The 72,089-nt window shown below is 35.9% G+C and overlaps 1 protein-coding gene across 6 annotated transcripts; it reads left to right on the forward strand.

Moving 5' to 3' along the window:
• Window positions 1-36,747: 36,747 nt before the first annotated feature.
• On the forward strand, window positions 36,748-58,373 carry LOC142341013 (putative ubiquitin-conjugating enzyme E2 7). Of its 6 annotated transcripts, none has more exons than XM_075391833.1 (6): window positions 36,748-36,909; window positions 38,303-38,458; window positions 39,906-40,079; window positions 44,433-44,505; window positions 44,899-45,020; window positions 58,103-58,373. In XM_075391833.1, the coding sequence occupies exons 2-6, from the start codon at window positions 38,347-38,349 to the stop codon at window positions 58,165-58,167; spliced, it is 546 nt and encodes a 181-aa protein (XP_075247948.1). In that variant the 5' UTR covers window positions 36,748-36,909; window positions 38,303-38,346; the 3' UTR covers window positions 58,168-58,373. The 6 variants fall into 6 exon arrangements, with proteins under 6 accessions (XP_075247948.1, XP_075247944.1, XP_075247943.1 ...); XM_075391829.1 differs by lacking the exon at window positions 36,748-36,909 and adding an exon at window positions 38,014-38,106; XM_075391828.1 differs by lacking the exon at window positions 36,748-36,909 and adding an exon at window positions 38,024-38,106 and having other exon boundaries at window positions 38,295-38,458.
• Window positions 58,374-72,089: the final 13,716 nt, after the last annotated feature.

A 72,089-nucleotide genomic window follows, 5' to 3' on the forward strand; every position in this document is an offset into this window, starting at 1 on the left:
GTTTTTATCCATTCATTTCACATATCAAGTAAGTTATCCGATTCAGCTCTAATTCAGCGAATTCATGGGGGGGGGGGGCAATTGGCAGTGTTTATTCAACCTTTTTTCATATACAGACGGTCGCGAAATACAAACAAAAGATTGACGTGCCAGTAGTCAATAACAAAAAGAATAGCACTGCAAAGCAAGTCAATGTGACAATTGGTGTTTCTGTTCGAGAGGTGTAAAAATGCCATTTCAAATTGACAATTCGCAAAAATAGCAGCCTCAACATGAACAGGAAAAACAAAGAATGCATATTGCTTATTCTAGCATTGTCAATTTTTGCAAATTCTCAACAATAGTGACATATAAAAGTATCACAGAGGCAGACTTTCAAATCTTTGCATCAATACCCTAGTCCAGGAATGAGCGGGAAAGTGCAAGATAGGAGCCCTGGGTCCTTCCCATTATGCCCCCCCCTATGGTATGTTCACCATGAGTGGGGGCTATAGGTTATCTTACCACTAGGCTATATATTTGTGTAGGCTATATATATATATATATATATATATATATATATATATATATATATATATATATTGATGTTTATAATTATGTTTTTTTTTGTTTTTTTACGATTTAACGTCTCACTGTTTTACGACAGTGTTACTTCTCTTTTCTTCACAGCTATTGTTTGTGACAAGGTATTGTTTGTCAGTTGAGAAGTAAAACTTTTTTCATGTTTTTTTAAAACCTGAATAAAACTATTTGTTGTACTGGGTTTGGAATCCAAATCAGCACAACTGCAGTGCAAAAAAGGAAAAGATAATCGAATGGAATCAACTGGAGATTAGGAGTATGAAAATATCTCGGGCCTCGTTTAACAAAATACTACATCGAACATGGAATCATATCAAAAAAAAATTCGGCAAACTTCGAATTTTTAGGCGGGTGTTTAAAAGCTACTAAAAGTCATTAACAAAAAGCAACACCTCTGCCCTAAACAGTGTCAGACATTTGATTGATGACCGTAGCTGAAGAAAAGATTCTCTTGAAATTGAATTTTTTGTTTTTGAAACTTTCTAAAAAGTGTTTAATAAACTTAAAGGTCCTGTAAGATACGCTTTGAGTTATTAGCCATATATTCTCCTACATGATAAAACTTTTTGCATCGTGAAAAAACTCTTATGATTCATTTTCTCCCGTTAAAATTTCAGCCAATATAATATCTGCCAAAGTTAGCTAAACTGAAATGTAGTTATGTTTTTTAGACTTTCTTCTATAGTTTTTAAAATCTTGAACCATTTAGTTAAAACACTTTGCATGGCTAAGTCATTTTCAAGGTAATAGTTATCAGCTCGAAGTCGTAATCTAAGCTTTAAGTCACAGCAACTCTCAGATTATTGGCCCCTAGTCACACCCATGTTGATTAATTTTATGAATCGAAATCAACGCAATCAGATTTTCAATTGGATTGGTAGAACCAACACAGTCGTGTTTTGCGGTCGAAGAATCAAACCCACATTATCGGGTTTTCAATTGGAATAAAGGAACCCTCACAAACGCGTTTTCAATTGAAATACTGAAACCAACACAATCGGGTTTTCAACTTGATATTCAATATTGGATACGCCTGATTTTTGTTCAAAAGTTACGAGACATTAAGCAGGCTTCCTTTGCTTGCTACTGGCTCAGGGCTTCTTTCTATCAAAATCCTCGCATTAGTGGGACTGAAATTTTTTGAGAATGCCTGCTGAAAGCAACTGACTAACCAGCTGACCGCGAACTTCTGTTGATAGCGAGTAGACAGTTGTCTTTCGCACCAATTCAATGAGTCCATCAAATGATTCAAAAGCCAGGGGAATGAATTGAACACTTATTTGGGCATTGGGAAGATTGCTAAAACCTCCTATCTTCAGCAGCTCTCAGGGCAAAATCAGATTTCCTCGTCGCATTAGAAATAATGGTGGGGCGCATCGACGAGGTAATGATTACATCCAAAATCGCTGGCTGTCCAGCAGAACAACAAGGTAAATACACATTTCTAGGCCCAGAGTTTGTTACTGGTATCTGTTTTTTCTGCATGCAAACTGCCGACACGTTGAGAGCACTAAGAGCGGAGAAATTTTTGTCCGTTAGCCGATCCTGCCGCAAAATCAAATCGTCCCTGCCATGGCATGTAACAGCATGATCAACAATTGTATCTAATGATCTTAATCTACAAGAGCGACAATTCTTCTGTGTTTCATACATGAGAGCACCCAGTCTGTACTTCACAGCTGCACGAAAATCAATTTGCGATACATGGTTGCCATGAACTGGTATGGGAGCTGTCGACAACCAGGCTACTGATTGAGTCAGAGAGAGAGAGAGAGAGAGAGAAAGAGGGAGAGAGAGAGAGGGTGACAATAAATGAGTTTTTTTCCTTTCGGATCTTTCGTTTTCAATAATTTATCGAGAGCGGCTTCTTCAAGGACTTCCTGTATTTTGGTTTGAGTAAGCTGCGATCTTGAGAAGCCACTTAGTGCATTAATCAGTTTTGTAAAGGTGTGGTTTGCTGTCGGACTTTCACCAGTTACACGAACTGAAAATTTAGCATTTGACATTACCAAACCAAAATAGATTGCTTTTATCTTGTCGTTTACTCGTCTGACACCTATTCCTTTCTTATTGGTAGGACAAGCTTTACGCCATAATTGATTGGACAAGTTTATTCCCACTATATTTTTGAAATTGTTCTTTGAAGCGAATCAAACTCTTCAAAAAATTTACGGCTTCACCTAATGGTGTTTTGCAGATTAGTGAAAGCACCATTTTTGGTGCACCAAAAAACTACTCAGATGCCAAGAGCACACTGTGGGTTGTTTATATACTCCAGATTCTCCAGTAGTTTTTCTATCTTTTGAACACTGTTCGTTAACGAGGAAGCAACAAATCGAGGGGACTCAACCGTAGCCCCCTCACTTCAAATCGCCCTTTATTGTTTGTTTTATTTCTCCTATGAACCGTGGTCTGCTCTCCTTTTGACCAGACCTCACGTTCGTCTACTCTAAGATTCAAACCGCAAGATTTGACCGAGACAGTCAAAACAGCTAAATCTTCGTTGAGTATGGTTTCTCTTTGAGCAATAATACCATCGAAAAGGTACCAACAGTGCTGGGAATGACTGATGCGTGTTTTTAATTCAATCTCCTCTATTATAGGCCACATAATCTGTGAACCCGTTGTTGAAGGAAACATTCCCGAAAGTTCTTTAAAAATATCTAGTTTCTAATGTTATGGTTTGCTGGAAATAATTAAGACAAGTAGAGACTTTTTAGGGTGTGTTATGAAATATAAAACTTACAATCTCTAAGCAAGTCAATAAATATTACCACCAAGAAAATAACCTGTTATGATTCACTTTCGTATACCTAAATGTTCAATCGAGGTACTGTGCCCAGGACTTAGGTAAATTAAAAGTATGTATTGTTTTGTAGATTTTATGCAACAGTTAACAAAAAGTAGAGTGTCCATAGCTAGTATAGTTCTACTAGTTTTCGATTGTGATAATTTTTGTGACTAAAGGGATTTTTTCTCTAAATCTTAGGTTTTTTGCCAATAATCTCTCTTATATGTTTAATGGCAGCGTTACGCGTCATGTTTTTTATGAATTGACAAACCATTCAGTGCCTTGAAAATTCAAGTGTAAAAATGCTACTCCCAGTACACACCACTTTTTTATAACAATGCAATCATTCAAATTGAAGTGGGTGTTTAGCAGGGTGATCCGCTGAGACGTTTATTTTTCTCCTTTACGTTATGGCCAATCATACAAAAGATCAAGACTTAAATTTCAACTTTGTCACAGCACACTTGGTACTTAGATGATGGGTTTACTGCTGGGTTCGAGGATCAGATCAACTAAACGCTACGAATCCTAGCCAACAAAGTTCCTGAGAGAAGTCTAATCTTGAGAAAAAAAAGGTGAGCTGTGGTCAATTGAAGATTTACCCTCCGTTGGTCAGGCAGTAAAAAAGAAATTGGGAATCGGTCTTGAAGTTCTGGGCGCTGCGGTTGGTTCAAAAGAATTTGCCGCTTCTTGTTTGAAGAAGAGAGTTAAAATTTTTTATCTTAGTTGGAAAATTCACATCAGCTCAAAGAACCTCAATTTGCATTTGGTATCCTTCGTTACTGTTTGGGAACACCCAAAATAGTATACTCTTAACGAACTAACACTCCATCAAATGAGGTGTTCGAAGTATTGAAAAGTTTCGATGACGGCCAAAGAGAAGGGTGGGTTCAAAATGTTAGCTCACTTATTGGTGCTGACGCATGGAAACAATTTTCCTTATCTATCAGTTTGTCGTGACAAGACGTCAGACAGTCACAAGAGCAAGACAAAGGATTTTTTGTGGGCTCAACTATAGCCTCAGACGAGCTGGTCAACAATATAACAAGTAGGCGTCCCTCAGAAAGTGACACTTTTAAAGAGTTGCAGTAGAGTCTGGAACCGTTCAATCTACTGTCTCCCGCAAAAAATAAGATCCGAGAAGCACATGATAAAGATCAATTTGCTGCCCAAATAAGAAATCAAACGTCAACCAGGGGAAAAGCTAGACTCCAATCACTATGCCTGCCTCAATTTGGCACATGGCTTGCTGCGCCTCAATTATTCGCTCTAGTTCTACACCTTTCGTTTGATGAATTTAAAGTCAGTGTCAAATACAGGCTCGGGATCGCTAATTATGATCGAGAAAGAAAATGTCTTTATTAATGGTCAGCTACGTTGGGCGCATTTCGTGACCATGCAGTTTCCTGCCATGGAAAAGGACATGGAATTAAAAGGCAGGATAGAATTCGCGATCATATAGCTTCCGCCTGTTCAGCAGCTAATTTGGCCCCAGTATCTGAAAAACGCAATCTCATTGCGGAAAACATCTCAGGCCCAGGATACGTCTGACTGGCTTCTCGGAAATCTGGCCAATTTGATGCTCTAGACATAACCATGACTTCCTCTCTAAAACCGATCATTATTTCTCGCGCGGCAGAGAAAACTCTCTATGCAATTGAAGCTGCTGAAGATTGAAAGTATGCTCAGTATGAAATTAGCTGTGCTGAACAAGGAATTTCGTTCGTCCCTCGGGCAATCGAAGTTTTGGTCTGTCTGTTGAGGGCTCTGAAAAAAGCTTTACTGCGAATAACGTTGTTAGCTGATAGCAGAATTTATCAGTCAGTGGGGCATTCCATTGCTTTTGATAGAGCAGTTCAGTCACTTTCTGTTGTTATTATACGAGAATCAGCTACTGCGCTGTTGTCCAGAGCTCCATAGTTGAAAGAAGCAATTAGTTGAACTTGACTGATAATTAGCGACCCGATTACGTGTGACGCAATGTGAAGATAACTATTCCTAGACGCGTGCGTTGAGCTGAATCAATCTCTTGATGAGTTAGGAACACGCCCAGAATCATTATTGATCTCATCCAATGAGAGGGGAGCCTTTTTTAAAACAATTTCATGCAACAGGAGCATACTTGTGCTCATTTCAATTCAATAACTCGAGTTAAAAGTTTGAGGGAGAGAGAGGAAGAAACATCAAAAGTTGGAGAAAACCTTAAGATTGGCAATAAGAAATAATCAGCAAACATTTGAATTTTAGATCAAGATAAACCAAAATTATTTAATAATGAAGACCACGAAGATTGCAGTAAATCTTTTTAAAGAATTGAAAATGCTCTTCCTTGCTCTTAAAAACTCTGAGGTTAATTTTACCCATTTTCCGATTTTACTCGAAATTTCCTTGAGTTATTCCAAACAAAATTTTTCCTTGTTCCTCAATTTTCTAGGAAAGTACAAACGGATCAATGTTTGGTTGGTAGCTACAGCTGCTCAAGGTTTTCCAAGAAATTTTTTACAGAATAACAAAAGTGAGATTTCCTGAAGCTTTTAAAAATGAAATGCAGTTAGTCCTTTCGAAAACTCTGTCATTATTAAAATTGATACGAAAGAAACACGCCAATAGTTAAGTAAACATCCTCTGTCAGCAGCAAAAGATAATTGGCACAACATTTGCTGGTTTAAAGGAATGATGAAAATTACGTGATCAAAACTTCTTTTATCTGATTACGCTTCAAATCGGACACTCGTTCAGGCAATTCTTGCCATCTTCTTTGTTCGTTCTTTTACAACATGTCCAGACGAAACCTTTCTTAGAAACTTTTTGTCATATTCTTGGTCAGACATAAGGAGGTCTTTCTTATTTTTCCGAATGGCACAACCGTTACTAGTTTAAACTTGTTTCTCCATTTTTTCCTCTTCTAAAAGAATTGGCCTTAATCTTGTTTCGTCTGTGGCCGGCTCCATATAACAGGGATATTGTCTTTTCAATCAATGCATTATTACTCTCCTTTTAGAAATATTTGCGGATACCGGGGTCCTCAACAAAGGTTCTTTTTTGTCTGACACGATTTTCCTCCAATAATTTCATGGTTCTCAGAGAAAACATTTTTTTATTGGAGTTGCTTTTTTAACAAAGCTCGGTGGCAATTTAAAAAAAAACCGAATATATGTTTGTGTGCAAGTTTGTGTCTGTAGTTGTGCGTGTGTGTATGTTGGCGTGAACGCGTGTGTTTGTGCGTGTGTTTGTCGTGTGTTATTTTGTTTTTTGCGGGTGCATTGATATGTGTGTGTGTGTGTGTGTGTTTTCATGTGCGCGGTTGTGTGTGAGTGTTTGTGTGCACGTTCTTTTGTGTATTTGTGGGCTTGATTGTGTGTTTTTTTGGGTCAGTGAGTGTGTGAATATTTATATGTATTTGTGCGTGTAAATGTGGTTCTGCTTCCTTATAAGTGCAAGTGTGTGCGTGTTTGTGTGTGGGTGTGTGTGTATGTGTGTTTGTGTTTGGGTGTTTTTTTATGTAATTGTGAATGAGTGCCTTTGTGTGTACGTTTGTATGCTTATAGGTTTTTGTGTATGTTTGTGTGCTTGAATGTTTGTATGTATGTTTAAGTGTACTAGAGCGTGTGTGAGTGTTTGTACGTTCATGTATGTGTGTGTTTGTAACTTTTTATTTGTGTTTATGTGTGTTTATTTGTGTAATTATGTAGGTGCCCGAGTTCATGTAATTTATTGTGTGTCTTTGTGTATGGTTCTATAGATGTGCATGTGAATTATCCTTTTTTTGTATTTTTGTTGCTAATTTTATATGTGGTGGGTTTTTATGTATGTGTTTGCTTCAGTTAATTTGTTTTCTTGTGTGTCCCGCTTGTGTTTGTATATCATCAGAGTTTGTGAAATTTTGTGTATTCCTATGTGTTCATTTGTGTGGAGATATATTTGCTTGCTTGCTTATATTTTTGTACTTATGTTCACATTAGTGTTTGTTTTGTGTATGTATAAATTTATGAGTGTGTTCATGTGCAATTTTGTTTGACTTAGTGTTTTTGTTTGTGTTCGCGTGTATGCATTGTATTATTTTGTTTACGTGTGTTTGAGTTCGTGCATGCGTGCGTCTGCGTGTGCGAGTTTTTTATGTGGTTGGTTTTGTATGTATGTAGGTGTAAGTGTGTATGCTTGCGTATGATTGGGTTTTTGTGTTTTATGTATATTTACCTATTTATGTATGCTTGGCAATGCCTATGTATTTGTTTGTGCGTGTTTGGGTGTTTTTTTCAAGTTTTTATTAATGAGTATTTTTCTTTTTGTATGTATCTGATTGCGTCTGTGTGTGTGCTAGTGTGTAGGTTTTTTCGTGTTTGCATGATTGTGTTAATATATATGTTTGTATCAGATTTTGTGTATGTTAACATAAAAATTTATCTGCGAGTTTGGGTTTCTGTGTTATTATATGTGCATGCTTCTTTATATCTTTGGGTGTGTTCACGTTTGCGTTTGTTTTGCGTACAATTATGTGAATGAGTTTGTTTATATCTTTTGTGGCCATCTTTAAATGATTTTGTAGTTGCGTGTGGCGTTTTTTTGCCTTTTTTTTGTGTGTGTTTGGTGTGTATTTGTGTAGTTGTTTGCTTTTGAATGTGTGCCTGTTTAGTTTTTTTGATGTTTCTGACATTTTATGTATTTATATGAGTGCTTGTTTGTATAAGCTTGTTGTTGGTGTACATTTTCTGTTAATGTGTTTGTGCATGCTAGCAAGCATTCGTGTGGTTTTTTGTATATTTGTGTAGGTTTTTTTAAGTTTGTGTATGCTCGTTTGTTCAACTTTGTATGTTCTTGTGTGTATTGATTTGTGTTTATATATATATATATATATATATATATATATATATATATATATATATATGTATATATATATATATTATATATATATATATATATATATATATATATATATATATATTTATATATGTGTGTGTGTGTGTAATTGTGTGTGTGCTTGTAGTTGTTTGGGTGTGTGTGTGCATGTGTAAGAGTGCCTTTTTTGTGTATGTTGATGTGCTTATTTGTGTTTGTGTAAGTTTGTGTTTGTATGTTTGTATGTATTTTTGTTTGTACTAGAGCGTGTGAGAGTGTTTGTACGTTCATGTATATGTATGTCTGTAATTATTAATTGTGTTTATGTGTGTTTATTTGTGTACTTATATAGCTGCCCGTGTTCCAGAAAAATTGATGTGTGTTTGTGTTTGTGTGTGTTTCTATAGATGTGTATATGAATTATTCTTTTTCTTGTATTTTTTGTTTCTAAAATTATTTATGGTGGGTTTGTATGTATGTGTTTGCTTCCGTTAATTTGTTTGCTTGTGTGTCCATGATTGCGTTTGTATATCATCAAGATTTTTGAATTTTTGTGCATTCTTATGTGTTCATTTGTGTTGAGATATATGTGCTTGCTTGTTTATATTTTTTTACTTATGTTCACATTGGCGTTTGTTTTGTGTATGTATAAATTTATGAATGTGTTCTTGTGCAATTTTGTTTGACTGTATTTTTGTTTGTGTGTGCGTGTTTGCATTGTTTTATTTTGTTTATGTGTATTTGAGTTCCTGCATGCGTTCGTATATGTGTGTGAGTTTTTTTGTGTGGTTGGTTGTGTATGTATGTATGTGTATGTATGTAGGGTTGCGTATGATTGCGTTTTTGTGCTCTATGTATATTTATGTGTTTTTATATGATTGCCAACGCCTATGTTTGTGTTTGTGCGTGTTTGGGTGTTTTTTTTAAGTTTTTACTAATGAGTGTTTTTCTGTTTGTATGTATCTGCTTGTGTCTGTGTGTGTGCTAGTGTGTAGGTTTGTCCGTGTTTGCTTGATTGTATATATATATATATGTATATATATATATATATATATATATATATATATATATATATATATATATATGTTTGTATCAGATTTTGTGTAGGCTAACATAAAGACTTTTGTGCGTGTTTGGGTTTCTGTGTTTTATATGTGCATGTTTCTCTATATCTTTGGGTGTGTTCACTGTTCACGTTTGCGTATGTTTTGCGTATATTTATGTGAATGAGTTTGTTTCTATTTATTGTGGCCTTCTCTAAATGATTTTGTTATTGCGTGTGTGGCGTTTTTTGTTTTTTTGTGTGTTTGGTTTGTCTGTGTGTTTGTTTGCTTTTGTGTGTCTGTCTGTGAAATTTTTTTAAAGTTTCTGACTTATTTTGTATGTGTGTGACTGCGTGTTTGTATGTGCTTGTTGTTGGTGTACATCTTCTATGAATGTGTTTCTGCATGATGGCAAGCGTTCATGTGTTTTTTTGTATGTTTGTGTTGGTGTGTGTAAGTTTGTGTATGCTCGTATGTTTGTCTTTGTGTGTTCTTGTGTGTATTGATTTGTGTTTATATATATATGTGTGTGTGTGTTTTGTGTGTGTGTGCTTGTTGGTTTGCGAGTGTGTTTGTGTGTGCATGTGTATGTATTTGTGTGTCTTTGTGCTCGGGTGTTTCTTTTATGTAATTGTGGATGAGTGCTTTTGTGCGTACGTTTGTGTGCTTATAGGTTTTTGTGTATGTTTGTTTGCGTGTATGTTTGTATGTATGTTTGTGTGTACTAGAGCGGGTCTGAGTGTTTTTACGTTCATGTATATGTATGTCTGTAGTTAAATTTTGTGTTAATGTGTGTTTATTTGTGTATTTAAATAGGTGTATTTTTTGTTGCAAAATTTTTTTGTGGTGGGTTTGTATGTGTTGTATGTGTCCATAATTTTGTTTGTACATCATCTGAGTTTGTGAATTTTTGTGTATTCTTATGTGTTCATTTGTGTGGAGATATATGTGCTTGCTTGCTTATATTTTTGTACTTATGTTCACATTAGTGTTTGTTTTGTGTATGTATAAATTTATGAGTGTGTTCATGTGCAATTTTGTTTGACTGAGTGTTTTTGTGTTCGCGTGTATGCCTTGTATTATTTTGTTTGTGTGTGTTTGAGTTCGTGCATGCGTGCGTCTGCGTGTGCGAGTTTTTTATGTGGTTGGTTTTGTATGTATGTAGGTGTAAGTGTGTATGCTTGCGTATGATTGGGTTTTTGTGTTTTATGTATATTTACCTATTTATGTATGCTTGGCAATGCCTATGTATTTTTTGTTGCAAAATTTTTTTGTGGTGGGTTTGTATGTGTTGTATGTGTCCATAATTGTGTTTGTACATCATCTGAGTTTGTGAATTTTTGTGTATTCTTATGTGTTCATTTGTGTGGAGATATATAAGCGTGCTTGTTTATATTTTTGTACTTATGTTCACATTTGCGTTTGTTTTGTGTATGTATAGTTTTCTGAATGTTTTTATTTGCTCGTTTGTTTGAGTGTATGTTTACTTGTGCGTGTTTGTGTTGTGCTTTTTTGTTTATGTGTGCTTGAATGACTGCGTGCCTGCGTCTGTGGTTGTGTGACTGTCTTTGTGTGAATTTGACATTGTGTTTTCAGTGTGTGTTTTTGTGTGTGTCTGTGTGTGTATGTGTGTGTTTGTGTGTGTGTGTCTGTGTGTTCATCTTTGTGTTTGTTTGTGTGTGTGTGCGTGTCTGTGTGTATGTGTCACTTTGTGTGTGCTTATTTGTAAAAAAAAGATGAATTGTCCCTGGAACCAGACAATTAGCCAGGTTTGTTACCACCCGGGCCGAGGAATTTGGCCAAAATTATGTAAGATCAGCGGCAACTAGCGTTGACAAGTCGGAAAATTCACCGCAATTTTCTTACATAATTTTGCGTTGAATGCGTTGAATTTAAAGACAAAAATTCAACGCATTCAGTGCAAAATTATGTAAGAAATGGCGGTGAATTTTCCGACTTGTCAACGCTAGTTGCCGCTGATCTTACATATTTAGCGTTGAATCGTAGGACTCGAACCACTGACCTCCTGTTTACTTGTCGCCTCTTCTACCGTTGCGCCACCGTACCTTGGTTTCCTTAAGAGCCGAAATCCTTATAAAGCGTAGATAACAGTCGAAACAGTGAAATTGATTTTTCGAAAAAAAAACTTGGAAAAGTTTTGAAATTGTAAAATGTTCTCAAATGGATTTTGCACTATAAAAGAGCACTAAAAAGTGGTTTTTTGCTGACTTCGCTTTTCTTACCTGTGAAGCATAGGGGTCGAAACAATTTTCAAAATTGACTTTTTGAAAAAACACTTGAAAAACTTTTGAAATCATAAAGTGGTCTGAAATGGAATTCAAAAAATAGAACCTTAAATTTGTAAGATCTAAGCCAAAAATTCTACGCAAAATATGTAAGATTGGTGTTGAAAGCGTTGAATTTATGTAAGATCTACGCTAAATTCAACGGTAAATATGTAAGATCTACGCTAAAATTCAACGCTAAATATGTAAGATCTAAGCCAAAATTCAACGCTAAATATGTAAGATCTACGCCAAACTGCAACGCAAAATATGTAAGATTGGCGTTGAATGCGTTGAATTTATGTAAGATCTACGCTAAATTCAACGCTAAATATGTAAGATCTACTATAAAATTCAACGCTAAATATGTCAGATCTACGCCAAAATTCAACGCTAAATATGTAAGATCTAAGCCAAAATTCAACGCTAAATATGTAAGATCTACGCCAAACTGCAACGCAAAATATGTAGGATTGGCGTTGAATGCGTTGAATTTATGTAAGATCTACGCTAAATTCAACGCTAAATATGTAAGATCTACTATAAAATTCAACGCTAAATATGTAAGATCTACGCCAAAATTCAACGCAAAATTATGTAAGATTGGCGTTGAATGCGTTGAATTTATGTAAGATCTACGCTCAAGCGTAGATCTTACATAAATTCAACGCATTCAACGCCAATCTTACATAATTTTGCGTTTTTTAGCGTTGACACCTCGGCCCGGGCAACTTTGTTACCACCCTTACAATTTATGACATGTTCTTAAAGAAGTGCAAAAGATTGCAGAAATTTGACTCCTTGGAAGCGGGAGATTTTGGGGAATTGAATCACGTAGACTGAATTATGGAGTAAGCATGCTCTGTTTCATTAACCTGCTGCCTCTGATTGTTTCAATTGAGTTTATCGATACAATAAACTTTAACTTTTCGCTTTTACTGAATTTTTATCAAGCCTAATTATCCATCCGAAAGATAGTTCCTGATTAATTTTATACCTCAGGTAATATTTGAGGGATACATTAGCAATTTCCGCATATAAATTTCTGTAATTAATCCAATTAGAAAGAGTACGCTCTACTGAGAAGTTCAATAGATAAAAAGTAGCAATTAGCTAGAGCATATTGTGTTGCGGATGCAGCCTCAAGATAGCTAAATAAAGATGATTTACCGTAAAAAGCTTGACTTTATGTCCACTATGCCAGTGTATAGTTACCAAAACATGGAAACCAAAATCTTGAAATTAAACTTTTCAATGCTAGAAATGTTTTCGTTACATGTTGCTTTCGTTAGAAAAAAAATGGGCAGAGACGTTGAAGAACATACTACGAATTCTGCATTACAGTACTTTTAATGACTGTTTTTTGTCAAATCTTATTTTTATAGCGTTTCTCACGTCACGATTTAAGATTGTTGTTTTCCAGCTATTTCCACTTCCAGTTTTTTTCATTTTGTATATCAATCGGTTTTTAAATTCAGCCGTCACAGTGAGTCACATTTCACTTTCTAAGGTTTCTTACCGAGTTTCTTTTTAAGAGGTGCTGCCAAACCAAAATGACCGCCTATGATAAGGCTCACTTCGAGTGTCCAACTTGGCGGTCAATTTTTCAGATTTAGAGCTCGACATAAGGAAAGTCTTTATAATTCTTGTCATTTATACAGGTTCTTGTAAGATGGAAAAACAAAAATATTTGTTCAATTTTGCATTCCAGTTAGCTTGTCAGTTCCAATGTAGTCATGTAGCAGCTAACCGAAAAGTCCAACTAGCACTAGAAAACGGAGATGGATAAACTGATCGACTAAACTAATCGGTAGTCAACAAGGAGGCTCGGTAATGTGTGTTCGCACATGAAGTTCAGACCCCGCTCATGTATTTTTGGCAAAAATGTCTACCAAACGAGGAACAGATGGGGATTTTTAAGAAAACGTCAAGACGAACAACAAAATAAAACAACAATAACAACAAACATTAAATACATCAAAAACTTATGTTGATATTTTTTTGAAAAAAAACTTATTAACGACAGGTACAATGACAGGTAAAATAAAGAAAGGTAAGAATGAAACCAAACAAAATGGATTTTACTTCACTATAAAAGATAGGATAGCACTCCATAATAAGGCTCGGTAACAATTAGACAAAAAAGAACAAAAAACAGCAAAGTTAAAAAACTGAAAAACAGTCAAACTCAAAGTGATGAAAGCCATCAGATAGCAATTGATTGAAAACAACCAGCATGTTTCTGATCAGATACGCCTCTATAGCAGGGCTTTAAAACCTTTCACTCTTCAATTTTATATCGGTTACAAAAAGAACAACAAATTGAGACAACAAACAAAAATTCAATTAAAGATTGCAAAAAAACGCTGTCGAAGCCATAAAGCCATATTATAGCCCTCAAAATATGTTCAATTGAGTCGTTTTTGGACGTCAATATTGTGGTATGCAACCTCTCATTAATGTGAAATGGTTACAAGTAGACAAAAAAAGCAAAATTATGGAATTCTTCTGTATTTTGATAAAAGAATTGTTTTCAAAGTCATTATCTATAAATTGAAAAAATCAAATAGGAATCATTAACGAAAAACAAAGGAATTGCTTAAACCTGCAATTGTTCAGAATGTTTTTTACGTCTAAAAAACGTCAAATATAGACAAAAATCAAAAATTATTTTTACTTTCGTTACGAAAAACCTGTGCCGAAGACAGTACATTCAAAATGAATTCTTTGAAAACATTAGAGTCTGTACACGTTCAACTTCTTCGAAAACAAAAACGTATTATTTGACCTGTAATTAACAAGACCAGGTAACAAGCAGACAAAAAAAGAACAAAAAAGCGAAGTTAAAAAGTGTTCTTTTTTGTCTTTGAAAACAATTGTTTTCACAGTCATGAAAGCCATCGGTCATCCATTTAAATCTGAATATAGACTCAATTAGTCCTACATGGAAAACCAATGACATCTTTCATTGTCGAGAAATTTTTCTACGACTAAAAAGACAATCTAAAGTTGACAGTTAAAGACAAATGTTAAAAATTAAATTTTTATATTCTTCGAGAAAGGTGTGTTAAAACGATAACCTACGCCTCTAGAGAATTTTGTCTGATCAATTGCGTTTTGTTTTGAAGGCGGATATTGAATCATGTGTCCTGTCATTATCGTCATTATGTGCCGAAAGGACAAAAAAGCGAAATTGGGCCAATGCCTGCAGCTCAAAATAATTTTTAAAACCTAGTAGTATCAACGCCCGAAAACAAAAAAACAGCCAAAAAACAGCGAAATAATTGTAATCAGTAGAAAGAAGAAGAAGAAGCTTTTTTTTCTTTTCTGACATTAAGCTATAAGCAGACCAAATTAGGAGAAAAATAATGGCAAATAACAATACGCCATTTTTCATTTATAAATCAAACATTTTCAATCAAATCATAGTCAAAACGACCAAAATCTTTCAAGTAAAAAGAGTAGATACAAAATTTTAGAACTGTTTAGGAAGCCATTTATCGCTTTCAACAGTGAGCTTTGAATTGAATTGTTCTTTCTTTAATCAACGAAAATGATTGATTTCTAAAAAAAGACCGACTGATTACAATTCGATGTATTGTTGGATTGTAACAGTCCATGATTGGACCAAACCAGTCATTCTATTGCTGTTTGTCCATTAGGAACACCCAATTGTTTTGAGTGTTATGGATCTAGATAATTTGTTAGCTGACAGATCAAAAATAAAGGCCGCGTTTTTGAAAATCATAGAGTAGAAGTAAGTAAAAACGACAAACATTTAATTTGTAGTCTACAAAGATTGTTTTCGTTGTATGTGGTTGTGTTATTTCTGCAATTCAACCAAAGTTGACTAAAATAGCTATTTTTGAGCAATTTTTGATGAAAAATGCTGAGTTTTGCAATACTGCAAAACAAAATCGATTTCGCTTCAGAAGTACGCTAACTTTGAGGCGCTTTTGTTTGAACATAAGTCATGAGAAAAGTCACACACGGCAATAAAATGTCCTGGTTTTTGTATAAGGGTTCTTAGCTATTGATCTCCAAATTGGGCAAATTTTTCAAAAACTCTTTAGGTTGCTACTATACACGAAACTATATACTTTTTAAACTTCGTAGATTATATGGTCGAAGTATGTACAGTATGAACGAACGTATAAATACCGGGGTCAGACACCCCAGAAAATAAATTACCGAAACAAGACTCCAAAGATTTGAAAAACCAAACAGTGCAAATGCGTGAGAGCATGTTCAGACAAACAAACCAAGAAGAAATTTTTTATCCAGCTATACTCCTTAAAACATGTCGTCTGAAACCCTTGAATTTAGTGCCCAAGCAAAACAATATGAAGAAAAGACTCCCGAACAGTTTATGAGAATCAAAAAAGGACAAAATTGACTTCTTTTTTGCTTTGCAAAGCAAAATGAACACTTCAATAAAAACTATAGAAAAAAGACACAAAACTCCGAAGCGAATTACAATGAAGTATAAACAACAATTTTGGCTGCTTTTGATGCAAGGATAAGTTTTTTATATACAAGCTTCAGCTTTTAACGTTTGCTTGCTGTAATCCAGGTTGACCAGACTTGGAAAACTTACTAAGGCCTTACTACGGCACCGTATAAGTCTTAGAAAAAAAACCGTTCTAAGTCTTGTCAAGTTTCCTACGGCACCGTACTACGGCCGTACTAAGATTTATAAGGTGCCGTGCTAACGTCATATCAAGACTAACAAGATGCCGTAGTAAGGCCGTACCAAGATTAATAAGGTTTTTAAGGTAAAATAATAGCAGGAAAATTGTCGGAGAAGTCTCCAGTCAAGTTGAATAACCCGACTTTTGAGACTTTTCCAGTATGTTCTGGGTGTGTTTCCCTCCTCCTTATTCATCCGGGCTGGGGACCGGCTACGACGGAGTTACAAACTAAAGCTATAGGAGAATTGAGCAGAGCACTAGCTAAAAAAACTAGGCCCGAAAAGCTCTCTCCAAAACAGACAACTATAATATAAAATATTTTCTCAACCTGTTTTAACAAGAGGTTATTTTTTCAACTAACTCCTAAATTTATGGGCTAACAAAAATTGAGCTGTTAAAGTTGGATTTAGTTATTGAGTTAGGAACTTTATGATTCAAAAACTCGGGAATATGATTCTCTAAACACTATAACCACCCAACCACGCTGTTGACGAACCGGAATGACACCCCCCCCCCACACACACACACACATACACTCAAACACACACACACACATAAACAAACACATACACACACACCACACACACACACATACATACATACATATATATATATATATATATATATATATATATATATATATATATATATATTCGACTTCAGCCTGGGATGCCTTTCATCATTTAATCACTGAAAAACTAACAGCTCAGGGGCAAGTTTAACAAAAGTTTTTAATTGTTATTTATCAATAGGTCATTTAGTATGTGTTTATGTTTCAAAATTTGAAATCCGGCAAGAGGTCATTTTCAATCGAGGTTATAAGATCAGAAAAAAATGAGATAAACTAAAATTCTGCCCTATGCAAATGTTCCCTTCTAATTTCCCAACCATTTCTGTAAGTAATCATAACCACTTCAAGGCGTTTCCTTAGTTAAAAAACCTCCCACGGTGTGGGTAAAAATGGGCAAATATTTAGGTTTAATTAAAATTCAGGGAGTGAGGATTTCATAAAGCAGATTTATTAGCCTAAATCTCTCGTTTTAATTAAAGAGAAAGCTAGCTTATTGAACCCTAAAAACGCCCCTCTTGCGAACAAAATTTTTCCGGACTTCAAATGTTTTGAACGAACTATTTTCAACAGAATGCTTGTATTATTCCGTACATTCGCTGTATCCTCTTTTATGGTGTACGCTTACTTATTCTTTTTACTTCAAAGCCCGACATTTTCCAAGCGCAAAATTGTAAGAATTCACGTTAGAGAGCTGATCAAAAATGACAAAAAGTTGGGGAGACAAAATTGACGGGAATAATGCGCTCTACAGTTTCCCCCCTCAACAATTTTTTGCCCCTCTACAAGTCTTTCAAGCTAGCCTAAGACTTAGCAAAAATTTTCCTTAATTTACGCACTGACTTTTCTCTATGGTTCAATCACATTTTGCGCTGTTTTAAACCTGCTTCTTCTATATTAGGATTGGCCTTTTGGGGGTTGAGTTGCACAAAATAGCCCACCCCTTTTTGGGGGGATTAAATTTCAAGGAAGCAAAAATGAAACCCATTCCCACTTAAGTATAATATCCAGCTTTATTTGTGACTGAATTCGTTATTTTGAGGAAAAGTCTATCATTGTTTGCCTAGGATGGGGTAATTTTGAGAGCTAGTTAGTCAGATTACAATAGGCAAGTTATGATGGATTAGTGCGTAATTTGTTTGGCTTTTACCCAAGCGTCTCACCCCGGGGAAAAGCAAATGAACTCCGTAACAAAATGCTGTCATTTGAATGGCCCGTTAAAATCATTGAGAAATCATTATTATTTAAATATATGAAGCGTGCCCGCAAAACAATAACATGGCAAAAATGGAAAAGTTCTTGGAGGGAAATATCATTTGGTTGCTGTATTGTTTAGAATTGTTGACCTGAAAAATAGACAAATAGCAGAAATAGTGAACAAATAAAAAATCCAATTAAAGTCATGGCAATGTCTATATTTAAAAATTCTTTTTGATTAAATTTTACCCTTGTTGAACAGAATTAAAAGACAGATTCTTTAACGGAAACTAAATAATTCCCTTTTGATAACTTGAAAAGAAATCAATCCTCTGTTTTTTTTAACTCTATGCGATAATAACTGAAGGGAATTGAAATTGAAATGTCAATCACCGAAAATTGATTTGCATTCTAAATAAAATACATGGTTTCTATGCATTGATTTCCGTGCTCTGTTTATTCTTATCTAAAATTACAAACCGATAAAATATTTGATTGAATACGAAACAGTTGAATTTAGACTAGCTTAGTGCAATAATAGGGCAGAGTGAACTTAAACAATATCATGAGTGCATTCAAGAACTATAGTGCAAATACATTTAAAACATGAAATAGGCCAAAAAAAACTGTTTTCGTTTTTATTTTAACCAGAAAAGTTTCCAGTGTTCAAACGGAAACTTGGAATTCTTTTCAAAAAAAGCAAATCATGAACAAAGATAACGCTTTTTAAATAGTGATGGCAATACTGCCGTGACTAATCTAACGCGCCAAAAGACCCGAAGTCGAGAAAAAAATCTCCTCACAAGCACTCAAGAACCTCCAGGAGCAACCAAAGGAATTAAATAGATATTCAAATTCTTAGAAGAAAAATGGATCGAAGATGGCCGCTAATAGTGGGTGTTAAATCGTATTATGTTGCTGAAGGCTACCATCGGTACAAGGTATATCTTTTGTTACCGGCAGCAAATACTATTAATCTACACTAACATTACAAGTTACAAAGAATCAGGTATTGAGCAATCAGATCCAATGGGTCCGTTGCTGTTTTCGTCGACATTGTGGCCAGTTATTTTGAAAATCAGAGAATTGTAGAACTAATTCCCGGCCTAATGCAACACATTTGCTATTTAGATGAGGTTTTTGTTGCCGAGTCTAAGCAACAACCTAAGAAAACTTTACAGATCTTGATAGACAGAAATCTCTCCGTACTAATACGCTAACGATAGAAAAAACTGGCGGGCAGAATTGGCATTAAAACTGTCAAAAAGAAAAAGTTTTGGTCAAATTCTTGGTTAATTTTGCTTCCGATCACGTTTAACAAGATCCAGGGCTCCAATTTTGTCTCACGTAGAGAAGCCAGACAATCTGAAGATTGATTCAAGGCAGCGTACGTGGATTCTCTCAGAATCAAGTCAAATGTTTAACAAAAGCGATAGGACCCGGTGAGAGCATGGATTCTTTTGATTCGTCAGTAGCCACTCACAACAAATCCAACGACGCCCTAGGTTACTGCAATTTTTCCGAGCCATATCCACCAGTATACAATTGATGTTAGTCCGGCAGTGTAATCATTTAAACGGATTTATTATTTACATATTACAACAGAAAACTTGAGGTAATTCAAATTATCTCGCATATCTGAAAATAAAAATTAATTAAGTTTATAATGTCAACCCAAACAGTAAACAGTAGTTCTAATTCATTTTTCCAAAATTAATGTCATGCCATGTTGAACGAGTAACCTTCCAGAAAAAAAGGTTCATTTTGTAAGCTGAACAGAAGAAAGTTGCTTGGGGAAACTTTTTTGTCTTGTTCAATTTTAATTTTACTTGGTAGCTCATTCCAATCTAGTATCGCTAATCTAACAAACGAGTTTTGCATTTTGGTAGAGGATAATTTTTGGTCCCAGAACAATTTTTTTTCCTTATAGACTCATGAAGATTCCAGGTAATTAAGGGACGTCCCGATATTGGTGAAAAAGCAGGTCTTAACTGTTTTTTTTTATTTTCCAAAAATTTTGTAATCTTTTTGTTTTTAAAAAGAGTTTTACGTGGAGTATAATCCAACTGCATTTAATATCTTGAACAGATTCAAAATTTTGCTTAAAAAATGCTGCTCGTAATGACCAGTTAAGCTGTTTTTGAGAGATATTATTAAATTTTGCTCAATTGCGTGAATGATAATTGCTGAGTACTGCAAATGACTTAATACCAGGACATTTACGACAAGTATCAAAAGTTTTTAAGGCATTGGTTTTCTAATAGCATAAATTGTTTTTACACCTCAGGCCATTTTTCGTAGGATATGTTTCACTTCCTCTTGAAATGTTAAATTTCTGTCTATGTGAACCCCTAAATATTTCACTTCAGGTTTCTCGTCTATTGGAATTAAATCTGTAATTATCTGTTCATTGAAATCTTTTCTTTCGCTTTTTCCAAATATTATGAATTCAGTTTTAGAGGTATTAAGCGTGGGGTGATTTTCACAAAAAAAAATAAAATAATTTTGTTTGCGTTTTGTTCAAACTTGATTTTGCTTTTGTCAATGGAGGTATCAAAAGTTAAAATAACGGTATCGTCAGCATATTTTATAAGTTCAGTTTCATTGTCAACTCTTGTTGCCATGTCATTAATGTATAGACTAAATAAGAGCGGATCAAGTACTGCTCCTCGTTGAACACCTCTATGAAGCATTAGTTCGTCTGATATGCGACCTTGTAGTATAACGGATTGGCGGCGCTTTGTAACAAAACTTATTAAGATATTTTTTGAGCTCTCATCAAAACCTAAGTTGTCTGACTTGATATCGAAAATGTCGTAATTGATAGAATCAAAAACTTTTGATAGGTCAAGAAATGCTGCTGTGAAAAAATTGTTAATGGCAATTTTATTTTTGATGAATTCTGTACAAAATAATAGGGAATAAATGGTTGAAATCTTTTTCCTAAAACCATACTGAATTTTACTTAGTAATTTGTTGTCGTGAAGGTACTGAGAAATTTGATCCCTCAAGATGGTTTCAATGATTATAGAAAGGCATGGGTTAATAGAAATTGGGCGATAGTTATTAGGTTCCTCAGGGTCATCTTTCTTGCACAGGGAACAATATGTGCTGGTTTAAGCTCATTGGTGAAGCAAGATAGTTTGATGCAGTGGTTAATAAGGAAGTTTAAGTGAGGAACAATGACAAAGCTTGAGTCTTTAATAGCCAATGCAGGAAAATTTGATGGTCTGATTAGTTTATTTTTCCCCAGTGCCCTAATTGCATCATGACAGTCTTTTTTCGTTACACAGTGGAAGCTAAAAGTGTTTTGTTAAGAATTGCATATCCCGGAAATCTATAGTGGATGCTGAGGGCCTTGGAATTTCGCAAAGGTAGAGAAGCTATAGATCAACTGGTTATCTTACAGGATAATATAGTTCAACAGGTTATCAACAGGTTAATTTTTTTGTCTGGGTTACATAATCACCGATTATATTTCCCAAACTATAGATTCTGGGTTTTATTCTTTCAGAATTTCTTACATCATTTATCAGCATCCGCATTTTTCATTCTCTTTCTGCTGCTTCAATGAGATTTCTATGAAATCTTTTGAAATCGTTGTTATTAGAAATACTAAACTGGTTTTTTAGATCAAAGGAAATATCCTTGTCTTTATCGTTCAAAAACCGATCTCGATCGAACATCAATTGTCTTGATTTTCTATTTAACCATTTGTCTGCTAATGTAAAAAAGCTTTCGTCATTTTTTAAGTGGAGCGTTTTTTGAAAGTGCTATTGTAGAATTTTCAGTGAAAACTTGTAGCATTGAATCCAAGTTGCTCTGAACTTTCATTTTTTGCCAGTTTTGTTGTTCTAGGCAGCGTTTAAAATCAATTGCATAATAGTTCATTTTATCGAAAAATGTGTTCTGGACTGGTACATTTTTAGTTTCAACATGAAGACCTAACAAACTTAGAGTAGCAAAGTGGTCACTTTTTACTATGCTATCACAAATTATGGTGTTGGTTATAGTTGAACAGTCAGTAATAATGTAATCAATAAGGCTTTTGGTATTGTTGCTCCGGTTTAAACGAGTAGGATTGGTTTGGTGCTCTATATGCAAAACATAAGGAAATATTACTGTTTCAAGCCTAGATCTTTCCGAGGTATCTAATTAGTTAATGTTAGAGTCACCCAGAAGTATTATCTTTTCGTTTTTCGTAATTGCATTACCAATGTTAACTGCAAGTTGGTCCCAAAATTCAGTGCTATTTTGCTTATTGGGGTTACAGGTAACATTCACTAGTAAGGATGAACAAGTGAGTGTTTTCAATGAGACCCATACACTCCCAAATTTCCCCATAAAAACATTCAAATCATTACGAATTTTAGGAGAAAAAAAAACCTTTGGAACAAGTATCATAACTCCACCACCTTTTTTCGTTTTCGTTCCGGCCGGTGAAATGCGGTCAGTTCTGAAACGACAGTATATTTTCTTGTCAGGATTGAAAAATTTTATATTATCAAACACTTAAAGCCATGTTTCTGTGAATTAAAAAATGCAATTAGGTTCAAGATCGTGCTCTAGCCTGCGTAGTTCTTCATTCTTGCTAATAAAGCTTTGTACTTTTAGATGATAAGTTTTTATTCCGACTCTCTTCTTAGAGTCACTTTGGTAGACCCATTGTATGTTAATACAGGTCCTGGATTCGTTTCTATATCACCAGCTCTTAGGAGTAGCGTTAAGTTAATCAGAAAATGAAATATAGTAATAAAAAAATCACATCCTACAATTAAAAGCCCTGTTTGTGGAAGGTACTTGAAAGCTTTTACAAAGCCTTCGTCAAAAGTTTTCGCTTTGCTATGTAATATAAGTGCCACTGTTGATGCCACTGGGATTTCTTGAAGCCAACAGTAGCAAAACTAAATGAAAACATTTTTATTGTTGGGTTGACGAAAGAAAATGTTCAATGTCATATATTTTAAACAATTGCAACAACAGTTCTCTAAATCATCAGAATTACAATTTGTCGTTTTATTGGAAAGGGTGTCTTTGAAAGGATTGGGCATAATAATTAGAACCACCTTTATAGTTTAGCGCGGAGTATCTTTGGTTCATAGGTTGATTATTATTTTTAGAAGTCAAGAAATATTATCTGTCTGTTTGGGCGAAGTTGTATGATTTATTTTGATAATTAGAGCTGTAAGCGTATGCGGGTATTTTATTAATTAGGTTTTTGTTTTGTTAGAGTCCCTTGGGAGAGATTCTACCAGTAGATGTCAAAGGAAGATGAGAAAGTAGCCAGTTTTTTAGAAATGGCACACCATGCTGGTATTTTAAATGCACATTATCAAAATGTAAGAAATTATATCCAATGGAATCACTACTGTTATCCTTGTTTACTGCCTTTTTTATTTTTAATATTAGCTTGAAGAAAACATATCTTGAAGGATGGTTTATCGGAATAGTACGATGTAAGAAGATTATTAATTTCATCAATTTCTTCATTTTTAACCCGATACTGCTCAACGTTATCCAATGGTGGTATTTCGCAAACAACGCAAACATGTAGATTGAATTCTTCAAGGCATAAGTCAATTAGTTTTTTGTGTTCAAGGACAATTTCATTGGCAGAATAAACATTATGCTTGAGCAGGTTGTTGGTTCCGTCTTGAATCACTAATTTTCATATTTTTTTGGTTCGTATTTGTTCAAAACTTTAATTTTCTCGTTGGTCGTGGACACTCGATAAGCATGAATTGCGCAATTAATTGAAATAGATTTGTCAATTTCAAGCTTGCCTATTATACTACGGCCAATAACAAAAATTTAAATATTTGGCCTTCTGGTGACAGTTCTTTTTTGCGGAAATCACGAACAAATTCGTTCGCCGCCGTCATGGTGCCTACTGTTTTATACTCTTTTGCGATTGGAACCCCACCCTGAACTGTCTCACCTACTACCAGTTGGGGATTGACCATATACAAACAAGACTTTATCATATTGGTAAATCTTGTACTTGTATCCTCTATAAATTTCTCTTTTTCTTCCAATTTTTTGTAAGTTTAACATGGAGCTGGTAAAAGTCTTGCTTCTTCAGAGAGAAATACTGCTTATCATCGATCAATTTTGCTTATGAAACATTAATATTGCTTAACTGTGTGATTTGAGAGCTGTTATTTGTTTAGAAATGCGTGAATTATGCTCAGAATCGAGTGTTTTTAACAAAATTTTTTAAGGTCAAAGAGGAGAAGGTCAAACTATTTAAGGTCAATGAGAATATTGTTTGAAAGTATAGAGAGAAAGAAAGAGCGACTGTTCTATAAGCAATCAAATGAGCAAAAATATACCATTTGACAATAACACAAACGATTTCTCAACGCAGATACCATTTCGGGACATGTCGGTATTTTCTGCCATCATTGAAACAAAACGATTCTGTTGCTCCTAATGTCTAATGATTTCTTCTCTGCAACCAAACAAACATCTGCACTTGGCACTTAAAGTAGCTGAGGATCAAACGCTTGGGCTGATTGGGCAAATTTATGCTCAACAAGGAACATATCAATAGAAACAATTGATGTGCAAAATCTGCATTGAAACTGCCAAAAGAAAGAGTTTTGATAAAATTCTTGTTTATTTTTGTTTCCAACCAACTTTCTTGGCAGCCATGGCTCCAAATTTGACTCTCATGTAAAGAGTTTGACATCAACTCGTTTAATTACAACAGCATGACAAGCAAAAAGTTTGCATTATATTAGCTCAACTGTTGACAGCCAGTCAGGAGTGCAACAAGGTGATTCACTGGGTTCACTTTTGTTTTCACTGGCCATCTGACCTCTTGTTGACAAAACTGAATGCAAATTACCAAACCACTTGCAACATTGCTTGTATCTTGACGACGGAATAATTGCAAGTACTGAGATCAACCTTTGTAAAGCGTTGGAAGTTCAATCGAAAGCATGATGAAAGTTGACAGTTTGATCAAGAGAAACTCTGTACATGGGAGTGACAATTTAGTAGCCACCATAGGATCTGATGCTTTTGTTTCCTCTTGTCTACTTAAACGCGTTCAAAAATTAGAGGAACTTCTAGACAATTTAGCAAATGCGGACGATGCACAATGTGCCCTTAATATTTTGCGTTCTTGTCTTGTTGCCCCAAAAAGGGTCTGATCTTTGCGTTGCAATTCTCCTTTGGACGAGTCAAATAAAATCCTACGAAAAAACGATTCGATTCATCGTGTAACCTTTGAAGGTATTCTTGGATTTCTGATGTCAGATACCTCTTGGGACCAAGTTTGCGTCGCAATCCATGAAACCCGTGTAGGAATAAAACGATCAACAGATCAAGTACAGGATGCACACTTTGGCTCCGTTTCTCATGCTTCTGTTCTTGCAGAATAAACAACAGGCCATATTACAACTGATGAAATCTCTTTTGTTAAGGCAGTTGAAGAATTGGACAAAATTGCGACAACATAACCCTCGCAAAATAATTCAGGAGGATTTGATAAGCCTACGACTCCTTGTTAGAATAACAAAATTTCCGTTCGAGGAAAGGCTCGTTTGTAATTTCTTTCCTTACCACAGTCTGGTGCCTGGTTATCAACACCTTGTGTTCCAGCTCTGGGACTACACCTATCTTCCACTGGTTTCCCTGTAGCTCCTAAATGCCGACTGTGTGTTAAACGGTATGAGAACGAGATAAAAATTCCTTTTTTGTAATTCTGAGTTTCCAGATGTAATTTGCTTCCATGCCGTGTCATGCCATTGTCGGGGTTATATTGTATACAAGACAACATTATATCAGCTTGCTCCGGAGCTCGTTTGTCTCCCATCTGTGAGCAAAAGCGGTCACTACTCGACAATAACTACAGACCGGGCGGAATTTTCGTACCTGTACGAAATACAGGTCAACCAGCAGCATTAGACGTTAACGTCAATCCTCACTTGCAGTCAAGCTTCAATATAAATGCGTCGGAGAGGAGTGGTTTTGCCTTGTCAGCTGCTTAGAACAAGAAGTACCAACAGTACGCCCTGAAATGTAGTGAAGATGGAATTCAATTCTTTCCTCTGGCTTTCGAGTCGTTTTGGGGATTTTCAGAGACAGTTCTTAAGACTCTCAAACGAATCGCAAATGGGCTGATAACAAAAATTTGAAGCCGGCGCGGTTTTCGTTAGCCTTCATTAGGTTATCTCAATCAGTCTCGTCTCCGTTACAGCAATTCGGCGGTCCGCAATTATGCTGCTTGCAAAGGATGCAGGATCATAGACATAGAAAAAACGCGATCAAATCTTTGAATCTTTATCAAACCAGTTAGGTGTATCCCAATTGAAAAGCAAATTGTGAGGGTTACGCTATACCAATTGAAAAACCGATTGTGTGGGTCGTATTGTTCAACTTGAAAACGCATTTTTGTGGGTACTACTCATCCATTTGAAAACCGATTGTGTGGGCTTTGATTAACATAAAATATCATCATCCTAGTGACGAGGGTCATTAATCTTTGATCCGAGTGTTGTTAGGATTACAAAATTGGACTATGACTTTAAACTGATAACTAATGGCATCTCAATGAATTAACAAAATGAAGAAAGACTATTTACCAAGCCATATATTAATCGAGTTATTCACAAAATGTCAGCATACCTAGTTAGTAATTATTATAGGTAATAGATTATGATGTGAAACTTGAGTTCAACCTCAACCTAATTCCAATTAACTACCAGTTCACTATTGCCCCATATATACAAATTACAATTCTACCTTCAATTTCGGAAACATTTTGATCAAAATTTTTATTTATTACAGAATCTGTTATTGGTATAGGACAATCGGGTCAAAAGTCTTCTAATTTCGTCAATTTTACAATGAAAGGTGACGTTTGATAAAACCGTTCAAACGCATTCTAAATCCCTTTTAACAGTCAAGCGGTGATAAATTTTTGACCTGTGTATCTTATGCCAAAAACAATTAAAACAAAAAAGGAGGTAAAATCAAAATGAAAAATTAAAGCGTATTTGCTAGTTGAGTTTTAAATCTTTCAACACTCTTTGTCTTCTTTCTGTATAAAAATTCATTAGTTGTACAGCTTAACTGACTACCTGTTTAGAAAAATGAACTTTGAGATTTTCAATCATTCTCGTTGTGGAATGAATTCAATTAAAAAGAGAAACTTTGTGGAAGATGAAGAATCAGGTTCTCCAATTGAAGACTAGAATTCAGTTATTACTGCAAAGCTTTTAAAATTAATGAAGGACATTCATTCGTTTTGCGCAAATTTTAAAAAAAAACCTAACCTTTTAAAAAATTTGACTCTGACAGTGCAATGTGTTACCGAGGTGTGGAAATCAACATCATTCAAAAATTGCTTTTGTATAATGAGCAACTAGCACAATTGTGTTGTTTCAAGTTCGTATTATTTGGGGATCTGACTGAAGCAAATTGTTGAAAAGCAAAAAAGATCTTTTTATTTTTGGCGCAACGATATTTTGCAATAAAGCGGGTAAAGTAATTTTTAAAAAACTTCAAAAATGTAGAAACTGGACAGATCTGAAATCCCCGAAACGGACTGGGTGGTCTAGGGTTTTTCTGATTTTCTCGTCATTAGTGGAAAAGGAGCTTTTGAATGTGAAAACCTGAAAAAAAAGTGATATCTCCATTTTCCCGAAGAGCGTACCAAGTGCACCAACAAACGAAAATCCGACTAACCAGGAACGAATTGCCAGCAAAGCACGACTTGCGAAACAAAAAGTGCGAAAACAGTTTAAAAGAAACAAACAAAGCAATAGTGAAAAGCGAACAGTCAATTGAAGCACTTTCTTTTGAGAACATTTAGGTCAATATCAAACAGTGACGACAGAAGACATCAACAAATCATAGGGGAAGTGAGAACTACAAAAACTCTTGGGATCAGGATAACTGAAGGCTCTGATCAGCACGACATTCTAAAGGTTCTCTATTAGCATATTCTTCCTAACCTTGAGGAGAAAGTCTCGAAGCAACTAAATCCCCCAAAATTTTGGAGAACAAATATGACAAGCACACGGGTGTAGAACAAAATCAGGACTTAATTAGATTGCATACTTAGACATGAATTGTCATAGAGCCACGAAACACCAAGTGAGAATTGAAAAAACTTAGGTTAGCACCAACTGTTCAAAGGAAATTTCGAATTCTCGCATCTTAGAAAGTGGAAAAAAGCCAACTTTTGTAATTTCAGGAAAATCAACCGATAAACAAAGACTTTAGGAACGAATGACAAATTTTGAGGTCGTTTTAGGTTTTAATTTGGGAACAATTTTCATTAAAGTTTTCATTGAGATCAGTTTAGTTCAACACCAAACAATGACGAAAAGTACCATCAAGAGTCAATGAAAAAAGTGAACCCTACAAAAAGTCTTTACATCAACATAGCTGAAGGTTCTCAACAAGCCAAAAATCTAAAGCTCCTCTATGAAAGCAATGTTCCTATCTTTGTAGAGAAAATGTCCCAGCAATAACAACTTCAAAATACTTGACGAACAACTAAAGCAAGCAAAACACTGTAGAACAAAACCAGACCCTAAATAGACTGCATATTAATACAGCAATGACTACAAATTAAGAAATGCCAGGTACAGCGTGAACGAAATCGAATGAAGCGACAATAGTCCGAAGAAAATTTCGGTTAGTCAAATCTTCAAAAATTGACAAATAGCCATCTCTTTTTTCAGGAAAACCATCAGCTAAGCAAAAGAATGAGGAACGGATGGCTAAACATGGGGTAAAAATCTGAACAAAGTTGCTATTTGAATAGTCACAGTTGGAATCAAATCAACCTACAGCTAAAACGCTAAATAAAAAACAGAAAACAATCTTTATCTGAAGAAGAAAGGCGTGAACTGGAGCGCAATTGGTAAGAATTGCGTCAAAGAATGTTGACGCTCCTTCTCTGTCAACTAAATTACAAGTCAAATGTTTCGGCTTGTGCTAGTAAAAACGGTAATATTATAAAAGCTTGATATATAACGTGCTCGCTGTAAACAAACCCTTGATTTGGAAACTTGGTCGTGTGTTTGAGAACGGGACATTCAAGCAAGGGCTTGTTTAGCACAATAACAGCGGAACTTCAGATAACATGTTTATGGCCAGAGTGGTTGAGCGTCAAAGAGCGCTCTTGGAGAAAATGAGTAGTCATTTAAACGCTCTTCCGTTAGGACAGACAAGGTCAAAATTTTCAAGAGGAAATTCAAGACAGTTTAATTTTGCTGCCTTGAGCAGTCTGTTGAAATATTTTTGAAAACCACAAGTCGTTGTCACTGAAGTGTCATTGCAAGGCATTTCAAATGAAGCCTTGCAACTCGATTAACCAAACAAATTTCGATATCCTTGCGTCTAACTCCGTGAGCGCATTCAAAAAATATTAACACTTTAATGGTCTGCTATCGAATTTAATTCTGAAGTTGGCAGTAGATACTCAGCTTCAATTTCTCAAAGAAAAGTGTTCTGTACATTTTGAAGAAACATTTGGAATTAAGAATCACCCTAATAAGTATTAAACATTGCAATAAAAAAGCTATTGTCGCATGAAGATTTTTCAGCTTTATTCTTGAAGATAACATAATTAAGTGAGAGTTCAAATGTGAAAGGAAACGAAGCAAACGCGAATAGAATACTGTTCACTGGCTATTGGCAATCACAAAATGGAACTGTCCGTTATTCACGAACATGAGTGTCAATGATCAGTAAACGCCAGTTCGTAAACACGGCATTTGCAGTGGAAGTCTCTATAAAGAACATGCAATTAAAGAATCAAGTCAATGCATGCAGCATAAAAATATATACCAAATTGCACAACCAATTGCTCCACTCGGAAACCGGATTGGATTAGGGCAATCACGTAGCCATTTTACGCCTGGAAACAATCAACCAGAGTGATGAATTTACCAGCACTCTTCATATAAGTCCTCCCTGTACAGACCGGTTGAACACATATGTTTCCATGTTTCATATGATAAAGGATTGACATTTTCACGCAACAAATGTTTTTTATGGTAGACGTTTTCCCGCAAGATATTGATTGAGGTTACGATCAACTTAGCTTGCACATATAAAACAGAACCTGAGAACAGAAAATTTTCCCTAAGTCCCATCGAAGTAACATGACTGCGATCAAAAGGGCATTCAACCAAAGCGTTTGCACAACACTTCGACCTTGTTACTGCAACGCCTATTGTACTACAAGATAGGAACACGAATTGAAACTTTATCAGATCTCACGGAAATAGAATTTGTAGTTAATGGACCTATGATCAGCAAACAAGGCAAAATGTTCGTCAATTTGCTTTCACAAAAGATGTGAAAGTGAGTATGAGAAACTCCAACATTGGTTTGATACAAAAACTGATGCCTCCAGAATCTACGTTGTGGGTCAATTAGAGGAGACTGCAGAAACTGAAGACGCAGGAGGGAACCACAAATTTTACAGGCGAGCTGGTTGAAGTTAAAAGATGTGTGGTCAACCATACCCAACTATAGCAAAGGAATACAGCTCAGCCCTGTAATAATTTTGCTCATTGGATTACAAATAATCCTATGGGATCTAAAGAAAAGATATTTTATCAACATCAAAAGATTAAATATTTAAAACGAGATTTTAAAAAAATAAAAGGGAGAACCAAAATGAAATGCACTTTTTCTAGTGACAAGGAGAATAATTCCAGAAAAGCTCGTGGTGTACGCATTTTGCCTCAAAGCACAAACATCATGTTTAAACGACAAGCTGCTAGTGACAACTGGTCTGTTACATGCGCTGATTGGAAAAACCTTCAGATTCGGTAAAGGATCAATAATTTTGACAGCTAACATCAATTTAATTTCTATTCAGGAGCAAGTACCGAAAACGAAAAAAAATTGCTCGAGGTTTTTTTGACACCCATTAAAAATAGAATACGTTCAAGTAACCGGATAAAAGCGTCAAGTTTTGCAACCAGGCATTCTTGAGCATGTGGAAATTATTCTCTCAAGTGGTTGAAATTCGATAATGAAGACAACTATCCAAGTGAACCAGTAGCAATACACAAAAACTGCTTTATATAGGCAATCTAATCAAAATGGTAGAAACTCCAGATGAAGCTATTGGATTCCTAAATCCTTTACAATCAGCTCTTGGGACAGACGGACAGATTGTATGACTAGAGTAACACAGGAGAACCTGAGGTTAGCAACACAAAGTAAAGCCAATTTGAACCTAATACGAATGGTTTTGCACTATTTGGACTAAAACGGAATGCTGCTAAAAAAACGGACAACGGACAAGTGTGCAGAAAAACCAATAGAAAAATTAAAACTGCACAGGCTCAGATAAAACTGTCGCCACTGTCTTCAGTATATGACCCCATCATATTGTTTGCTCCGTTCAATTTAAAAATCCAACTACTCGCGAAAAGATTTTGGCGTAAGAAGGGAAATTTTAGGATAATGAAGCAGAGCTTTGTGAGGAAGCGAAATTTTTACAATAGAGTGATAAACAAACAGATGTACTTCAAAACAGTGAAAGAAAAATATCGAGCTTGTTGTGTCTGCAGACGCCTCAGAAGACACAATGAATGCAGTGCCCGACAAAAAAATAGACAGTCGACTTCGTAATTTATAATCAAAAATTCAGTGGGCCATCGATGAGACATCTCTCAATGTCACAATTGGAATTGCAGGCAGCGGTCATGGAAGCAATTGTCAAGAAACATGAAATAAACATGCATAGTTGTTGTTTTTGGTTAAACTTGACCAGAAATTTGGCTAATAGTACAAAGTCCTCATTTAAATCACGAAATGTTTGTGGCTGAAATACTAAATTCAACTGTCCACATAGAAGTCATTTCAGCGGTCAGCGGTGTCCACAACCCAGAGGAAATTGGCATGAGAGCAAAAAACATTGATGAACTAAGGAGAAGTGAGTGACGCACTGAACTGGCCTGGTTGAAGCAATCGGAAGGTAAATGATAGATCAACACAGTTTTTGAATCAGACGAAGCAAACCTACCATCATTAGTCTTCAACAAAGAGGCTAACAGAAAAAAAAGCTACTATACAGTGGGATCCATTAAAGCTATAGCAACTTTAATGGAGTGTGAAAGCAATGGCATACATAAATCGAGAATTGAGAGAAGCGAGCTATACTTTCAGTTGAGGTTGAAAAGAGAGAAAAAGCAAGCGCAACCTTTTTCAAGCTACTACTGCAAGAAAAGAATGGAAGAAGAACGTCGCCACAATCTGAAAAAAACTCAAAAAAAGCATCAAGAACCCAAATGTTCCCACTTTTTGACAAAATCCAACCTACTTGTGTCAAAAACAAAAGGGGCTAAATTCGAGTGGACCCCAGAGCAAAGCATCCAATCTAGTTACATTAAAATCATCACAAAGTTGTAATTGACTTGCCGATTGAGCAGAAAATGTTCCCATTACAGGTTGTGAGCGCACAAGGAAGGGTACTTTGAAAGAGATAAGAATCATTGGCCTTCGGGTCGCCTTGAGTTAAACAAAGAACAAATGTTTTACACACCTATAATGCACAGCGGAAATGATAACTTCAGGAAAAACAAATATGCCTGAAAAAAATTGCAAAGATTGCCTTTAAAAATGTCGTGTTGGACAAGTTTTGCCCTTTGACTGTTTTGATTGATCATATGAGAAAAAGGATGGTAACATGTGTTTGCATTATTTATTCTGAGAGGCGTGCAAAAAATATCCAGTTCGATCAAAGATAGTTTTTTAAAGCTATATTTAGGTTTATCGCAAAACCAAATTGATTCAGCTAAAAGCCGTTAACAGAACGATATTGGAGTTGTTATATTTTGTTAGAGCTGAAGTAGAACTTGAAAACTTGTAGAGTACGTTGCCGAAGGGAAGAGACAGGTAGTCGTGGAACAACTGAAACAAGAAGCGGTCACAGGGAAGTTCAACTCACCCTCTGCACTTCATTTTAGAGTAGTTTGAGAGCGACTAGTTAGAAGCAGAAGGAATGTCATTTATGAAGTTTTAGCGAACCGATAATTCAGGGAAGATATTCTGGTCAACAAAGTTGTTTGACAAAAACGGCCGCAATAGCTTCAACACCACTCAGTTCGGAAGCTAATGACTTAGAAGAGGTGACTCTCAGTCACTTCCTGTTTTGCATCAAGAATATTGACCGTGATTACCGAGCGAGGAAAAGAGGAAAAATTTGTTGATCATCGAAAATTCTTACAAAAAACTGGCACCCATGCGAATAACATTCGATATAGATCCATAAAAGAGTCGTATTGATCAACTTCGAACAAACAACAGTGAGTTAATAGAGCAATCTGTTGATTGCAAACAGAAAAAATAAAGAAGGCCATCTCGTGTGGTTGATGGATGACAGCAATAAGCGAGAAAATTATAATTTGATCAAAATTGGCCTTGAAGGTCTTAGGATCTGACGGTGTGACTCAATTCGCAAGAAAATGGTTGGACAAAGGATTTTATAATAGAAAGGAGGTCTAATCTTTGTAATATTTTGAACTTTCTTTCTGTAGTTTGAGAAATAATCAATAACTGAATTTAACATTTTTCAATTTGGAGTTAAATGGCAGTCTGAGCAAAACAGGCTTTCAAACGATTCTCTATTTGGACTAATTAGTAATGAAGAGATACAACGCTGCTGTCCGGAATAACGGATATTACAGATCAGTAAGTTGAACCACTAAAACCTAATATTCTGAGAGATTTGAAAACTTTTCCCTGTTTAAGACTTCCGTTATTATAAATCGGAGATCCTCTGTAACAATAATCAGTATTCAACATAAAATTTGTTTTGGCTCTTTCTATTGCTCAAATTGTTTCTACTTCTCAATTAAAACTTTTTCTTTTTTAATACTTTCTTATTAATTGATAAAGGAATAATCTAAATAGCAAAAATAGCCAAATTTCATTAAAATGGTCTATTTTTGTGTTTTTGCAGTGATTTGAGTGTTTTTGATGCGTGTTTTTGCAGTGATTTGAGTTATGGCGTAATAAGAAGTGGATCCAGCCTCAAAATTTCGTTCCTCGTGTGAGTTGCATTATTTGTGAGTTGCAACATTCTTATAGGAGATAATTGTTGGAATTGGCATGGTCCTTCAATATAAATCAGAAGTGTTTTCTTTCACACTCTCAAAAAAATCTGACATTTTTTTCTGTGCTTCACGTCTTAATGCAGCATGCGTGCATTATCGAGCCTACCTAGTATCATTTTGTTGTGCTTAAAAAAAAATGACTGGAACTGTTTTCCAGATTCCAACCACTCACATTTTTCAATAATCAAATCATATAAAAGTCATATAAATTTCCTTTAAATCACATAAGGTCAAATATCAATTGTATGACAGCCCTTTTTTCATACAAGGAACATATAAGTGCCTTGGTAATCACACGAAAATAATAAAGCAATTTTTGAGCTCCTTTTCTGGAAGAAATTATAACAATTTTAGAGTGAAAACGAAAAGTCACATATGAAATTTGAAACACGGAATGCCATATAGTTTATTTTAATAATTTTATTCTAAAGGAACTTGCATTAAAACTTTGCTGACACAATCTACGTGTTTTGTATACACATTTTGATGCACGAAAACAAAATCAAAGAGTAAAACAGTTTAAAATATGTTTAAAACATATTGAAATTCAAGTGGCTAATAAAGACTTTATGCTTTGATTCCGCCAACCCAAATTTGCTATCGTTTTATTGCATATAAGGGAACATTGCAGCATAACAAAGTAATGACGTCTTTTGATGCTTGAATCAACATTCCTATCAACTTAAAATGAGACTACTGTTTTCAATGATGAAATGATTCATGTGTTGTTATATTCCTTATATAGCACTTTTTTTATGTAGAAAAAGGGCACATGAGCCCTGGGGTGTAAAAGTTTCAAGTGTGAAGCTAACAGACTTTGGGCCGGAACAAAAGAACAAAAAAGAGCAGAAGTGTGGCGAGGAAGATGCAACTTTGAAAGTCCCAGTTATGTTCCCCAGAAACACAGAACCACAGAACTACAGTGTAAGAACCACAGAATTAACTTGGAGAGATCTATTCTGTTCCTCCTCATGGTGTTTGTGCCACCATTTGCACGTGCACCTGAGGCTCGTGAAAGTTATGTGCCCAATAATCTGACGCCGGGGGGAGACGAGGAAAGACAGATTTCAATAAAATTACGTTACTGGTTGACCATCAAGTTTGTCCCCCTACGGGCGCGCCAAATTAAGTTTTTTATAGTCAATTCCAATTCAACTAAAAAAGTTGCAAAAATTTAATCCACTCTCGTTGCGATAGTAGTTTTATAAATTACCAATGAAAGAAAAAGTTAATGTCTAATTAACACTACGAAGCCTGCTACGCCATTAAACCACCAATTTGTTACACTAATATATCAAGACTGTTACTGTATGAAGAGGTGGCAAAAGAAGTGTAATGAGCTCGTAGATTTAAACCACGGCAGTGTGGCGGATTACGTGCAACTATGCCCGCGTACTAGTATGCCGAACTTTAGTGGCAGAACTGAAACCGATATTAAAAGTGCCTAAACTGCCAATACCAATTAAGTATTATTCATATGTTTGCGGAATATATTTTTAAGGCAACCAGGGCAAGCTGATCAGTAGTTTGGTTGTGATAGATTCATATCAAGTCCCAGGGGGCTGCTGCGAAGTGGCCACGGTCCGCAATTAGCATTGTTTACTTAAATTTATCTTGGGGAATTTTCTTGTCCTAATTAAAATTGAAATCCAAAACCTCACTTAACTGTGATTGGTTCCAAGTTCATGCGATAATTTCAGTTGAAATTATCTGATTGGTTTAGAAATTTATGAGATGGTAAAATGAATAAATTTTTGTTTACTTTTATAATCGGCACAGTTATACGTCGGCCTTATTGTACGTCAGCCTGTTGCGTAAGTTACGCAACTGTTGTAATCGCAACAAGAGTTGATTTAAAACATCACCACCCAGTTGCTATTGCCCTCCTGAAGTTATTCAACAACTCGGCTTCACCTCGGAGTTTGATAACTTCTCGATAGAGAGGGAACCTCTGATAATAATCGTTTTCAAACTATTTCCGTGATTAGACTACGATTGTATCATACTGTAGTCTAAATAAACTCGTAGTCTAAACTTGATGAATGTTAGGTTAAACTTAGTCCAACAGCTGGTGTAGTGATATTCATTACCGCGACATGAATATACCACAGAATTGTTACAGCCATCGCGAAGTTATTGAACTCTGAGGTGAAGCCGAGTATTTGAATATTTTCGAGGTGGCGGTAACAAGCGAGTGGTAATGTTTTTAATCAATTCTCGTCGCAATTACAACAGTTGCTGGACATACAAGTGAAATACTACGTTAACGCCCAAGTAATGGTTACAGGATTCTGCTTTATGTCATTGAGAATTTCTGGCATTTATCGAGAACCGCGGAGCGGTTCGAGATATTATGTCAGAAAACCGAAGTGCCTCCTGCAGAGTCACGTAACATTGCTTAAAACTGGAAACGCGCATACTTTAAAATGACGAAAATCAGCGGAACTATACTTCTGGCTTAGCAACTTCTGGCCTTTTAACTTCTGGCACTGCATGCTTTTGGCTTTTTACATTGTGCACGTGAGTGCTTTAATTAACACTACGAAATCTGCTTAACATACAAAGCATTTCAACTTATGTTGCAGTATATTTGCATTAACTTAGATTAAATTTACCCTAACCGTAAAGTTATTTCCGTGTGGTCAGTTAGTATAAAGTTAGGGTATAGTTAGGATGCTTTGCCTAAACCGTTAAGGTTCAAATTACAGGGAACATAAGGAAAGACACAAAGTCACGCATGACACAAAGTTGCCTTCTGTGCTGTGAGGACCGTACCGTTAATGATTCCAGAACAATTAGAGGAATGCATCTTTCCGGTCAGATCTTTTTCATTTTGAAAACCCATCCCCTCATTTTGTGTGTGCATATTTTCAATGCCAGTTATACGTTTTACAGAGAACAGAGCACGTGCCATTACATAGTATACCATTATGTAAAAATATGGGACCTTCGTCTGAGAGGAGGTGCAAATAATATGCATCCACTAAGCTGGGGGAGCGGGGGGTACGAACGGAAAAGCTCCGAGTGGGGGAGACACAGGAGATAAAAAGTCAAAATAGTCAGACAAGTACGAGGTTTTAGAAGTTATTCCTACTAGTAGTTTAAGTAGCGAACTCTTCATACGTAATAGCCCCCAGGTTGAGGTGCCAGACCGAAAGTCGATATGTCCAGACCATCCCAGACGGAAAGTGTCTATGTCCAGACCCTCCCAGATGGAAAGTGCCTATGTCCAGACTTTCGTGCGCTCATTTGTGCGTTCAAAAACACCTATGTCCAGACTTTCGTGCGTTCAAACGTGCTTATGTCCAGACTTTCGCGCGTTCAAAATCTTATATGACCAGACTTTAGTGCGTTCTAAATGAAAAATCGTGCGCTCATTTGTGCGTTCATGTCCAGACTATCGTGCGTTCAAAAACACTCATGTCCAGACTTTCGTGCGATCAAAAATGCGTATGTCCAGACTTTCGTGCGTTCATGTTCAGATAACGTTCTTATAATGTATTCGTTTCAAGTATAGATACGTTAGGGTGATGGTTGTGATGATTAGTTTTTGGCATTCTTGTTTCCATTCAAAAAATTTTCGTGCGCTCCGAGTCACAATGTCCAGACTTTCGTGCGTTCAAAATTGCTTATGTCCAGACTATCGTGCGTTCAAAATTGCATATGTCCAGACTATCGTGCGTTCAAAATTGCATATGTCCAGACTATCGTGCGTTCAAAATTGCATATGTCCAGACTATCGTGCGTTCATTTTTTTTCCAGACCGTGTAATTTTGAACGCACGACGCCACCTTGTGCGTTCATTTGGGTCTGGACATATCGACTTTCAGTCTGGGACTTCAACCTGGGAGACTTATTTGTTTTGGTTAAAAAAATTTCAACGTACTTTTTATAGATTTTAAAAAGATTTGATCACGTGCGAAAATAGATGTTACACATTATCAAGTTATTTACACATTAATTATTCTCCACCTTAAAGAAAAGAACGATTCTGAAGTCAAATCTTATCTGAAGTTTTGGATCTTTTCCGTTTGTGCACCCCCCCCCCCCCATATTATTTGCACCCCCCAGACGCACGTGCCATATTTTTACATAATGATTTTTTATGTAATGACACGTGCTCTGTAACTGGGGGCGCATAACATACACTGGAGGGGGGGCACAAACGGAAAAGATCCGAAGTTTCAATCGTTTTTTTCTGATTCGAAGTCACACTGGGTGTTTAAACCTGAGAGCCTGTCAGTGGCCTATAAATGGCAGCACCGGGCAGCTTTAACACGCAGGGAAGGCTGCTGCTGAAAAAGGAACTCGAAAAACTCACAAAAGAACCAGTCGAAGGCTTTTCTGGTAAATCTTCACATAACAGTTAGTTGTCTGGGTCTTTCCCATTATAGCTCCCCCCCCCCCATGAAATTATAGCCCCCCCCCCCCCCCCCATTGTGGTATAATTACCATAATGGAGGGTGCCCAGGTCGAGGTGGCCAGACCGAAGTGACCCCTGATCAGACGAGTTTCGAGCGCACACATGTTCCCGGTGCGCTCGAATTACATGGTCTGCATGGAAAAGGCTTCCAGCGCACTTTTGTCTGGACAATGGTCTGGAACTTGCCTGCTCAGAGGCCACTTTGTTCTGGGACGGTCTGATCAGAGGCAGTTTCAAGCGCGCACAAGTCTGATCAGAGGCCGATTCGAGCGCACACTAGTCTGACCAGAGACCCATTCGAGCGACATTTTTTCAATTTTTTTTTGTTTTCGTACGGACTTTTGTTGTCTCAGGTAAGAGACAACAATAAAACAGCATTCTGATCGCAACTTCATTTTTTTTGATCATTTTTTTTTCGATTTACTTTCATTAACAATACTTTCAGGATTGGTTTTTTGTTAGTTGAATATAAGATTGATAAAAATGATAGATGAAATGAATATATTATAACGATATTGAGAGATTTGTTCATGTTTAAAATCATTCTCTGATTAGACTATTTCGAACGCACTTTAGTCTGGACAATGGTCTGGAACTCGTCTGGACAATGGTCTGGAACTTGTCTGATCAGGGGTCACTTCGGTCTGGAACTCGCCTGATCAGAGGCGGCTTTGATCGCACTTCGAGCGCACAATGATCTTCGAGCGCATTCTCGTCTGATCAGAGGTCACTTCGGTCTGGGACGGTCTGATCAGAGGTCCCACTTGTCTGGGACGGTCTGATCAGAGGCGATTTCGAGCGCGGCCTCAACCTGGGTGGCATAGGTTATGTGACTACTAAGCTGGGGGGCTATAATGGGAAAAACCCAGTTGGTTTTCTTGACCCTTTCCTGTTGACGACATTTGAGGTCTTTCACATAATGCATAATGACCACCCCCCCCCCCCCGAGTAAATTATGACCCCTACTATGGTATATTTACGGTAATGAGGGGTATACGCTATATGAGCTGGAGCTGGGCGGGGGGGGGGGTCTTTCATGTACCACATTATTTATGTCCCCGGCTTAGTGGTGACACAACCACGTAACATATAGCCAACCCACTTCCCAACCCACCTACTCATTTACGGAACATATACCATAAGGGGGGTATAAATTCGGGGGGTGGGGGGGAGGAGGGGCGGCCATAATGGGAGAGACCGTAGTAATTACGCACGTGTACGTACGTTGAAGGCATAGAGGGGTGATGGAATGAGAAAACGTTCTTCAATAGCGGAAATCAACCCCCCCCCCCCCCCAGCTACAGAGCACGTGCCTTTAAGAGGTTGGGGGGGGGGGCACTAACGGAAGAGATCACAGTTTACATGCTATTTCACTGAAATGAAATTCAGCTGGACTGCGTGGAGACAACATTCTGGAATGGAATGTGATGATAATGGGTCCACCAGATACACTGTACGAGGGCGGATTCTTTAGAGCCACTCTCTCCTTCCCCGAAGAGTACCCACAGCGTCCACCCAAAATGAAGTTTATATCCAAAATGTGGCACCCCAATATCGCCAAAAGTAAATTGATCTATCCTGCCTATTATATCTCCCCAGCTTAGTATCTAATCCCGCTCCCCACTCGAATTATTGTATATACAGCACACTGAGGCGATACACACAATGGCACCATAAATTACGTATAATTGAAGAGTTTCAGGAAAACGGCAGGAACATAAATTAAAACCCGTACGTGCACGAAATAAGCTGCCGAAAGTCTGCAGTGCCAGAAGTCAAAATGCGAGAAGTTCCTATATACATAGAAAGAAAATGACTTTAATTGACTTTCGATATTTTAAAACGTTATTTTAAAAAGTTCTAAAACATGAAAGTTCTAAAAAATTGGAAATTCTGGTTAACATATCGAACCACAACACGCTCTTCGATAAAAACCAGAAGTTGGGCCTTTCCAATAATATCCTCCCCAATTCGGTATAAACACCATGATAGGGGGATATAGGTTATAGGACCACAAAGTTGGTGGTTTGGGGGGGGATTTAATGGCAGAGACCCCAGAAGTTCTCAGTGACTTCAAGCAGAGTCACGTAGCCTATAAATTAAACAACATTTTGTATTCAAATCAGTTCTCTTTTGTGTTTTGGGCTTTGTGTCAATGCTTCGGAAAGACGAATCATTCCATCGATAGAGATACGAGCTCTAGTTTCATCAGTCAAAACTTCATTCTACCAAAAGGAAGAACTTCTTGAACAAATTAGAATAATAGGTTATCTCACCACCAAGATAGGGGGGGGGGGACTATAACGCGAAAGACCCGATTTTTGTCCTCAAACTTACTTTTGTTTGCTCTTATTCTGTAATTTTTATCGTACGAGGAAAACGAGTTATGCGTCGCCCTGACGGTGCCCATTGAGGTTTTTGGACCTCTCGAAACGTTGAATTTCTGCCGATTTTTTGTCATCGTTCCGGCCTTCCACTTGCCACTTGATGTCTGTGCACTGGAGCTTATTTAATGTCATTGGAAACACTGTAGGAAACACATTGGTAACAAAGCAGTTTAACGATCATGCAAACTTGTATGAGTACGCACTGAGAAGCGATTTAAATTTCTTGTAAAGCTTCAAATTGTCATGTCTTTTCACATCTTAGAGCAAATCATGCTTGAACAACAAAAATACTTTATAGAATTTTAGAATTTTTATGCTTCAGTTTGGCTTGACCAAAATTCCGATATAAAAGTTTGGGTCTTTCCTTTATACCTCTCCCCCAGCTTAGTGATCAACAAACTTATAGCAGACAACCCCAATCAAAAAAATATACCATAGTTGGGGGTTTAATTTCATGGAGGGCTATAATAGGAAAGACCCAAAGTTTTTTGCAAAAGAAAAGGTTAAAATTAACCAAACGAGTATAAAAAGATTTTTAAAAATATGCAAAGCGTAAGAACTGCTGTCACAGTTGAACAACTATAAGCTTCTCAGAGTCCTCTTCAGGAACAGCATTCATGAAATTAAATGGCTCGATTTTTGTAAAATTAGGTAAAAATTTAGTTCAACATTAGTTCTGCCTTGATATCTGAGATCCTTTATTTTGGTGTTGACATACCCAGATGCGTGAAAAGAATTTGTTTTGACTTTCTAAAAGACCTTGGCAAGAACTAAGAAAAACAATAAGCTGGATCTATGAAATCTGCTTAGATTTGATATATTTATGAAACGTTATTGGACTTGAACTTGCGTCGACATAACTTTATTGTGATGTTTGGAAACGCGTCAAGAAACTTAGAAATTACACGTCGTAAAATTTCAGACAGCAAAAGAAATTGTTACCTGTCAAACTCGGTTGCTATGTCGATAAATAAAGGCCATAAAATTAAATTCGATTCAAATTCTAAATTTTACCTGGCGTTATCACCATTTTATTTGAAATATTGATCAGGTACCAGAAGCTATATCTTCCCGCTTAAAGAAATCGGACTCTAAAATCAACTGATCTCAAAATGAACTTGATCCCCATGAAAAGTAACAAAAACAGGAAACCATGTCCAAGAGCAGGAACTAAGATCTTTACAAATACCAATCATATAAAATGTTTTTGGCTATTATAATTATGGGTGTGCTGGCTGAGCTTACTAACTCAGCAGACAAATTGAATAGTGCTTCAATGCCATTTCAAGCAGTGAAGTAAGATTAGCATGACAGGCAAAATTAAATGCTACATTCTATCGGAGGAATATGGATTTGTTCACTATAGCCATTTATTTTTAGTAACTATTATTAGTACGCAGTTATCATAAATGAAATGAAACTTGAACTCGAACTATCTCGAAACCCAGCAAAACAATATTACGACTGAACAATATTATATCAGATTCTTTGCGATTGGTTTGCAAATCCACCTGTTAATGATACATAAAGTTCGGCAAAACTTCTACATGCTAAACCAACTTCCAATGACATCAGACTTACACTGAAAAGCTGACGTTATGGAAAAATGTTCAGGTTTGTCGACAATTTTATCTACCGCCAATCAGAGATGCAATTTTGACATGTAAACCGCGTGACTATCAGCATAAAAGGAGCTTAAATAACTACCAAAAATCAGTTGAAACTTATTAAATTTGTCTTATTAAACTGACATACAGTGCGTATTGAAGCACATTCCTTAAACAGTAAATTACTTGTTATCGTCACTGGTATCTGTACATCATATTAGTGATTGTACAGTTTAACTTACCTCTGACTTGTTGAAAAGAGAATTAGTTTGTTATTCTCAAAACCTTCTTCCTGGGGAACAAATTCCGTCGGTAAGGGAAACTTTGTGCAAAGCACATAGTCAGTTGCTCTTACGGGTTTTGACGAAGCCTAGCTTATTTTTGATATTGGTGGTTATTGAAGCCAATTGAGAAACAAAATCTCTTCATTAAATTAACTCAGAATATTCGAATCTCAGGAAAAAAATTAAAAAATTATTGTGTTATTTCTTGTTGCGCCGTTTAGCCAATACCGTTTATTTCCTTTCGTTTATTCATTTTCATAACAGTGATGTGCACTGCCAAGTTTACTCAAGTTTGAATCTTTGTTTACGGAGTTATTCAACAATGAAACTTTTGCCCGTGTTTTAAAGTTGGGTATAAAGTAGAAAAGGTAGCCGCACCAACGCAGTTTACCAAGCGTTGTTTATTTTTATATCATATAGTAGGCCTGCCTAACTTTCATAACTCCATGAAATATTATCTCACTAGCATTTGAGTTTAAAGAGATACCATCGAAAACTTCTAATTTAAGACTAATTGGTTATTTGAAATTTTGAATTTTTGCTGCATTAAAGCGAAGCAATTTGTTGTTCAACAAAGCTGAACAATTAGTTGAAATTATTGAGTATCAATTAATGCAACGGTGTTCTGCATTATAGTGGATAATACAGTTCACAAAATTTAACTGCAAAAACACACTATCCGGACAGATTTGAAATTTTGAAATTTTGCTTAACTAAAGCAAAGCAATTTGATATTCAGCAAAGCTGAATAATTAGTTGAAACTATTGAGTATCAAGTAATGCAACGGTGTTCTACAGTATAGCGGATAATACAGTTCACAAAATTCAACTGCAAAACACAATATCCGGACATATTTGAATCCACTGAACAAACTGGGTGGTGTAAAGTTTTCCTTGTCTTTGATAGGAGAGCTGTCGTTACAATGGGTCTTTCCCATTATAGCCCACCCGTCATGAAATCATAGCCCCCCATTATGGTATATTTACCATGACGCAAGGCTATAGTTTATCTGACCACTAAGCTAGGGGGGGCTAAAATGGGAAATACTCCTAATTTCTCTTTAAGCAGTTAAGCACTATAAAGGGCAGTTTTTGTATATTCTCAGTCCACAGTTTCAATTTAGAATTCATCCTATTAGTTTGTTTTTGACGTGTGTTACCGACATTTATATAAGAAAATTTTCACACAGTCAAAGCCTGGCAACGGTAATGTTCACAGAATCACAAAGCTGCACGATTTAGTTAATTCAAAATTTTCCCAGCAAAAAATGGTCTTCTATCAAAGTTTCAAATGCCACAGTCAATTTGTAAAATGAAAATGTAGAAGATTTTTAGGCTTGAACAATTTTATATGTCGACAACTTGGCCCGCTCACCCTAATAACTTTCCTAAGTTGGAGTCTACGCTGTTTCGACAACCCCCTCCCCCCAGTGTTTTTATGCCCACAATTACAGTTTGTGTGTTGTTATATAGCATATTACTATGTAAAAAATGGCTCATGCGCCTGAGGGCGTAAAAGTTACACACCCACTACGCTGGGAGAGGGGCGAAACAGAATAGATCCTAAAGTTCAATCCAAACGGATAATGCTCAGGCATATTATACCGCGATTCTGATAAATGACTATTTTTTCTTCAGATGGTAGCGTGTGTATCTCAATTCTACACGAGCCAGGAGATGACAACTGGGGTTACGAGACAGCAGATGAAAGGTCAATCAATCATTCTTACGATTCATCAAGCATTCAAATCCCTTAAATAGCTGCATTGTTTGTGCAGAAATTAGTTTGTTTGTGCAGAAGTCATATTACGTATTCCCAGGCTGATGTCCGCGACCAAAGACAGGTATGGTACAGAAAGGACTTCGATCGCGGACCAGTGATCTGGTGAGACCGACCTTATAGTCTAGGCTCAAAAGTTCCGTCAGGCCGATCTCTTTTGCAGTTAAAATTTTGTGCCCAAAAAAACATAAGAATATTTTGACCGTTTTTGATTGGTCTGGTCGACGGGGGGGGGGGGGGGGATTAGATTCCGCAACTTATTTACATTAAGTTATGCTGAAACCCTCAACACGAGAAGCTTTATTAAACCATATATGTGTTCAGGTGGAAGCCAGTGCACTCTGTGACTACCATCATAATGAGTGTGATCTCAATGCTGAGTGAGGGCAATGATGAGTCACCCGCCAACTTAGACGCAGCTGTTCAGTGGAGAAATGACTACAGCGGTTAGAAACACATGAGAAGGCCGTGTTCCACACATAAAACGACCTCAGCTTGACTTCTGAAAACTGCTAACTCAACCCACGAATAGAGATTTTTTCTGCTCATTAAAAGATGGTTGTTTTCTCGACCCATGAACAGACAATAACTTGACTTATGAAAAAATCTCGCTTTTCCCGAAATAAATATGAAAAAGCTTTTAATCGAGTTTACTTTGAAAATCGGGAAGGTAATTTTAGACAATACAGCCCGTCCCCACTAGAATTTTAGTCTTTCCAAAAGTCAAGGTCCAGGGACTAGGATACAGCCCAAATTATAACTAGAACTGTACCTGGATATTGAACAGTCTACCGGAAAGCTTATATTCATAAGCAAGATGTATTTATAGAGCGATTTAGTTTTAGTTCCAGCCAAGGTCGAGGACATCACTTTCAGTCCAGACAAATTCTTTTCATACCAAAAATCTAACAAAGACGGTCTTTTTATGCCTTATATTGGTCGAGGACGGCCTCTTAATAATTCCAGATCTAGACTAGGATTGGAGTTTCAGTATTGGAAAAATAAAGTCTTTTCCGTCCTGTTCTTAAAAGTTTTCAATTCAGTTTGATTTTGAGTTGCGTTTTTAAGAAAGCTTTCAAAACTCTTCCAGATAACATTATGGTTTTCTATCAAAAATTTGGTCGCATTTTTGGTTCTTTTTCGCAATTTTATGCTTACTTGTCAGTTTCAGCACACCTAACTGCAGTTTTCTTAAGCATCAGCGTTTCTAAACGTTTTCTTGCCATTATTTACTGCATAAAGACGCAGTGTTGTTGGTGCCTGATAATGCCAAAACGATTCTGGTTCCGTGATAGTAAATGCTAAGTAAACTTTTTAACAAAGCTCCCAAGGTGCACAAAAAGCAAAAAGTTCCAATTAATTCGCTCAGGCAGTAACCTTCAGGTTTGCCTATGTGTTAACAAAAGGGAGTGAAAAGAAATCTTTCCCGGGGCGAGGTGGTAGAATTATGACTCGACAAAACGTCGTCTGGGGGGGGTCTCATTCCGGGTCGTTAAATACACGGACCCGGAAGAAGTTAATGACCCGGTAAGTCGAATCATATAACTGGTATTTCAGAACAATGACCCGGTCTTTCTATTCATAAATCTGGTAGTTCGGAACAATGACCCGGTCTGTCGAGTCATAATCCTACCGTTTCGAATCATAAATCAACCTAGTTCGATTCATGCAGCCCCTACTTCGAATCATAAATCTACATAATTCGAGTCATGCATCTCGTATTTCGAATCATAAATCCACATAATTCGAGTCATGCATCATTGTTGTGATCTCGAGCACAAGTAACAAGAGGTCTTGTTTAATAATTGAAATTAGGATGGCCTAAAAGCACAAAAATACACAGCCATTCATAGTCGCTATGCATATGGATATTTAAAGAACCGTTTAGATATAGATGAACTGATAAGGATTAATTTACAGAGTTAGTTTGAACAAGTTTTTCCCCTTGCCGTAAATACCAAGCATTAGTGCAGTTTTTTGCACTTTACACATTTTTCTCCTAATCTGAGATTATGTCATTGGTTTTTACAGGGAGGATAACTGAGTTGGTTTATGGTCATGTTTGATGGTGGGAAGATCGAGTTAATTGCTCAAATTTATGATTTATGTATACTGATAAACTTCTGGTATGAACATATTTGGAGCAAAGATTCGGTTCAATTTAGTAGCCGTTATTTAATAAAATTATTTCACCAACATCCGGTAAGAGTTAGAAAGTTTTGTTTTTAGTGAAGTTTTATCTTAAACAATAAGTTATTATCTGCGCGATATATCACAGTGTTAACACCTTGACCACTTTGGGAGTGTTCATCACGGTTGCACCTAACATAAAACTCAATCAGCCTATTATGCATCTCATTTTGTAAGCAATTGCTTACAAAATGAGATGCATAATAGGCTGATTGAGTTTTATGTTAGGTGCAACCGTGATGAACACTCCCAAAGTGGTCAAGGTGTTAACACTGTGATATATCGCGCAGATAATAACTTATAGTTTAAGATAAAACTTCACTAAAAACAAAACTTTCTAACTCTTACCGGATGTTGGTGAAATAATTTTATTAAATAACGGCTACTAAATTGAACCGAATTTTTGCTCCAAATATGTTCATACCAGAAGTTTATCAGTATACATAAATCATAAATTTGAGCAATTAACTCGATCTTCCCACCATCAAACATGACCATAAACCAACTCAGTTATCCTCCCTGTAAAAACCAATGACATAATCTCAGATTAGGAGAAAAATGTGTAAAGTGCAAAACACTGCACTAATGCTTGGTATTTACGGCAAGGGGAAAAACTTGTTCAAACTAACTCTGTAAATTAATCCTTATCAGTTCATCTATATCTAAACGGTTCTTTAAATATCCATATGCATAGCGACTATGAATGGCTGTGTATTTTTGTGCTTTTAGGCCATCCTAATTTCAATTATTAAACAAGACCTCTTGTTACTTGTGCTCGAGATCACAACAATGGTGTCCCTACCAACGACAGACCGACAATTTTTGGAACTGCGGAATGCTAAATCCGGCACTGAGTGGATTATGTCTTTTGTGGCGAACTGTCCGACCGAGACGAGAGAAGACAAGTTCAACACCAACGGCACACTTTCGGCCCAACATGTAGCAAATCTCTTCCTCAGTATGTGGCACAACACTCAGTTCTGACTATAAGGAGCCGTAAGAGCCCTGAAAAGCAACTAAAGACTCCTTTTAAAGGAATCAGAAAAATAAATCGAAACTACATTTTCGACAAAGAGATAGACAAAACGGCAGAAAGGGCTAAAATTCTGTCCAAAGCGCTAGAATCCCCCAAAACGATTTTCTAGTGTACATAAGTGAACAAGCACGCTATTGTGACTTCGAGACACTGAAACCGTGACCAACCCCGAGAAGGAGTTGAAAAATGAATAAATATTATCCCAGGTTTGAGAGAACCGGAAGCAAAATTAAGACTATAAGATGCCGTTGAACCTAAAAAAATAGGACGATGACTTTTTTCAAATAACGGAAAACCTGAATTTCAGAAGTCAGTTAAGGGCTTTTTCGGGTTCTTAAACAGGTAGAAAACCGGTTATAGTCAAAGAAAAAGTGGGATACAACTTCCAAAAAAGGCTTTCAGATACCCGAGTTAAAAGTTCACTGTTAGTAAAGACAATGGTCCCTTGTGTATTACATGTTGAGGCAAGCCCTACAGTAGCAATCCGTGTCCTGCTTTTAACAAGAAAGTCAACACCTGTAAAAAAGTAGGAAGTTTGCAAAAAAAATGTGTTGAAGTAAAACACAAGCGTATGTCAGGTCCGAACAACACAGTAACTTCTGCGAGGAAGAGGTTAAGTTCTCTCGTCAAACATCTTCCTTGATGGATATTTGAAGATACTAGGCACGGGAAAACCTGTTTAACATGTCAGCGACATAAGAGTTGATTACAGCAAAAGACCACAAAAAGCAAGTCGATATAGGTGCTGAGAGTACTGTGATGTCATCTTTCGTCTGGAATGAGCCTGGTAAACCTCTGTTAGATGGGAAATCAGACGTCATGAAACCTATGATGGCCATTCACTAACGCCTCTGAGATCACTAACTTGTTTTGTTGAGTGTAGTGGAAATAAATTTAGGCGACATGAACGTGCAGTTACGCAATCCGACAAAAAACTGGACTACTTATGAGAATGATACCACCCCAAGACGGCATCAACAGAATGTATGGTGAAAAATTGCCTGCAGTCAAAGGATATATAGCGCACGTGAAACTCACTTCAAGATCACAATCGATGTTCTGCTAGTTTCGAAAGATACCTCTACCTCTATAAGACAGGGTTGAAGAGAATTTGAGAAGATGATACGACAGGCATCTCAGTGCAAATGCAGCCTGGAAGGTCGCAATTGCGTCCCTCGTTATTTGACAGCAAAAAAACGAGCTCTAAGATTATGTTAGGACCTGAAAAACCACATTGACCCAAATTTATGGAAGAGGATTATCTAATCACAGACATGGAGACCATATATTACAATCACCTTGGGGCCTCTCGCTCCGGCAGAAATTGCCTTATCAGACGCATATTATCCAAATGAGTTGGACGAGAAAGCCAACGAAAAATGTACCATCAAGATATCGCAAGGATTTTTCAAGATGTAGAGGTTTCTTCAGAGCTTGAAAAATTTTTCATGCATTTTCTAGCAATGCATCGAGTGACCTCTCAAAAAAATCAAGGGTGTGAAATTCTTTCAAGATTTTGTACTGGCATATGGAACAACGAGGAGCAAATTGAGAAACAAATTATTGCGGTCAAACGTTGACTACGAGAAAATAACAAACATCAATTCAAGAAAATCTAACTCCAAAGCAGTCTCACTCGTTAGTTTTTTTGGTTACTCAGTTTAAAAGCAAGGAATAGCACCCAATCCTACACATGTTGAGAAAATCAGATATGCAAAACAACCATCAAATATGTCAGGTAAGTCTGATATGCAAAACACCCAGCCTATGTCAGGTAAGTCCGACCAACACAATAACATCTGTGAGGAAGATGTAATGTTCTCTGGTCAAGTTTCTTCCAAAATGGGTATTTGAAGGTACTATGCACAGGAAAACCTGTTTAACATGTCAGCGGCATGAGAGTTGATTACAGCAAAAGACCACAAAAAAGCAAGTCGATATAGGTGCTGAGAGTACTGTGATGTTATCATTCGTCTGGACTGAGCCTGGTAAACCTAAGTTAGATAAGCAAATCAGACAAAATGAAACCTATGATGACCATCCACTGACGTTTCTGGGTTCACTAACATGTGGTGAAAAATTACCTGCAGTCGAAGGAGAGAAGGCGCATGTGAAATTCACATCAAGATCACAACCGATATTCTGCTAGGTTAGAAAGATACCTCTACCTCTAAAAGACAGGGTTGAAGAGAAACTTGAGACGATGATACGACAGGCACCTTGGAACCAATGCAGCCTGGAAGGCAGCAAAAAAGTCACCCGTAATTTGACGGCGGAACAGAAAAAGAACTCTAAGACTATGTAAGGAGCTGAACGTTCACATTAACCCAAATTTATTGACGAGGATTATCCAATTCCAGAGATGGAGAACATATTCCATAATCTCCTTGGGGCCTCCCGCATTAGCAGAATTGCCTAGTAAGACGCATATTATCAAATTGAAATGGAAGAGTATGCAAAAGAGTAATTTACCATCAAGACACCGCAAGGACTGATCAAGATGTACAATTTACCTCAATGCTTGAAATTTTCTTCATCCACCTTCCAGAATTGCATCGAGTCACCTCTCAAAGCAATCAAGGTTGTGATAATCCTGCAAGATGATGTTGTGGTATACTGAACAAAGAGAAGCAATACGAGAAACAAATTCTTGCGGTCAAAAATCGACTACGTGAAAAGACCTTACCATCAATTAAGAAACAAAACTCCAAAGGAGTCTCAGCTGTTAGGTTTTTGGTTACTTAGTTTAAAAGCATGGAATAGCCCCCAATCCTACACGTGTTGAGAAAATCAGATATGCAAAACCACCATCAATTACGAAACAACTAGAATATTTGGTCGGCTTAGCAAATTTTATGGACGAATGATACCATATTTTGCAAGCAAATTGTTATATGTAAACAAGATTTGAAAAAAAAACGACTCCAAATGTGAAAAAGAAGAAAAGAACGCTTTCGAAAACATCAAAAATGAAGCATACGTTATGTGCTAACCCAATTGCACAGCCCCTGAACTTGACGAAAGAAGCAACCGTGACAACCGACGCCTCCAAAAAGCAATAGGTGTAGTCCTCTCACAAGAAGGACATCCTGTGACCTATGTCTCAAGAAATATGTCACAAGCCGCACAAAATTACCTCATTATCGAGCAAGAGGCACTTCCAATTATCTTGGTGGTCACAAGATTGAAACGACTCCTACTCGGAAGGAGGTTCAGTCTACGAACTAACAATAAACCTCTCATATTTTTCTGTGCACAATATGAGGAAATTCTTAAAACAGCATCAGCAACAATCAGCCGTGAAACAATTTCTACTCGGAAGGAAGTTCAGTCTACAAACATACCACAAACATCTCAATTATCTGTGTGCACCATGTAAGGAAACTCATAAAACAGCATCAGCAAGATTTACAAAAGGGGCAAAATCGCTGATGGAATCTGATTTCCAACTGAAAAATACACTCGGAGAGCAGAAACCCCACGTTGATGCAATAAGCAGATTAGATTTTGGTGACAACGTTGACAACCATTGAGTCCGCTTTGCTCTCGGCAATACCAATTTTGTTCAATCCAACCTGCTGACAAAGTCAGACATCGGAACTGAACTGCGATCGAATTGACTCTTCCAAGATTTCATTTAAAAAATAAGAAGCGGAAACTGGAAACAGTGTTCAGAAACAGAGAAAAGTTCCGACGAACAGAAATAGGCCTAAACTATCCACAACGAAATCATATCTCGAAGAGTGGTGCATCTCTTTCCACCCAAAATCAGACATGTTGTCATGGCCAAAGCTCATGAGACGCACCCAGTAAAAAAATGAAACTGAGGCAGCAGTCCAAATAATAGCTTGGTCCGAATAATCCGGATATCGTGAGGGAAACAGTGGGAGACAACTTACAAAAGGCTTTCAGATAACCGAGTAAAAAGTTCACTGTCAAGTAAAGACAATTGTCCCTTGTGTAATAGACGTTAAGGTAAACCCCACAGTACTAAGCCGTGTCCGGAAAAAGTGGGCAGTTTGAAAAAATGTGCAGAAGTAAAACCCAGCCTATGTCAGGTAATTCCGACCAACACAATAACTACTGTGAGGAAGAGGTAAAGTTCTCTGGTCAAACATCTTCCGAAATAGATGCGAAAATTAGTGCTCGACATGTCAGCGACATGGAAGTCCATTACAGCAAAAAACCGTAAGAAAACGGAAACTGATGTAGGTGCTGATATCTGTGATGTCATCTTTCGTCTGGACTGCGCCTGGTAAACCTCAGTTAGATGGGAAAATCAGCAGTCTTGAACCCTATGATGGCCATCCACTGACGCCTCTGGGATCACTAAATTGTAGTATTGAGTCAAATGCAAATAGGTATAATTACCAACATCGTGAAGTTGTGCAATCCGACTAAAAACTGGACTGCTTGGGATACATATATTACTCCAAGAAGACATCAACAGAATGCGTGATCAAAAATTAGTTGCTGTCAAAGGATACAAAGCGCATGTCAAACTCACATCAAGTTCACAACTGATGTTCTGCTAGGTTAGAATGATACCTCTACCTCTACAAGACAGGGTTGAAGAGAAACTTGAGACGATGATACGACAGGCATCCTGGAGCTAATGCAGCCTGGTTGGGCCACAACTGCGTCCCCGTTAGGTTAGCAGCGAAAGAAAAAAGTCGCTCGAGACTATGCATGGACCAGAAAGTTCATGTTAACCCAAAGTTATGGACGAGGATTATCCAATCCCAGACATGGAGACCATATTCCATAATCTCCATGGGGCCTCCCGCTTCGGCTGAATTGCCTTTTAAGACGCACAAAATCCAAATGAGTTGGACGAGTATGCCAAGAAAAATCTACCATCAAGACATCGCAAGGAGTTTTCAAGATGTAGAGGTTTCCTCAGTGCCTCAAATTCTCTTCATCCATCATCTGAATTGCATCGAGGCACCTTTCAATGGAATAAAGGATGTGCTAATATTTCAAGATGGTGTATTGGTAGATGGAACATAGAGGAGCAAAATGAGAAACGAATTCTTGCGGTCAAAAGTCAACTACATGAAAAAAACTTACAACCAATTAAAAGAAATCCATCTCCAAACCAGTCTCAAGCGTTATTTTTCTTGGTTAATCAGTTTAAAGGCAAGAAACAGCACCCAATCCTACACTTTTTAAGAAAATCGGACATACAACACCATAATCAAATATGTAACAACTAGAGTCTTTTGTCTGCTTAGCAAAATTTTATGAACGAATGATACCATTTTTTGCTACAAAATTGTTCCGTTCAATAAAATTCAGAAAGAGGACATTCGATGGAAAAATGAAGAACAGAAAACCCTGGAAAACATCAAAACTGAGTTATAAGTTATGTGCTAACCCACTTGCACAGCCCCTTAGCTTGACGAAAGAAGCAACCGTGCCAACAGACGCCTCAAAAAAGCAATAGGAGGAGTTCTCTCTTAGGAAGGACATCATGTGATCTATGGCTCAAATAAGTTGTCACAAGCCGCACAAATTTACACCAATATTGAACAACAGGCACTTCCAATTGACTTGGTGGTCACAAGATTGAAACAATTTCTACTCGGAAGGAATTTCAGTCTACAAACATACCACAAACATCTCAATTATCTGTGTGCACCATTTAAGGAAACTCATAAAACAGCATCAGCAAGATTCACAAAAGAGGCAAAATTGCTGATGGAATCTGATTTCCAGCTTAAAAATACACCCGGAGAGCAGATCCCCTAGGTTGATGCTATAAGCGGATTAGATTTTGATGCCGACGTTGTCAATCATTGAGTCAGCTTTGCTCTCGACAATACAAATTTTGTTCAATCCAATCTGGTGACCCAGTCAGACATCAGAATTGAATTGGGATTGAAACAATTTCTACTTGGAAGGAATTTCAGTCTACAAACATACCACAAACATCTCAATTACCTGTGTGCACCATTTAAGGAAACTCATAAAACAGCATCAACAAGATTCACAAAAGAGGCGAAATTGCTGATGGAATCTGATTTCAAGCTTAAAAATACACCCGGAGAGCAGATCCCCTAGGTTGATGCTATAAGCGGATTAGATTTTGATGACGACGTTGTCAATCATTGAGTCTGCTTTGCTCTCGACAATACAAATTTTGTTCAATCCAATCTGGTGACCCAGTCAGACATCAGAATTGAATTGGGATGGATTCAACTATTCCGAGAAGATAACAAAAAAATAAGAACCGGAAACTGGAAACAGTGCTCAGAAGCAGAGAAAAGTTCAGAAAAATAGAAAGACGCCTAAACAATCCACATCGAGATCATCTTTTGAGGAGTTGTGCCTTTCATTCTACCTAAAATAAAAAATACTGTGATGGCGAAAGCCCATGAGACGCTCCCATTCAAATTTGCGACTGAAACAGCAGTCCGAATGATAGCTTGGTGGTCCGGCATTAATCACGATGTTCGTCGATATATTAGTTAATAAAAAGAATGCCAGGAATACAGGCCAAGCTTGATGAAAAAAGCATATAATGGCCAGATGTAGAGGTTTGGGATAGACTCCGTATGAAGTGGGGTTACATTAAAGACCAAAATAAAATCTTTTTAATAGTAGACGCGGGTCAACGCTGGATAGAAGCGTTCTCTGCGGGAAACAAATATCCAAAAACAATAAGGTGTACATCAGTCACATCTTTTCAAGATATGGGATACCAAAGATATAGAAATCAGAAAATGGTCCCGAGTGTGTAAGCGGTGACCTAAAATAATGGTGGTGTGAATCACTGGGGACTTAAATAATGGAGTGAGGAAACTACCATCGAAGAGCAAATGGAGTTCTTGAGCGGGCGATCCAGGTAGTGAAACGGGCTATTCAAGCCTGAAAACCGAATCTGAATGTGTTTTTTGGCGCTTTCCTAAATTGGGCATCGATGACAAAACGGAATGCTTCCCAAACGCGAGGCGAAACTCCCTTGGAACTACGGGTAGGCCGGAAGATAAGACTTCCAGCACTTACGGACTTTAAGCAGTGTGAACGGGTCCTCTTCAAACCAACGAGCAGATCACCTACAGTTTCAGTTGCCTCCATTATATGCAAAAGACTTAACACTTCATTAGTCCAGCCAGAGAACTCAAAAAGAAGATGGTGCTTCTTATTGACAACCAATTTGCACGGCTGAAACCTATTGACATCAAGATCAAATCTACTGATCAGCAACCTACTGACTCACAATCTGAGAGCAGTACTGAAAATATGGACGTCGAATCACCCAACTCCTCTGAAAAACTTCAGTAACTGAATGGGAACATCGGTCAAGGGTCACGAGAACTTGAGAAATAAAAAACAATCAGAAAGATTTGGAGAAGCTATTCCAACAAACTTGCTTAAAACGAAGGGAAGATCTGATTTATTACAAACATCAGAACTTAGAGTCGAAATTAAAATTTCGATGTAAACAAAATTTTCTTCTCAATGTTGATGAGCTAATTTCACTGTAAGTTTTCTTCTCAATGTTGATGAGCTAATTTCACTGCCTCAAATTTGTTCTTACCACAAGTTTATCAATGTACGTACAAATACCATAAAATTTAGCCCACCATCAGTGATTACTATAAATCAACTCAACTGTCCTCCCTGTTGATACCAATGATATGTTCTCATGTGGGGCGGACAATGCGTTAATTGCACTAATACTTGTCATATACGGCAAGGGGAAAACTTGTTCATACTTAACGTGTAAATAAACCATTATCAGTTTATATATATCTAGACGGTTCTGTAAAGACGGGCCAGATGTAGAGGTTTGGGATAGACTCCGTATGAAGTGGGGTTACATTAAAGACCAAAATAAAATCTTTTTAATAGTAGACGCGGGTCAACGCTGGATAGAAGCGTTCTCTGCGGGAAACAAATATCCAAAAACAATAAGGTGTACATCAGTCACATCTTTTCAAGATATGGGATACCAAAGATATAGAAATCAGAAAATGGTCCCGAGTGTGTAAGCGGTGACCGAAAATAATGGTGGTGTGAATCACTGGGGACTTAAATAATGGAGTGAGGAAACTACCATCGAAGAGCAAATGGAGTTCTTGAGCGGGCGATCCAGGTAGTGAAACCGGCTATTCAAGCCTGAAAACCGAATCTGAATGTGTTTTTTGGCGCTTTCCTAAATTGGGCATCGATGACAAAACGGAATGCTTCCCAAACGCGAGGCGAAACTCCCTTGGAACTACGGGTAGGCCGGAAAATAAGACTTCCAGCACTTACGGATTTTAAGCAGTGTGAACGGGTCCTCTTCAAACCAACGAGCAGATCACCTACAGTTTCAGTTGCCTCCATTATATGCAAAAGACTTAACACTTCATTAGTCCAGCCAGAGAACTCAAAAAGAAGATGGTGCTTCTTATTGACAACCAATTTGCACGGCTGGAACCTATTGACATCAAGATCAAATCTACTGATCAGCAACCTACTGACTCACAATCTGAGAGCAGTACTGAAAATATAGACGTGGAATCACCCAACTCCTCTAAAAAACTTCAGTAACTGAATGGGAACATCGGTCAAGGGTCACGAGAACTTGAGAAATAAAAAACAATCAAAAAGATTTGGAGAAGCTATTCCAACAAACTTGCTTAAAACGAAGGGAAGATCTGATTTATTACAAACATCAGAACTTAGAGTCGAAATTAAAATTTCGATGTAAACAAAATTTTCTTCTCAATGTTGATGAGCTAATTTCACTGTAAGTTTTCTTCTCAATGTTGATGAGCTAATTTCACTGCCTCAAATTTGTTCTTACCACAAGTTTATCAATGTACGTACAAATACCATAAAATTTAGCCCACCATCAGTGATTACTATAAATCAACTCAACTGTCCTCCCTGTTGATACCAATGATATGTTCTCATGTGGGGCGGACAATGCGTTAATTGCACTAATACTTGTCATATACGGCAAGGGGAAAACTTGTTCATACTTAACGTGTAAATAAACCATTATCAGTTTATATATATCTAGACGGTTCTGTAAATTTTCATACTGATAGCGACTATAAATACCTGTAATTTTTTTTTACTTTTAGGCCAACTTCAATTCAAATATTTAAATAATAAAACTCTTCGTACTCGTGCTCGGGACCACGAAAAACACGCCAGAGGCAAGAAACAAAATGGTCTCCCTACCGTCAATGTCTAATATTGTTGTTTTACAGATAAACCATTGCCTCTCTATATGAAAGGGAGGTTCTAACTCTTTCTCGAATATAGTCCACAGTGGGACTATTTGTCACCAGTGTCGTAATGATTGCTGGTAATCAGAAACGCTCGCCGAAATCAGATCCAACTTGTGTTTATTGACATGCACAGTTTAGTCTGTAAAACTGGTCATCAGTTCAGTAGAGTTCATACCACGAAATTTGTGTTTCTTTTTATAATTACATTTCAAACCTCTAGCATTTCCCTCTATGCATTTCTCGGTCGAATCAGATAAAAACCAATAAACATTGGCGAAATTTAGAGTTTATTTTTTGATTTTGGACGGTTATTCTTTGGATATGATTTTTGTTTTCAGGGGAGTCTGATATCGATCTTCCAGACAAGTCACGGTATTTGACGTATTTGCATTTAGCGTTCGCGAATTAAAATTATTGGTTGAAAACGTTCTGAAAAAAATCAATCACGTTTATGGTTAAAAATGATAAGTATATCTGTGGGTTGTGATTTTGGCTGGATTTGATTTAAAAAACAAGTAAACAGAAAACAATTATTCTTGGAAAATATAGAGCTCTCTAGTGACTTTGTAACAAAATCACCACGCACGTGTAAATTTTTTGCATTTTTAATTCTTTTTTGTAGAAAATTGTAAATTTTTACTTCTGATACATTTGAGACCTTCAAATGAATCGTTTTGACAAATGTATAACAATTTTTTTGCTTGTGACCATCTCTGAGCAGGCGGTCTTACGCCAAAATTGCGTAGACTGCCACCCAAACATTTTGGTTAGTGCCGCAGTTCATAATGCATAAATTTTATCGTTTGCGCTCGAACCATTTATTGCTGCGATCTGAAACCTGTCTATACTCCTTCTCATTAAAAAAAAATAGCTTGACCCGCCAGCTCGCTATGGGCCCTGCAGTTGTGAAATTTTTGACATATCATTGTACGTCATTGGTTTGATCCACATTTTCATCGACAGAAAATCGCGAATTAATTTGTTCACACACGCTTACTTGTTCACACGCATAAAAGTTGTTCACACGTCCGAGAAAAACGTGTGCGCGATTTGGAAATTTCGTTATGTTCAGGGAAATACAAAGAGAACGTGATGGAAACTGTGCGTTTATCTCAAGAGCACACAGAGGACGGGTAGAAGGGAACCCGCCTGATCTAATTTGATTGGGTAACTTTTGAGCGAAGGAGCAGCAGAGTATATCACGACAGACATCATCTCAAACGAAACAACTGGAGATAGTAAATAAACTTGGTTGATTTGGTCGAATCATTTTATGTTGAAAATTGAAGTCAATGAGATCAAAAGTAATTAAAACGATGTCAAAAATAAAGTATACCAAAATATGCCATCAGTTTTTATAAAATGGAAAGTTCCCTATGTGATTTTATTTGGAAACTATTATATACTTAGGCCGAGGAGCGTGACCCTAGACGTCTGTGATCAAACCATATCAATAAGATCTTAGAAGGTAAGAAACAGTGATACAAATTAAGAGTTTACAAAACTGTTTTTGGAAGCCAGAAATTAAATAAGTTCTTGTCAAATTTTTTCCAGTAAATAGGAATAAAAACATGCAAAAAATTCAGAAAAAAAAGAATTTATGGTGAAAAGGTCTTTCACCATAATACTTACAACAAAAACCATTCATTTATTTTATAGTTAAATATTGCACAATCTACAAAACAGAAAGTGACCTTTTATAGTACAGGTGTTTAACGGGTATCATAATTAGAGAAAAACTTTTAAATTAAAATTCCATTATTAATAATCTTCTCATTTAGAATAACTGATAATACGCAGGTGGCACTTTTTGAATATTGTATTGTGACGCAAATAATTGAAAAATCGTGTTTCTTTTGATAGGTTGGTGTGGTTTAAAAATATAGATGTATTTCAATTTGGACAGCAATTCGTAAAAACTGTAGTAAAAGTAGCAATATAAGAGATAGACTAACTTAAAGTCTAATTTCAAAGCAGATTTTGAAAGGTTAATTGGACATTAACGTGTGTTATTTCATCGGTAAGTTTTATGACTGTTGCTATCGCAACGAGAGATTGTGGGGCCCGATTACGATTGCTTCTGAGACTATAATAAGGATAATGATGTCTGAAACTCGCCCATCAATCTGTATGTCTCCCCAAAACATTACAATAACAAAACTTTTAGGAAACATTTTTCAAATTAGATTGGATTGAGCTCCTTTACTCAATATATCAAAATCAAATGTATCGAAATAAAGAGAAAAACCTACCTTTCCAAAAATGTTTAATTTTCGTCAAAATCAAAAGACAACTTATTGAAGAATGATAGGTTGGGTCAATTTTAGCGACTGCCTCTAACTCATTGCAAATTGTTTGTCAAGCCGACAGCATTCTTAAATAGGGCTCTATGACCATATTGTAGCAATTGAAATGTATGCTGAATGTACGCCTCCAGTCAATCAGAGACTGAGAAGACACTGTTGTCCTTTATATAGCACTAACCCAGTGACCACATTCAGTCTATTAGATACTTGCAAGATATGTTTACCATTGACTTCGGTGCTGTATTATATTTCCACCGTAAAAAAAGAAATATATCTTTTCTGTTTTCTAGAGTCGATTAGTCTGAGGGAAATAGTTTTGCCTAATTCGCGTACAGAAAAAAGTAGCGCTAACTCTATCACTTAAGGCTGTAAAACGAGCCGACACAGTGTCTGCCTTAACTGGTACGATCAGTGAGTTAAAAAACTCTAAACGTAAATAGAACTCAAGTAAAACACTATTTCTTCTCTTAAAGAGAAATTTAGAGCTAGATTTTTCTAACGCTAAACACCTTAATACTATTAAATTTACAACAAAGAACTGCAATCTTATCAAAAAACTAAACACAATTTACTGCACAAACAAAAAACAGTTGTTACTACAACCAAATATAGCCAACAAAATGGCCAAAAATCAAGTATGTCGGACACATATTCTGATGAAACCCAACTGTCTATACTCAGACAACAAAATAATCGTTTAATAAAAGATATAATCCCTTTTGAAATTACAAATTTCTTAATGTCGACGAATTGGATCTACTATTAAACACAGCGCTTCAACTTAAAACTCACTATTTTAGTATTGAGCAACAGCCTCTTCTCCTTCTGCCAGAAAAGGCGTCACAGATTGCTCGAGCAGCCTTTATTTCAAATCTTGTAGAGATATACGGTAAACAACCCATAAAAGGCACAAATCTTTTTATTTGAGATCCCGTCATGATTAGATATACCTCTTTTTGACACTCTATTTCACCCACTATCGGATGCACGATTTGAATTTTTACGAGACGTATATGCATCATTACGATGCAATTTGGTGTCAGAAAAATTCATGACTCTTACAGAAGTACCGTCCAAAATTATACCAAAATTAAAAAGTGACTACTCGCAAATCACATTTCAAAATGGCAATGCAGAAAACCAACTTTTACATTCACATACATTCCAGAGATGAACACAAATACTGCTCTAGAAGCGTCATCATTTGAACAAAACTTAGATAAAATTGAACACTCACAACTAATGGATACAAATCTGAACAAAACCACGGGAATAAATTAGAAGCCACACTATTAGATGATAGGACACCTTTTCATCACACACTATGAACACTCTATCACTAATTGATCTCCAACGTAATAAAAGTAATAACAATGAAAAAATTTATTATGAAAACTATCATAATCAACTATCAATAAACTGTACTGAACTAACACAAAGTTCAGTTCAACTAAATCAATACGCGTTCTCTTGATATCCTCTTGATGTAATTGTTCCTCTAATTGAGAAAATGGAAACTGTCGTTCGAATGCAGTCCATTTATGATTAGCTAGTTTTTCAGAGATATTTGTGCTACTTGTGGTTCTGATGCTTTAACTAGTGCGTCAATCATTTATGCAATTAGCATATCTGGTGAGTTTTGACCATATGTTTTTCTAGCCATTAGTTCGATTCGGAGGTTTAGTTTTTCAATTTGCTTTCCTGAAGCACGTGTGATGCTTTCTAAAAAAAATTCGATTGGGTCAGCACTTGTTGATTATCAAATGTCTTTTGGAATTTTCGTCAAAACAGTAAATGTGAATACTACTGTTAGAGCTGTTTATATCAGTAGATTCAATTTAGAATCCGTGTGTGTTTCATCATACAGTGAATCAGCCTATTTTGGTCTTGAAGTCATGACCCCATTTCTTGTGACAGCGTCAAAGAAATTTTCTGTAGTATTTGCTGGCTCAGTACCATCTGTACCCATTCAAAGGTTGCAACGATTGTTGCATGAGTTCTGATCCTCCTAGATAAAGGAGCATCATTTATGAATTTCTTCTCACAAATGGTGAATGTTTGTGTGTGTTGACGCACCTTGAAAGAAATACGGAATTGGAGCGTTTGTTGCTTGTTGACTATTTTGTGAAGTAATTGGTCTAACGATTTTCATAAACTGTTGTGGCGTTAGTTGTATAGTTGGATTTTTGTTGATGATTGTTGAGTGGATGTATTCAAGATAACTGGTTCAGTATTAATGTGTACTCAGTGGTTCAGTGTTAATGTGTACTTAGTGGTTCAGTATTATGGAGTCAATGTTGACTTCCAACAAAGAAGACTTGAAGACTTTATTATTTAAATAAATAAAGACTCAAAATACTCTTTCCTGACTGGTTAAAATAGAAGAAATACCTTTCCTTGGATGTTTAACTGTTTTCCCTCAGACGACACCTTTCAGTTTGTACCGATCAGAGTCATACCCAAACCTGATATAATAATAACCTATAATTCTCTCTCTTTCTCTACTCCGCTCTTGTTTTGCATTGAGATATACGTTATACTTTAGCATTGGGGGCCGTGCACTGTCTACTGAAGCTCAGATAAGAGTAACAGAATAGAGATATAGAACTTTAGTAAATCTCACTATTGCAATATAGTCTTGAGATACTATGAGACCTCAGTAGAGTAACCTCGAAAGGTAACCCTACTCGAGACACGTCTTATCTGGTGCGACCAGTCGATTGCGTACCTAACTAAAACAAAAAGAAACCAAAAAATCCTTACTTCCCCTAACGGAATTATTATTGATATCCACATTATTTGACCTACATATAACAGCATACTAATGGCTACCAGTCTTCAAACACAAATGACTACAAGTCATTTCTTAAAACCATTTACAATTGCTAGCGAATGCCCGCAAGAAAACCGCGAAATTATTCACAGAATAATAATAAATTCGTTTAAGAATAAAAAAGAAAAATAACAAAACATATACAACAAATTCACATCCATAGAAATCATCTGGCTCATTATCTACCAGTAATACTACTGGATAGAGACCAACTAAACAAACACTACACATTCACCTTAACAGATGAAAAAGGAAATAGAAAAATATTCTTTAATCTCCATAATGAAACAACACTATCTGACATATTCAAAACATTCTTGAGGAGACACAAAGATTCCCAAGATAGAACAAAACTAACAGCAATACCAAACACAGCATACGAAATACTACGGAATACAACCGGATATTTAACGAAACAACAGAAACAAATACAATCAGTAATTGAAAAACTACGAATTGAAATAGTAAATTACAACAATTGGGTAACAAAAATTATTGAACTTAAAACAGAATTAAAAACAGCAACATCAGATGTAAAAAAAATTGTCTCAGAATTTACATTCCTACTCTGGTTAGATAATTTTGAACACGTTAATGACAAAGGAATACAATTCGAAGAAACATTTCACGAAGAGATTGAAAACTTATTTGACGACTTCTAAAAAACACCTGGAACAGTGAAAACTATTCACCACACTTTCAAAGCATACTGAAGATAAGCTAAGACAGCTTGAATTACATAGAAGGATTAGAAAATTATGTAAACATTATGGACCAAGGACAGGCAGGTTCTTCATCATTTAATTTGTCAAGAAGTTTGACATCAACGTCAACATCAAAAGACGTTCACGTAAATACAAGTTTACAATCAAAACAAAAATCAACAATAAAACCGGATAAACCATTAACATCAAATTTAATTGGCCATAAAAACATTATAGCAGACCAAAATATACATTTCTGATTCAGATGAAACAGATCTCAAATTTGGGAACTGGCTAACGCCATCAGTAAATCAAAACGTGAGAAAGGAATACAAGTATCCAACACAACATTTTATAATAGAAATAATACATACACTAGCTCATTAAACGATAACCGTGAAAATCAAGAACTATACAGGGAACAACAAATAAACAATTATAAAGAACTAAAATGAATTAACAGAAAAAGTAACAAATCATACAAGTAAACTAATAGATAACCTAGAAAACAAATTTAGACAAATAAATGAAAACATAGAAAGAACACAAGAAGAAGCAACGAAAATAATTTTTAACAGACTTGAAAGAAACATAGATGACATTAATAGACAAAATAATCCACGAACAGAAAACAGAAACACAGAAAATACCAATATACAAAATAATAGACAACAAGAAAACGTACACAAAGAACTAATTCAAATAACAGAAGAAAGAGAAACAACAGTCGTAGAACCTCCTCTACCATTCTATAAACAATTAACATCAATGAGCATAAATAAAGAACCACAAATAGAACAGAACATTGGTAGTGGTTCAGAACCAACAACAATTAGACCATTCGACGGTACAGACCCGGCATACACTGTTGAAGAATACTTAAATAGCATTGTAGCAGCAATGATATTTAGTAGTGGCATAGAACCCGTAAAAAAACCAGGACATTACCCATGGAAAGTAAAAAGAGCAGCTTTAATTTTACATACTCTACAGGGACCAGCTCAAAAGTGGTATTCCGCTCTACCAAGTGAAACAAAACTGGATTGGGAAATATTCTGCAAAAAATTCTCACACATGTTCGATTCAGAGAAATCAAAACAACAAGCAAAAAGAGAGTTACAACAACTACAGAAACATACAAATGAATCCCTACGATCATTAGCATTACGAATTGAAACATTAGTAAAAAACAGCATATTCACTCTATACAGAGGACTATAGAAATAGTGTAATGAACAAAACATTTATCAGATGCTTGGACAACGAATCAAAAACATCAGCTTGGAAGAAGCATGCAAACCATAAACAAACGCCAAGAGAACCAGAAATGCCATTCAAGACATTAGTCGATAAAAATGACCAAAAGGACTTAACAAGAACAATAACAAATAATCATAAAAGATTATATGAAGTCAATCAAACTACGTCAAATAACAACGATGATATCAAACAAATGAACGCAGCTTGTAATAATATTAACGATCTAAACCAAAATGATCTGGAACAGTTTGAAGGAACAATCTGTAATGTTCTTAACAGAATTAACAACACATATGATAGAAATAACTTTAAAGGAAGATCGAAGTTTGCACTATTTTGCGGCTATTGCAGATCGCAAGGATCCACAAAAAGGAGATGCTTTAAAAGACCACCACAAGACAGCACTACACGACCAAAAGAAAAATCATTTTATGGACACATGATAAATAACCAGAACCTACCAAATAGAAAAATTGATTCAAACAATGTTAATGGACGACAATTGCCATCAACATCACCAATTTACAACAATTCACGAAGCAGAACACCATATAGATCTCAATCACGAAATGGATACTACAATAATTCCACTAATAAAAATAACAGAAATCAACAAGATTACAGGAATTCTCACAGAAATAACAATGATAGAAGTGGCAGCTATAATAGAAACAATTATAATAGAAGTAGAACTAATAGCTAATATAGAAACAGTAATTAAAACAGATACAACAATAGTAGATCAAACTCGAGATATTCGAACCGTAGTTTTTCAAGACAAAATTTACCATACAACAGAAGTAATAATAATTACAACAACAATAAATATAACAGACAAAGAAACTATAGCAGAGTTTCAAACAGAAAAGATAGATATAGACACCGATCAAATAGTAACAATAGACATTATTCTAACAATAACGGAGACAACAGAACAAGTTCATCAAAAAGAGAACAAAGCAATAGATACCAACCAAGATATCGCAGTAAAGACGGAAATAGTTACAATAGCTACAATAAAAACAGAATAAACAACATAGAAGGACAAAGACAAAACGATGATCCACCTGGAATAGATGAGAGCGACATCAGAATCATCTAATTCAGACCAAAAAATATTAGATAAATTTTACAACGCAAGCGAATATACGTGCAATACCGTAATAAATACACTAGAAAGTAACCCTATCTGGATATTACCGATGTACCAATATAACAGACTAGAACAAGATTTTACAAAACAGAAACCAATACTCGAAATAGATTTCCTATTAGATTCTGGAGCAACATTAAACCTCTTGAACGAAGATACATGAAACGAAATTAAATATAACAACCCAGAAATACAACTCGAAAAAGCTTACAAAACACTTACAGCAGCAAACAATACAACCATAGAAACATTCGGGAGAGTAATTCTTATTTTAACACCAGAACAAACGTCAAACAGCAGAAATAAACTTCAACAAAACTTTAATATCCATTTCTATATAACACAATGCAACCATAACATTCTTGGAATCCCGAGAAGAATATTCTTCAAAGAATATATAGAAACCATTAATGTGAACACAAATAAACTAACCATAATTATTAACACATTTATAGATAATGATATTACTTTCTTTACGAACAGCACAAAAGGATACCTCTACTACTCTAGATTATACCCAATCTTCAATAGAGAAACAATTTACTTTGAGAAAAACCAGCACAAATGCATTACCTTTCCAATACCAATTTACAAAGAAATGGAAACATCAAGTGGAAATCAATTAATAAATCATTCTATTTTTTTGAACCGATAAACAAATACCAAAACTTATCATTCACAGATATAAAAGATCTGTCACTAGAAAAAGAACACTTTATCGACATATTTTTAATCAACAAAAATCAACATAAAATAACAATCAACACTGGATTACTCGGCTTTATATATCAAAACATCACTTTTAGAAAACACAACAAAGAAATGTACCAAACGAACTCAATAGACTTGTTTGCAGCATTATACCATTTAACATACGAAAACGAAAACGATATCAATGAAATATTAAATATACAAGAAAATGAAACAATTGAACAATTCGCAACATTTGAAAGAAAACCTATTTTCAAATGAAATTCCAATAGTAACAAATACACGCAAACAGAGAAAGAATTCATCCAAATGTTTAATTTCCAACACTCACAATTAACACAAGAAAAATTTGAAAAAGTAGTATCAATCATATTAGAATACAAACAAGTTTACGCAACAACAAAAATTGACGTCGGAAAACTAAAGTAAGACTGAACCTACCAATGAAAAAAGATGCAATCTTTAAAAAACAAAGAATCAGTAAAGTACCAACACATCTTCGAGAACGAATTCAAAAACTACTCGATGTACTAAAAAATACGACATAATTGCGCCTGTCAATAAAAAACAACTATCAACGGGAAATACCTTTACAAACCCCCTAATAAAACTACGAAATGGAGAATCCTTAAAAAACGTATTGGATGCCCGATACTTGAATCCAAATGCAATTGGCCATTGAACCTGTTGACGTGGCACTAACACGAATAAACGGAACAATATTTACAACAGCTGATCTCAATAGTGCATACAACCAGATACAACTAGATGAACAATCAATGAGACACACTCATTTCACAATTGGCAATGAACAATATTGCTTTAAACGATTATTTTACGGAATATCAAGAGGGCCCGCAGCCTTTGCATCAATACTAACACACTTTCTTTACCCATTAATCAGAAAAGGAACAGCAATCACCTATATTGGTGACATTTTTATCCAAACCAACTCGTACGATCAGATGTATGAAACACTGATAGAATATCACAAAATACTGCTGAAAGAAAACCTTAAAGCAGCACCTGATAAAACATATTTTATGCTGAAAAAAGTCAAATTTCTAGGACACATTATAGAAGACAAGAAAGTAAAACCACTAACTTCAAGAATTGATGGTTTCCAAAAACTGGAACCACCAACAAGTATGAAAGCACTACAAAGATACCTCGGAACAATAAACTTCCTTGCAAAATATGTCTACGGCATGCAACCAATATTACAACCATTATACAACCTTCTACACAAAGAAAGTGATTTCAAATGGACAAAAGAACATCTAACAATTTTTGAACAAAAGAAAAGAACAATAACACACAATTTAGAGTTAACAATGCCAGATACTACGAAACTATTCTACATAGTAACAGATCTTTCGAACACAGGCATAGGAGCAGCACTACTACAACAACACCCAACTGAGAAGAAAATAAGATTAGTATCAGCGAATTCAAGACTCTTCACACCTATAGAAATGCGACAATCCACACTAATTCGAGAATGTTCAGCAATAATATTCGCTTGAACAGAATATGAATTCTTGCTAACAGGCTCAAATCATCCAATTGTACTATTTACTGATCGAAAACCGATCATTTACCTCTTCGCCCAGAAAAACAAACGTAACCATAGAGTCTACAAATTTCAACTCATCCTGATGAATTTTCCAAATTTACACATTATTTGGACAGAGGGAAAAAGCCAAGCCCTCCCCGATCCTCTGAGTAGAACAATTGACGAAGAACATTTTACTAAAACACGTGATATAACAGTAGAAAAACCAGAAAACATAAAGTTTTTCTTCGCGAAAACACCTTTTGCAAATAACCTAGAATGCAAATACAGCATATGTAACAATACAAACGACGAAACGTCAGAAAAAACACGCTACCCAGTATTAGCAAACATACATAACAATTATTTTGAGATAAATAATGATAAAAATGAATATTGTCAAATTTCACTCGAAAAATATAATACCGAAACAAAAACCAATTTAATACCAAAACATAAACCAAAAATAAAAAACTGACAATCTCCAATAGTAGAAAAAGACGATCTCATTATTGAGAAAAACCAAAAATGACCTTATACATCACATCACGATGATGACTTCCTAAGACTGATTAATAACATAAACATAAAAACAAAAGAACAACCAAATTATGAAAACACGAAAACATCAGATATCTTCTATGACGAAAAAACAAAAATAACTGAAGAATTAATCAGAGAAACACAAATATTAGATCCCATACTTCACAAAGTAAAAATGTGGAAAAAACATAACAATAAACCACACTCAGTAACAAAGGAAATACGTGGAAACAAAGGACTATTCGCTTACTTTAGAAAATTTAAATCAATAGTAATTGATGAACGATCTGGAATACTCAAAATAATCATAAACATAAACAAAAAATTGATACAAAGAATCTGTTTACCATTGAAATTATTACTCTGTACATTCCATGAGAACAATTGCATTGACCTAGTAGGTCACACAGGCCTTGAAAAAACAAAACGTAATATAATGGACAAATTATATTTTCCAAACCTCAATACTTGGCTAAAAAAATATTAATAGCTGATTGTATACAATGCCAAACAATCAAAGTGTTTGCCAATACGAGAACAAAACGAAAACAAGAGCAATTAGCGACAACAAAAACATATTTCAACGAGATGGTAATGATCGACACAAAAGGACCAATCCACCCAACTTCTGAAGGAAATAACTATATCTTCGTGACAGTTGATGCATTTTCACATTACGTAACGATAACCTGTGCACCAAAAAATAATGCACATTACGCATTCACAGCATTATTCGAATATTGGTTCATGAAATTCGGATTACCCGAAGAAATTATATCTGATAATGGATCAGAATACATTAACACAGAACTAACACACCTTTGCAACTATTTTGAAATCAAATTCAAACCCAGTACAACCTATGCACCCTGGACCAACGGTCTAGTGGAAGGAACAAATAGGATAATTGGACAACTTATTCGAACATTATTACAGGAAAAATACATTAATTGGTCACGAAAAACAAAGTTTTTCCCCTACGCATATAATACACAATATCAAATAAGATTATGTATGTCACCATATGAAGTTGTTTATAACCAGAAACCACGAAAGCCGACAAAGATAAAACTTGGAACAACAACAGATGAGATGGGAAACTTCAACCCAACTGGAACAAGTGCATGTAACACACAACCAAAGCATACTCATTAAGAACTCAACGCATATAATACACAATATCAAACAGGATTAGGTATGTCACCATATGAAGTTGTTTATAACCAAAATCCACGAAAGCCAACAAAGATAAAACTTGGAACAACAACAGATGAGATGGGAAACTGCAACCCAACTGGAACAAGTGCATGTAACACACAACCAACGCATACTCATTAAGAAAAAAAATTAGTCACCCAAAAATTGCAAAACTTCAGAAAGGAACATTTGCCAACTGGTTCCTTGACAAAGAAAAACACTACAATGAAACATATAAAACGATAACCAAAATTCTACAAAACAGAAAAAAGTTAACGGATGAAATGAATCTCAGATTCAGAACAGCAAAACCACTTGAGAAAAACACTTTCTTATTAGTAACAAATCAACAAGTTGATGGAGTCTCCAAAAAATTGCTACCACTAAAAACAGGACCATACATAATAATCGATAAACCGACAGAAACGACATACATATTAAAAGATAACAATAAAGAACAAATAACAATACACAGAAATCACATTGTAACATACTACCCTAAAAAAAACATATAAAATTAGAACTTCAAAACTATCTCCTAAGAGAAAGTGTTCCAACGCTAAAACAACCTGAAATAAATACCAAAATATATATCAAAAGAGAATCAGAATTACGCCATCCGGAGAAAGAGCGAACTCATCAATACAATCTTCTTAGGAAGAAGATAACACAAAGATAGATCAATATAACACATTTACCTCCTTTTTCTCAGATAACAATTATTTCATTTATCTATAATTTTTAATATATTACAGAATATAATATATTACAGAATTTAAAACCACATCTATATACTGCGTCTTAACATATGAGTTGTGAGCAGAGTGTTTAACTTCATGAACATTGTTTAAACAATGAACAATTGTTCATTTTATGACAAACTGAAATTTCAATTACTATCTAGACATCTACTCATAACAGTTATTTCAACATTTAGTATTCTACTGTCTCAACTATGTACACAGTATTCTACTATTACAATATTTGGTGTAGTATTCTAACTACATATTCTAACTACATATTCTAACTACATATAGTATAGTATTCTACTAAAATGCTAAATCTCTTTACCATATATAATACTTCCTCTACAGAGATTATTTCAATAAATTATAATATATTCCTTTCATATGAAAAAGTGCAGAGCACCCCCTAACCCGAACCAATCTGCGCGTGTACCCTAACCATCAAAACAGTAAACAACAACAACTAAATTCATTAAAAACAAATTAGTATATCACAATAATAAAAATATCAAAAAGAAGAAACATTAATATAAAGAAGCACAACACAACTAAAAAGTGTTAATAACAACCACCTAACCACTAACCTTTATAACCCATATGTATCAGAAACTACTCGAACAATATCCAGTTCATAAAAGAACTCCATCATAAACACTGCTTCATAAACAACAATTCAAAACGAACACAATTTAATATCCACTTAGCTAAATATTAAAACTTTCTAGTGAAACAAAATATAAAAACGATATTAATATAAACGAATAGTATTCTTTCAATAATTAAACAACAAACTGGCCTACCACCATCTAGACTAACACTGAACTAACACAATCTTCACCATCATCTTCCTTCACCACCATCTCTTCATCTTCCTTAACCACCTTCGCCATCATCTTCCTCCTCCGCCATCTCTTCTTTCACCACCTTCATCATCATCTAAACGTCCATTCACCATCACCATCAATATTGCAAAACAAATAAACAAATAATAATAAATTCAAATAACAAACCGAATATCCGAATAGGATACGCTAATGCTAATAGGTTTTGATAGTAGCCCTTGGAACCACTACTAATGAATGGAAAAAATGACTTTCATGTAAACAATGAAATCAAAACACAAAATAATAAAAAAAAATGGTATTTTGTTGTTCACAAGCTTGAAACTGGAATAGACATAATGGAATTGTCAACATTACGAACAAAAATTAAATAATCAAACAATAATTAATCAAATCAAAAACAAAACCAAATAACAATACCATCTCACGTTCGAGGATTCACGGAGTGGAATAGATATTCTGTAGATGTTAACATTCATTCCACAGTGAGAAAATATATACAAAAAAGGAGAAATAAGCGTGAACTTTTAAAGGGGTAACCTACTTTTAACAATAGGGAAGCTAAAAATAATAAGTAAAATAAATATAAAGTACAACTCACAAACGGTCATGAATAAGAATAACTTACTCATTTTCAACATGGAATTAATTTTGCAAATAACTTCCGCTTAGTTCTTTTGTCAACATAACGTCTTTGACTAAGCAACACTCACAAATACCTCCCGTAAATTACAAAGACGACAAACAAGAACTGTACCAATAACAAAAAAGTGTTATAACAGAAGTGTAATAACGAAGTGTTGTAACAGTGAACAGTTATAACAAAGAAAGTGCAATATAAAACACACGCAAAAAAATAACTGTCGATTATGTAGATCGTATAACAATCGTATAACGACACCCATGTACACGTAACAAGTCACGTATACATCAACTAATACACATCTTTTGCACACATCTCTGCCAGCACAAATCTCTAATTGACACATAAATCCACTATCTAAAACACATACGATTTAACATGTCTTTATGACAGTTTACACTGTCTATGTCAGCTAACACACCTATAATGACATTCTTCCAAGCATTCACCCATACATACATTCTTACATGTCTTCTAATACATAATAGTGGAAATACATACCACCAGAACATATTAATAACATTCAAATAACAATATTGATAACATCATTATTAAATTACACAGTT

The sequence above is a fragment of the Convolutriloba macropyga genome, chromosome 6 (assembly GCF_964194025.1).
Source record: "Convolutriloba macropyga chromosome 6, txConMacr16.3, whole genome shotgun sequence".
Taxonomy (NCBI): domain Eukaryota; kingdom Metazoa; phylum Xenacoelomorpha; order Acoela; family Convolutidae; genus Convolutriloba; species Convolutriloba macropyga.

What these genes read in the sequence shown, in the direction of transcription:
- LOC142341013 (XM_075391833.1), top strand. Translation starts at nt 38,347, where the DNA reads ATGGCAGCACCGGGCAGCTTTAACACGCAGGGAAGGCTGCTGCTGAAA. An exon ending in TACGAGACAGCAGATGAAAG is followed by an intron (nt 44,506 to 44,898) that starts GTCAATCAATCA and finishes ATATGTGTTCAG; the next exon opens with GTGGAAGCCAGTGCACTCTG. An exon ending in GTGGAGAAATGACTACAGCG is followed by an intron (nt 45,021 to 58,102) that starts GTTAGAAACACA and finishes CGTTATGTTCAG; the next exon opens with GGAAATACAAAGAGAACGTG.